This window comes from Centroberyx gerrardi, chromosome 6 (genome assembly GCF_048128805.1).
Source record: "Centroberyx gerrardi isolate f3 chromosome 6, fCenGer3.hap1.cur.20231027, whole genome shotgun sequence".
NCBI lineage: Eukaryota > Metazoa > Chordata > Actinopteri > Beryciformes > Berycidae > Centroberyx > Centroberyx gerrardi.
This window is the reverse complement of record NC_136002.1, coordinates 5,656,131-5,721,531: the sequence shown is the minus strand read 5'-3', so window position 1 is coordinate 5,721,531 and position 65,401 is coordinate 5,656,131. Positions and strand designations below refer to the sequence as shown.

At 41.8% G+C, this 65,401-nt stretch overlaps 2 protein-coding genes across 2 annotated transcripts in view; both read right to left on the bottom strand.

Annotated features, from left to right (window-relative positions):
* Positions 1-5,044: 5,044 nt before the first annotated feature.
* Positions 5,045-38,980, bottom strand: LOC139915454 (alpha-2-macroglobulin-like). Its single transcript, XM_071904091.2, has 34 exons — positions 38,895-38,980; positions 38,510-38,690; positions 38,207-38,363; positions 37,693-37,745; positions 36,958-36,978; positions 36,298-36,463; positions 36,136-36,220; positions 35,857-36,007; positions 27,242-27,359; positions 27,041-27,150; positions 26,754-26,921; positions 25,305-25,532; positions 24,670-24,733; positions 24,008-24,153; positions 22,937-23,086; positions 21,295-21,441; positions 21,051-21,159; positions 20,773-20,950; positions 19,712-19,937; positions 18,949-19,075; positions 15,512-15,633; positions 15,300-15,351; positions 14,780-14,863; positions 9,915-10,091; positions 8,793-8,868; positions 8,073-8,229; positions 7,731-7,805; positions 7,137-7,299; positions 6,854-7,041; positions 6,336-6,548; positions 5,695-5,819; positions 5,423-5,513; positions 5,241-5,309; positions 5,045-5,158 (listed from the first exon to the last, which is right to left on the bottom strand). The coding sequence occupies exons 1-34, from the start codon at positions 38,978-38,980 to the stop codon at positions 5,045-5,047; spliced, it is 4,377 nt and encodes a 1,458-aa protein (XP_071760192.2).
* A 24,115-nt stretch (positions 38,981-63,095) lies between these two features.
* The window catches only part of LOC139915444 (murinoglobulin-2-like), a 19,560-nt gene continuing 17,254 nt past the window's right edge, over positions 63,096-65,401 (bottom strand). Inside the window, exons 6-10 of the mRNA XM_071904082.2 lie at positions 64,466-64,590; positions 64,156-64,246; positions 63,974-64,042; positions 63,786-63,891; positions 63,096-63,151 (exon numbers count right to left, since the gene is read on the bottom strand). Coding sequence (XP_071760183.2) covers positions 63,096-63,151; positions 63,786-63,891; positions 63,974-64,042; positions 64,156-64,246; positions 64,466-64,590 — 447 coding nt within the window. The remainder of the gene's footprint in view (positions 63,152-63,785; positions 63,892-63,973; positions 64,043-64,155; positions 64,247-64,465; positions 64,591-65,401) is intronic.

The following is a 65,401-nucleotide window of genomic DNA, read 5'->3' as shown; positions in this document are numbered from 1 at the left end:
AAATTTGATCCACCAAACAGCTCTTATTTGAACAAAATGTAAAATTTTAGAATTCATTCACATTGCTCCCTACCGTCCCCCACGGTATATTTTGGTGGGAAAGGGACTGTGGCAACAACGGGCAAAGCAATTCTAAAAGTTGGAATTTTATTGTAATAAGTGCTGCTTCGTGTATTGGATGTATGCCGATTTGAAGAGTGGCTCCTAGTGATTCGTAAAATCCCTTACATCATGTTCTACCTGGTATGTTCCTTGTCCTATAAGATAGGCAGCATTAAACTGACAGATTTTTAAATAGAGTTTGGCATAATTGTCTCTCCATACGGCTCGCGACGGGGGCTAAGGTGTTAGCTAAGTAGATTCAAACGATACCAACTCTCTCTTTCACGCCCTTGTAGCTCTAGCGGGGAGAAACTACGCTAAACTGTGAAATTATAAATGTGTAAAGTGCATGTTGTTGACAAACGCACAGCAAACACTGGCCCAGTCCAGACTCAGCATCACTGAGTCTGACCCCCAGCAGCATATCGATAGAAACGATGGATTACGAGATGACAACGCTATAGGTACACTTTGAATAATCGCTAATACCATTATGCTGAAAAAAATGATCTCAAAATCTGATAGAATGGGAAGCGATCCTGAAACATACCTTTAATCTGTACTTTGAATTTCCCTTGTTGATGAAAACAAACCAGCTGTCATTTTGCTCTCGCCTCCATCGCGGAAGTGACGTCGCTTTGCTAGCTGAAAACAGGATTTTCTTTAAACAAATATTTATGGTGTATTTTTTAATTAATATCATTTTTAAGTTACACTATATTTAGTATTTTATGAGCCTATTTATCTAACAGTATACCAAATTGCACACATATACATCACGCAAAAACAAAAAAGAAAAGAAAAGGGGTAGAGGGACTCCTGAATCCCCTACATAAGCCTCCTAAAGGTTGGTAGAGGGAGGAGGAAGGCCATAATGGTTTGTCAATCATGATGTCATGATAATGATGGTGATGATGACAATGACAATGATTTGTCTTATGCTGTTTACCTAAAACTCTGTATCGACATCCTCCAATGACGTCTGACTGTCTGTTGTTGTGCCTGTCAGTCTTATGTTTTAATGCAATGTTGTTTGGAATACTTGCTGAGAAACCAATCGCTTACTGGGAAAAATGAGGCTGAAACTTGAACTTGAATGTGTATTCCTTCACACAGCACATAACAGTATAGGTTTAGATATAGGTTATCTGAAAGACCACAGTCCCGGATGAATGGATGGATTGTAATGGATCATTAACTATAATTCTTTGTAAGAACATCAGGCAGATATTTGAAAGGAGTCATCCAATTCATACTCAAGTGGAAAATTATAGTTTTGTAACTTTGTAAAACTTTTTTTTTTTTTTTTTTAGAAACACCATATCATATTTGCAGGACAATATACGATACGTATATTGTATATTATATGATACGACACTATTTCATGTGAGCCCTATAGTTTTAATGATGAATTTGTAAGCCTATATATATATATAGGAAATGCATCACATCACATTACATTACAAACACACAGAATTGGATGTAACTACTACACCGCTTGTGTTATTTAGGATGTAGGAATGTGTGAAGAAGAAGAAACATTGTGGGTGTGTGTTTGCGGGGGGGGGGGGGGGGGGGGGGGTTGTCATGCTGTATGTCGTTCGGTCGGATGTCATTATTATCAAATACAAGAACAGCACGTTTCATTGTGTCACTATATGGATTCATTTTTGGATTAAGTGTGAGTATGTCAACACTAACAGTGGCTCATTTTTAAACGGTCTATGTGTAATCTCTGGTTCAATGCTGACCTCTATCGTTCAGTGATGTCATTACCACAAGTCAAGGCTTAGCCCCTCCCCCTTCCTCTGTCCTCTGTAGCGCAAGACCACCATCATCAGCATGGTGTTGGAATGAAACAACGGATATCATGTTTTACCGAGTTAGCGCATTTTATGTTCAATCATGGACACTTGCCGTGATTGACACACCACTATGACTCTTGTTGTCTGTGGATTTCTAGAAGATTATCAAAGGTAAGGAGATATGATTGTGTCAGCTCCTGTTAGTGTTACAAAAGAAGGGATAGTTGTTGCTTTAACATTGGGATCATGGTGTATAGCAATACATTTGTGAGTTTTCACACTTTCAACTTATCTATTGCATGACACGATTGAAAAATTCACTTCTGCGGCCCATAAACGGGCCAGTACGTTAAAATTTGAGAGAGGTTAGCTAACATTAAGTAATGGCCTAACTCTTATTTACGAGTTACTTATTCTTGCCACTGGTTAGCTAGAAGGCTATAACGTCTCAAGATAGCTCATGGAAGAGAGTCCGAGCCAATGGTGCATTCCATTGGAAGTCGGACCTCCGATCTAAATGCGTTCCAGTGTATCTTCTCGGGAAAAAATGGTCGCAACAGCCTTTACTATAGAACCTCCTTGGCCATTAACGTTAACGGCAGCTATCTGACAGCTCTAGTTATGTTAGCAGGCTAGTTCATACAGCAAAGACTTATATCTACTAACGAAGCACAAGTCACTGAATTACGTTACAAATGGAAACTATAAAGTTGTTACAACACGTTATAACACAACACGTCATAACACAAAAACTACATACCAAGTAAAATCAAGTTTTATTAAGTACAGATTGATGCGGTGACGTCAGCTGTGTTTATGTCGGAGAACTCGGGAAGAATTAATCTTTCCCGAATTTCCGACTGGGAATTCCGACTTGAACAACCGTTCTGTTGCACTTTTCCGTGTTGGAAGTCGTTTTTCTCGGAGTTCCGAGTACAATGGAATGCACCACAGGTCTTTTAGGGGAGGTGTCACAGTATGTGGGAGGTTACTACACTATGGTATAGGAGGGCCTTCAAACGACAACAAAAACAGCCATGGCCCACTCTGTGTTTTTGAATGTACAAATCTATTGCAGATTCACCCCAAAATTTTATTTCTACTCACCTTCATGCCAGACGAAACACCTGTTCACTTTTTCCCCACTCATTACGGTTCAGCAACCCCTGCTGATATTTCATATTATGCTTCATAACTGGCAGAAATATTATACATTTCACCTCTAATGGACTTTGTGTACAATTTGGTTTGAATGTTCTTCAGATATTTAGCCTCCATAGATTGTTGATCCCACCCTGAGTTATAAGCCATGTGTGTCCAGGTGTCCAGGTCCATTTTAATACTGTTTACACCTTCTGCTAAGAATGGCACATTTGGTGACATGACAAGATTATACTTTCCATGTACATGAATATCAGTGGATGACGATGACAAGTCTCCTAAGCGTTCCCTTTAACAGGAATACTACTTTGTCCTTTCCTTGGGTGAAGGTAATTGACTCCTCCATAAAGATTTACACCCTGGTCTTTAGGTCATTAGATAAGGCTGTAATGCTTTTTTTTTTTTTTTTTTAATTTTGATTAACCTAAAACCCCCTAAAACCCTTTTCACATGTTTAAGGATATAGAACAACTTAACTTGGAAAATATATTTTTGAACGAATAGCCCTCATTGTGGACTTGGGCAGTGCTCATTTTTATCTACATCATTTCATTGAGGTTTTAATATTAAAAGGTTTCAATGAACTCTGGATGACAATACTGTCACACACAAAAATGTCCGATTACTCTTAAACATACCATTAACAAAAAAAAGCTTGAAACACTTGATTACGTTTTATTTTTTATTACATTTTGAAATCATTGTTATGACATAAAGCGTAGGTCTAATTTTTCTTTTGATAACCAGATAACATGGGGTCAACACATGCTACTGTACATGCATAAACTCCATTAAATTGCACTACTGCACTAACAATCAAACACAGGTAAACTACTATGCATACTGCACATGTGAACATACATGTACACAAACAGGCATGGAGGTTCACAAGGTACACATATCTTTAATAATATGCAGGTCTATTTTGAATTTTATTGGAATTGGTGAAAACTTGCGGTCTGAGTGGTGACCCCATATTTCTCTTCAAGCTCCTGCAAATGAAAGAAAAAACGATATTGTAAATATTTAACTCTCAAGTCTATATCTATTACTAGCCTTATTTTGTTTATTTGAGTTATAACCTTGTTCCATGCATTTCTGTAACTGATTAATTCATTATCCCTTGCGTTCAGTTAAAAAAATATCACAGTATACATTTGTCAGATAGATAATTAGCCTATGTCTTCAGACATAAATATCCTAAGACTCTTCTGCAGCAAGAGCAAGAGTCTTATGATTGCTAGCACATGCAATATTAAATGATCAGTTTTACACTAACGCAATCTGTCATATTAAACAATATGAAGTGGTGTCTAATTGATTAAATGAATTTTCTAACAAATTTCTTTAATGTCAGTACTACCGTATGTTATTATAGATTGTTACCTGCAGCACAAGGGTAGATGTATTCTGTCTCAGCCTGGTCACCTGAGAGGAAGGAGGAGAATTGTTAAACTGGAGAGAGAGAGAGAGAGAGAGAGAGAGAGAGGCTGAACAGGCAAAACACTGAAAGCTCCTTAAAGTCCCAAAAATTGGAATATGCTGCCTGTTTGTGGTTGTTGTGAAAAGTTACACAATTCATAAACAAAAAGGATTTAAAAAAATGAATCAAAATTTGTATGAATCACGACTAAAAATGCTTAGGATTTGCTCTGTTTGAATAAATAAAAGATTTTCTCTGATTTGCAGCTTGATTTGTAGAATACTTTGTTTAGGATGCTATCTGAAACACTTCCTCTTAAGCATTTGAAAATTCATTCATTCATTAATTTATTCATTTATTAAATCATTCATTCATTTTCCACGTAATGGGAGGCTAGAGTATATCCCTGCATACATTAGGTCAGAGTTTGAAAATTGTAGGAATTTACATTACTGTTTTGATGATTTTTCATTTCATTTTTAATTTGGAGCATAGTCTGCCAGTGTGTAATGTAGTAAATGGGTTTATGGCTTTGTGTAGGAGCATTGTGTATCTATTTACTTGTCTGGTAGTAGTCATAGATCTTGACCACTGCTGCCTTCAGGTTCTGCACTGGGAGCTCCTGCACAAGCTCTAAGCTGTAGTTGATGGGTATTCCAGACGGTACCTGTTGGCAGAAACATAGATGAATGATCAGCGACAGATTTGGAGGACATCATCTGATATTCATCGCTGTGAATTCCTCTCACCTCCTGTATGTAAAGGAGAACACGATCTTCTTTCTGGTCGACACGATCCACCAGCAGGGCGCGCTTGAGCTGTAAAGAAGTAATATTCAGCTGGGTTATCTGTGTATCCTGTCACCATAACATCTAAGAATGATGCAGTGACAAAACTTCCCATTCAGGTGAAAGACACTCCAATAACTCACCTTTTTATAAGACTCTAGGTCTGGGACAAATCCAGAGAGCATTTTCATATCCAGGATCACCATGTTTGTCATGGCCTCTTTTCCAGTATATCTGTAGTAGAACCATAAAGGTTTGATATTGTACACAGCACTATTTTACTTTGTATGTTTAAAATAACCTACAACATAGCATACAATTATAATTATAATTAACTAATTATTAAGTTATAAACAACTTCCCCATGTATCACCAATCACATTGCTGTAGTCTAGACCTTATGGTTGAGCCTTACCGGAATGTTATTTTCAGTGTGAGTTTAGGTCTCAGAGACTTGCTGGTGCAGTCCGCCTCTACTTTGACCAGGATGCTGAAAGTGGAGTCATCAGTAGGAGTCGGGACGTTGTAGCGAAGAGCCATCTGGGAAAATGATACACAAGGATGCTTTCAGTAGTCATGCAAAGTAATCAAATATTTTATAAGTTATATTAAGTTGACATTGGCTACGTTTAGATACACAGAGAATTCCCATCTTAACCCAGTTATTCCAGTAACCTTGTTTTGGGTTGATGCACACAAACATCATAACTGGGTTAGAATAACCTGGTAAGCTTATACTCTGATGATGAGGTAGCTGCCAGCCAAACCTTTTCATGCTGTTTTGCTGGCGGATCGTTCTAACTGTGGACGGGACAGCTCAGGTAGACAGGAATGTTCTGTTAAAGGTCCCATTTTATTCAGTTTCATGATTTTGCTTTCATATATACTATGGCTCAGGATATGAATACTGTTTATCACAGGGTATCAAAGCTTAAGCTGAGTAAGACCTTAACCAGAGTATGGTCAATGTACATCTCTTTGCTTGTTAACAGTCACTGATATCATCAGAAGGAACAATGAACCAATTTTAGGAGAGTTACGAGCTCGTCCACTGACCTGCATTGAGGCACATGCAGTACCCTTCACCTCCAGGCTGTACTTTCCTGTCACATCCTGCAGCGCCCTCTCCTGGTAGAGCAGCTTGTTGCTCTGGTTCACATCAAATGTCAGCTGGCCGCTGGGAGACTGGACTGTCACTGTGCTTGAACCATCTGGACTGAACACCAGAGTAGAGTAGAGAGCCAGGGCCTCAAGAGCCACCACTGTGTCCTACAACACACAAACCCAGTTCCACCTCAACAATAGCAAACAAATGTATACATACTTGACTAACATATGAATTTACATATGTTTATATATAAAGCACATTTCATATTTAATAATCCATATTTAAGTATTAAGTGTTTATTTTTTTTGCCAGTTAGCTAACTTGCGCTCTGATAAACTGTGGTTCTTTAGCTCCGCCCCTTAAGGATAAACTCAACCAATGAGATTATTTCTGCCTCCAGAACAGCTCTACCTCAGAGAAATGTTTGCAGAACTAAAATTCCAGTCTGCCGCTGTTTGATCTGTACCTGTGTAGAGGAGAAGCCTCCATAGGAGTTCTGCTGGCTGGCCAGCCACCTGACGATGCGGGAGGCGTAGCCCAGGTCTTCAGTAGTAGGGGAGGCACTGAGTTTGGCCAGCAGCACATAGGAGCTGATCTCCACAGACAGAGAGGCTGATGTTTCTGTGGCTTTCTGAGACCAGTGGAGGAAACCCCCTGAAAACATCCACCCACAAACACAAAAAGGGCACAGTGTAAGTTACCTTGACAGTAATGAAGCAATAACAATTTGCTTTAGGAAGATGTCTCACCTTGTTGGGATGCAACCTTGTCAAGCACCACCAGAAGCTGAGCCCGGGTCTCCATGTCTCCTGCCAGGGTGAAGACGTATGCCAGCAGAGCTGTAGTGTAGGTGTTGCTCAGATCATTGATGGACTCCCTCAGGCAAGACAAGCTGCTATTCACCACAGTATGCTTTAACAGATAAATCATGTTTTGATCAGTACATGGACCCTTATAATAGCTCTACTTTCAAGAGGTGAAATTATTCCATATACCTTAACAGAGCAAGTGAGAGATGTCTACTCTCTGAGGAAAAGTCCTATATAAGAGCTTTGTCTGAGGTGTGTGAGTTAAAAAAATCATAGGTAAAAAGAAACCAACAAGACGTCACACACAATGATCAAACTTGATGAAATCCAAATTGATGCAAAAATGGACTAAGAAATGTAAAGAAATCTCAGTCGTTTATTGCATCTGTTGGCCTCTTTTGGATTTCTTCCTTTATTTCTATCAGTGTACGAGTTTTTGTTGGTTTCTGTATATGTTAACAGGAAATTCCTTTCAATCGTGCAGCTGGGTGTGAAAACAACATGAGATAGTTGTACTGGAAAGAGTATACTCACAGATGCTGACATATTCATCTCCAACAAGGCAGTAGTGATGTAAGCACTGAGAGTCACTTCATCTAACACTCCACCCTGTAGAGAGCAAACATCATGTGTTCATTGTAATGACGATTTTACCTCCAACGTCCAGGGTGGAATTATAGATAGCTACTAGTGAGCCAAAGGGGAATTCCCCCCTACTTGTGACTGTGGGTGAAACTGGGACTGCTGGTGCCTCATGCATTTATCTATTAGAAATAAACCTCACTCAATGAAAATTAACATTTCTACCCTCAGTGTGTGCATTTGGTCAGTTTCAATCATGTTCATACAAACTCAATAGAGACGTTTCCCCCCTACCTTCATCCTGTTGTTAAAGAGTTTTCCAGACTGTTGGAAACAGCCATTGCTTTGTTGTTTACTCTCCAGCCAAGTCTTTGACTGTTCAATTATTGTTGGGTCAATGTAGATGAAAGACTTTGCTTTCACAAAGGATCTCAGCACAAAAGCAGTCAACCTGAGGACAGGCAAAACATGATTAGACATTCACTGACAAAAAAAAAACAGGAGGCACTTGAGCTGCCGGTTGTCTTGACATAATCACATAATATGATAAACATAACCAGATATACTAATGAGGTCATTAATTAAGCTAACAGATGCATTGCTTAGCAATTTTTCTTTGGTATCATACCTGTCTTCACATAACACATGGGTTATATTTGTGTGAACTCTGTATCTTAAAGCATTAAGGAATTATAGTAGTTTCAAGAAAATCAGTTTTTCTTCATTAATAAGCAAATGTATGCAGCACTATTCATAGCATCTACTGTCATCTAAAGTTTCTATCATGTATTGTTCTGAAGTAATTGTGTTCAGAAGAATGAGTCTACACACAGTCAGACACACACACACACACACACACACACACACAGACAGACAGACAGACAGACGTCACCATGACGACATAATGTCCCACATACCATGTGCTGCGGTGGAGGGACATAAAAATGCTTTCTGTTCAGTGATAGTGTTTGTGAAGACAGATGAAGCGTGGATGTGATTCAGTAACTTTCTCACCAAGTGTTCCCTGTTCCTGATCCAAATGTGCTATAAGCACCGTCGCTGTGCTTGTAGTTCAGCTGCCTTTGGTAGCCTGTACAAGGTTGAAAACATGATTATCATAAAGTTATGACCAACAAATGCATTCAGTGAAATACTGAGATTCTACTCTTTACATTCTGTAAAAGACTTTCTCAAATATTTTGTTCAAATTATATTTCTTTTGCCTCTAAAAGCAAAAGTTGTTGAAAACAATTTATAGGCTCTAAAACTAAGCCTAAAAGTAAACCTAAAACTAATAATAAAACTAAAACGATTCATTCCAATGTCAACAATCAACATAGTACAAATCCCTAAAATTTGATCTGTCAAAAATGTTTCACATAGGTTGCAATGTCCAGGGACTTAAAGTGATATTTCACTTCTGTATAAGATAGTATATTTGATTGTATGTCAGTTATTGTTTCATGTCATATGTCCTAATCATTCCAAGTTCATCCTATGACGATCTAGATAAGTCATCCATGCTTTCATATCTTCTCATTTTGACTACTGCAACTCTCTCAAATCCTTCCAATCACTTCTTCACATTTTTAAAGACTTTTTGTAAGGTTTTATTGGATGTCCTTGCATATTTAGTGTTTTACTGTCTTTTACTTATGTATTTCTATCATGCCATGTTTTTATGGTTTTCTGTAAACTCTGCCACTCTGCTTTTAGAAAAGTGCTATATAAATAAAGCTTACTGTTAGTTTTATCCTCATAGGACTTCTGGAGCGGTCAACTATCAACACCGACTGTGCTGGTAACTACAATGGGAGTGAAGTCACTTGGTAACTTTTCCTTCTGGTATCTGAGAATCATACTTCTAACACATATACCAACTAAAATTACCAAAATAATATATTTCCACTGCACATTTTCAATATGTCGATTTGTCTATTTGCAAGTACAGATGAGAAAATGCCCAAAAACCGGTGGTGGCAGGCGAAACTCACCATCAAAAATGAAAATGTTTTGCCAAAGTGAAATGTAATTTTAATACTTTTTACACATGACTTTGTGTCACAGCTTGATAATAACCCAGGGGTTTGAAAAATGTTCCTTTTTGGCTGCAATCTCAGAGAAATAGAGGCTCACCACTGGTCAGGAAGTTGGTAGCTTTCTCCTTGATGGCTGGGGTCAGCTGCTGTGTGTTGCTCAGGTATTGGAGGATGTAGATATTGGGGGCCAGGAGCGCCATGTTCTGCTCTCCACATCCATACGGCATCCTCAGCAGCCCATCCAGGTTCTTGAGGGCCCGGCCCAGGATGTCGCCTGCAGAAAACAAGCACAGATCCTGTATAGACCCACGACACATGTTCAATTCTATGCACTGAAGCACTGCGACAAGGTTAAATTACCTAATTCCACTAACTAAATATCACAAGGTAATAACGTTACCTACTATTAAAGTTTGTAGGACAACAGAAGACATGTTACTGTTTACAAATCCTGTTACTAGCACAGGCAAGTTTGGAGCAAATTGTAGAATGTTAAATTTCACTTTTGTTTTCACACCGAGAGACTGTGGATTGTGCACAATGCTGCTGGTCTGTGCATCTCCAAATGACAAATATGACGTGATGCGTACATCAGAGATTGATTTAGATCAATTTCTATACACTAACTTTTGATTTTGTGCCTCTGTATGAGAAACACTGCATGTCACAGTCAAAGACGCCCTCTAGAGGTCATTTCACGAAGCGACAAATGTCTGACTGACTGCCTGACCTGAATTTGCCTCATGATGCCCTCGGCTGCGCTGTGGGAAAAATTACTCTTTAGTAACTAACCTAACCTTTAACCCCTAAATACATTGGAGAGACACATTTGCCACTCTCAAAAAAACTTTCATCTTGTCAGAATAAAATTTTATTAGATAAAAAAATAATCCAAAACTACTTTTGTAGAATTTATTTTATTAGCTAATATTTCATTAAAGCCCCTGTGTAGAATTTGTGTCTAATTATATCATCCTCATCCTCATTTTGATACCATAAAAGTTTGTCAGTAGAAAAATCAGACCATCGTGGAGAACATTGGTTGAGTCTATGTGTTGCTTTCAGTCTGTTCATGTTCTGTGTCCTTGGATATGGACTGGCACGAAGTGCCATACTGACTTATGGCAGTAAGTCAAACCAAACCGATTGGCTTGAAGTACCCAATCCCTGGCCCCCCGGAACATGGCAGACCAGAGACTCCGGTCACAAAACCCCTGGAGCCCCACGGACCCATCGGCGTCAGACCGACCAGAGTTAACTGGGGCCGGGCGTTCGCTCGTCGGAGAGCTAGATGGGAGCTGAAGCGGTTTAAGACCAACATACAGCTGGCTTTCTTTCACCTACACATGTAAGTGAAATACCAAGAAGGGTCTCAAGTTGTGTTACCGAAGCTTTTAAAGGTCCCATATTCTATACTTTCAAGTGTTTTATTTTATGTCTTGAGGTCCATTAAAAGCTATTTGTGTGGTGTCATGTACCAAAAACACTCTCAATCCATTTTTACACATTCATTTTCCAGCATCTCTCTGAGCCTTGCCAAGAACAGGCTGTTTCTGTTGCTGTGCCTTTAAGGCTTATTAATATTAATAACCCTCTGTTCTGATTGGCCACAGACCCGGCAGCTACAGACAGTGACCCTGTTTAGACTTGGTTGCATCTTGCATCTTGGGCGATCGGATCACAAGTGGACAGCGCTAAATACAAGTGTAAACGACCACCAAGACGCATTGTGATCCGATCACTCAAACCACTTGCCGAGGTGGTCTGGGACGCATTTGACCACATATCTTTTGTAGTGTAAACGCTAATGCGTCCTGATGCGTCCCCGACAAGGACATAACAGGAAAATACGTCATCAATGCAGGACATGGTGGTTGTTTTGGTGACAGCGTGCCAACGGTCCTGTCAATCTCAACAGTTGGAATAGCCCGTACATGGATATTAGTTCTTGAAACATTGTTGTTTTCTTAGCTAGCCTGTGCTAAACAAATCTGGCGCTTGTCTGGCGACAGACTGACGTAATAACTGTGCGCGGAGCCCTTTGACCTTCTAGCGGAAGTGACGTAGGCAGTAACGACATCTGAACACAAGTGGTCAGCTGGACACCTTGGAGACGCATGATAAACACAGGTGTAAACGGCAATGTGTCTCGGCTGTCCACTTGTGATCCGATCGCCCAAGACGCATTTTAAAACCAAGTGTAAACAGGGTCAGTGAGAAGCAGGGAAAACTCTCCTGTAATAAACAATGACAACCGCTCAACCATTTTGAAAAAAACACTTTGTTAGTCTATTATTTCTTACAAAAATGATAATGAGCGAAACTTTGTGACGCCACAAAGTTACGGAAGTCCAAACAGCTCGTTTAGAGGCTCGCTTTTCTAATATGGATTGTGTGGATTTAGTTGGCGACCGTGTGTTTTGATACTTTCACAATGTTTAGATAGCACATCTAACTCCTTTATAATCAAAGTTGTCCTGTTTTACACCATATATTTTTTTAGGACCCGTGTGGTTTATATCTACGGTTATATGTAATGGCATAGTTTATTTATTTTTTAGGACCCGTGTGGTTTATATCTACGGTTATATGTAATGGCATAGTTTATTTATGTAGTCAGCTACCTCTACAGTATGTAACCTAACCACTTGTCGGTACATAGCCGGATGCCGACAGAGAGTGGGGCTACAGAAGGGAAAGAAACCATAGCGACTTACATTAGTGAGCAGACCATGCATTCCTGCTGTCCAGTCAGCATGCAGGTTGCAATTGCATCATTTAGTCCGCATTTGCCGTCTGGTTCAACATCCTGTGTCGGTTCATGTGTCCTGCCTTCTGCCAGCTTGATCGGCCGTTATTGCCTCATTTAATACAACTCCATACTCCGATTGTGTTACTTGATTTATGCCTAGTTTGTTAGCGGTAGCGTTTTCCATTAACTGCAGCTCATAGCATCAAAATAGTAAATGTTGGATAGGCTATGTTCACAAAGAAAGCAGTGGAGAACCTTCAGGGCCTTCAAGGTATTCTCTGAAGGCCCTAATCCTAAAATGCTAAAATGGAAAAAGAAAAACATTCTGTCCAACAAATCTGTTTTGTCTATATTATGTGTTGAACCATCTTATATTTGTGCGAGTGTCTGTGCGTGGAGAGAAATGTTCTTTTTTGGCAGTTATGTGTGTTGGAAAAATTCAACCAATCAGAATTTTTCTCTGGTGTTGCTGGGTGGAATTTCTACATCGGCTTCTCCCTTCAGGGCCTTTGGTGTCTCAGTGGAATACCTTGGCTATTAATTTGAATGACAGCTTAATGTGGTATAGACAATTTGAACAACCAATCAAATTTGGATTTGTAGCCTCTGGGCTCTTCTTTTAGATTTTCCCACGGCCTCTGGGTATTCTCGAATGCCCTTTTGCGTCACCGCCAGCAGTGTTTGTTAGCTGAACGCAATCGCTATCTTTCGAACCTTTAGTGATAAGCTAGAGATAGTTAAAAAAGGATGTCCAACACCCAAAAATCTGGATGTTCTCCAACCTTCAAAAGGCTTTGTTCTGCATTTTCAAGCTAGCAACTGGGAATGATAAAGAAACTCCTTTCGGATTTGAAAGCAAAGAATCAACTTTATGACCGGGTCATTGAACAATTTATCCAAAAGGACAGGAGGATGGATTTTGTCTTAAAGTGAACACCACTGGTGAGTTAAATATATATTTTTTACTGCTGGTTTTATGACATTGTTACATCAAACATTTAACTGATGTGTATGCTTATGGACAGACAGCTCAAATTGGTTGAATTTTGTTATGGCTTTGTAATGGCTTTGACTTTTCATGTTTGGTAGTTGTGAGCAAATGGTATACAATGGTAAAGGCAAAGGTGTGATAGTGTGGCAGATTTTACATGCAACTGTGGTAGAGGTCTGCTACCCAGGTAGAGCTTGGTATTTAAAGAAATAATTCGGGTTCGGGCCAGGCTCTGTTTTCATGTATGGAAAAAAGCACAATGTGTTATGCTCCTCGCTTTCTTGAATCCTCTAAAGTGTGGTGATAGCCTATGTGGTTGTACCCATCATCTATGGTAGGTTTTTGTTCATGATTTTGAAGAGATTATTTTGTGGGAGGTACTGAGTGAAGGCCCAGGTCCAGAATGCACAGTTCTCCACTGAAAGAAAGCGATCCCCTAAACATCTGTTAACTCGAATTGTCACAATTGCAAACTAATTCATAGTATAATGCTGTGATTAGGAATAATATAGGAACTAATGTTTGAGCTACAGTTATTTACAGCAGTATTTTGTTTGCATATTCTAGCTGTATGGAGCGGGGTATCGCAAACGCCACTAAAACGTTGCAAAGGCGTTTGCGACAGTGCCATTTTTGGCACTACCACTAGGAGTCGCCAAAATCAACAATTTTCAAATACTACACATAGGGGCTTTAAAAATGTGCAAATTTGCATTTCAAAACACATCTCTGAGTATAAAGTCAGACTGCATTCCTGCATTTGCTATTTCATTCTGATGAATAACTAAATAGTTGGTAATTTATGGAGGATTTGAAAAAAAAAATGTTTTTTTGAGTCATTATTTACAAAATAATATGTACATGGTGAAAATGTCTGACTTTTTTTGTTTTTTGCAATTTTTCTGGTAAAATATCCCATTAAACAGAAATAATACAAGATATCAAAAAAGTCTCTGCCAAATTACCATTTGCTATTTTTGTTAAGAAGCAGAATGCCATATTTAGTGGCTATATCAACAAGTTGTGTTGAAAAAACCTAGTAGAAACGACAGTAATTATAGAAGCTAAATATTTTGATATCTCAAAATTGACTAATCCAGTCAAAATCACCGTTATCACCTGTGGCGCCTCGTCTTATAGCCTATAGGAAGTGAGCCTGTTAACCTGCCAGTATTTGCTTCGTCACAGCAACACTAAATTGATCAATTCATCAGTTTACCCAGGACTGATAGTGAAGCACGGGCAGATCCATCAATCACGTTCTGAGGGAGTTGGAGCTCTGTTTCCTCTGTCAAAGCCTCTCCTAGGTACAGAAAAAAACAACATGAGCATGACCACAGGGACATAAAACAATCACCTTATAGAGAGGAACTCAAGTGGAGGTCACTGCATCTAAGATGTCATTTAGATTCATGTATTGAAGATCTGATTCATTGGCATCCAAAATAGGGTCCATGACCCAAATTTGGCCTGCCATGAAGTTGTTTTTGACTTCCAAAAGGTTCTGGAGAGTAATACATTCTTCTATTTGTTCGATAAAATGCAGTGATTTTGAGATAACTTACTTTAACTTGGCATAATACCCATGAAAACTTGGAAGCTAATTCCCACCTTTCTTTTCAAACTAGTGAATGTCTAAATTACATTTTTGGCCTGCAATCTACCACCCATCTTGCGTTTTAGCCCTTGGCCCTCCAAGTCTAAAATGTTTGGCCGTCCCTGGTCTAAACCATACTGACCTTTTGGACAGAGCAACCAGTTGTAGGTCTTCGTCATCTCAGTTCCCTCAGCCTGAAAAGAATGGAGGTGGAAAATCATTTCATTGTCAGATCTGCAGTGTCAAGACTGTCAGTCGAAGTTACTTTTAATTTTATCTCCAATGCAAACAAGACTAATATAATTCTACAGCCATTGAATATTTTTTGTATCATCTTGTTTTCAAGACACCTACCTGCACAATGAGAGAGCGTGTGACCTTGTCGATGCGACCTCTGTCTGGTACTCTCACAATCTCATTGTCACATAAAGTGACGGATGTCGTAGCCTCAGCACTAATTGACACATTCACAACTCCTGTGAAAGATCAACAGAGTAAATATGAAGTTTAATGATCTACTTCTGATAATTAGGCTGACTTGCAGATGCTGGATATTCTAACAATATCATAATGTTTTTCCACTGAGATGATCCCTTTCATCTGTGTAAAAACTCTTTGTAGGAAAGATATTATGAATTAAATGATGTGTGAGGAATAAAAAAATCCCTTCTAGCGCTAACTCAGTTTCATTAACTAGCACTTGTTCTTACATAATCATTCTATGTTCACAGGAATATTGTAATGGTACTAAGGCCCTGACCTCTAGAGGCCTATTAACAAAGTGTGGATGGCAGACTGACTACTTGCCTGACCTGAAAATGCCTCTTCATGTTGCCATGGGAAAACAAGCACAGATCGTGTACAGGTCCACTAAAGTTATTTAAATACCAAAAGGTACATTACCTACCTTTAAAATTTGTATGGCAACAGAAGATGAGATATCAAGTTATTGTTTACAAATCCCTTTACAAATAGGGATGCACCGATCTGGATTTTGGGAGCAATACCGATTGCCGATATTCTGCCAGCCATATTGGCCAATACCCTGCTGATAACATTTTTTTCCCGTGCGTATGTGTGTGTGTGGGGGTCGTTTGAGTAGAATATAATTTTGTTTTTCCTAAATTATTCTATTCCATTCTATTAGATTGAACGTAAACGTTGATTAAGGACCTGATTGTTGATCTTTGTTTTCTAAATTACCTGTAGCCTATAAACTGATTCAATTGCTTTTTCATCCACTGCATTCTCACACTCATAAGTCAAAAAACATTTTGAAGATTACTGGAAACACATTTTCATTGGCTAATTGCCAAATAACTACGCAACAAAATATTTAGAAGGAGGCTAAAAACTTCTATTACTGTATTTAAAGTTTGTTTCAAATCAAGAACAAACTCGCCCGGTCGTACCATTTACGCCAACCAATTAAGCAGGATAGGAATAATTCACCCCAAAATTAAAGTTCGGTCATTAGCCTACTCACCCCGATGACAGACGAAACAATATGTCCACATAACAGCTGCCTTCACGTGCTCCAGGTAAGCTTGTACTTCCGATTTTGGAGTCATAAATACGGTACAACTTGTAGTCAGCTTTGATTCAAGTACTTCTTTCTGGCTGAAATTATAGTATTTCTGACGGCATTTGAATGCAGCATCGGCTTGCTGCTGCTGTAGTGATGGTTGCAGAACAAGTGTGGCAAATCTATGTGATAATAAGATGAATATTGGACTTTTGGACCCACTGTGCAATCATTTGGCTTCAGAACTCATGGATTATGCTGCAGGAGCTGTTTGGAATAATTGTATGGCATTTTTTCCTCTTTTTGGAACCGTAAACAATAAAGCCCTGCATGGCAGAAGGCTGACACAGAGCTGCATTAGCTAACTGGCAGTTTATTATGTGGATATACAGTACAAACTTCACCGGTGTTAACACTGACATATACTGTACATAATAACCAGATGTTCATTTTTTGGTGAACTGTCCCCTTAAGACAGTCCTTCGATTTTTCCAGGAATATGCTTAGAATAGGGCAATTCTAAATTTGGGTTGCCGTCATTGATCGGTTCTCCTGATTGGGCTTTAGAAAGAAATATCGGAATTCTCTGATCTCATATTTAGAGTGAATATCAGCCGATTTTGATCGCGGGCCGATCGATCGGTGTATCCTTACTAAGACAGGTGAGTTTGGAACAGAGTGTGGAATGTTTAGTTTCACTTTTATTTTCACAACGAGAGACTGTGGGATTGAGTACAATGCTGCTGGTCTGCTGGTCATCGCCAAATGACAGACATGACATGATGTGTACATCATGGTGCATTAGAGATCAATTTAGATCAATTTCTATACATTGACCAACTTTTTATTTTGCCTATGTATGGGAGACACAGCCAAAGATGCCCTCTATCCTCAGCTGTGCCGTGGGAAAAAAAACAATGCTGCGTCACTAAACATTTCAAATTAATCACAAAAATGCGTTCATTTTCCCAGCCCTAAAAATCACAAATCATGATGGGACTATAGAAAGCAGTCAAGAAAAACAACAAATCATAATGGGACTATAGAAAGATGTCAACCAAAACCACTAATCATTATGGCTGGATTATACAAAGATGTCAACCAAAAATAATAATCATAATGGAAGGAGCATGTGGCTTCTGTTGCTCGGTCATGTCGATTTGCCCTGTACAACATCAGGAAGATCAGACCCTACCTGTCTGAACATGCAGCACAACTCCTAGAACAGGCGCTTGTAATATCACACCTTGACTACTGCAACTCCTTACTGGCAGGGCTCCTGGCACGTACGCTCAAACCTCTGCAGATGATCCAGAACGCGGCGGCGCGTCTGGTCTTCAACCAGCCCAAAAGAGCACATGTCACTCCGCTGTTCATATCCCTCCACTGGCTCCCAGTTGCTGCCCGCATCAAGTTCAAGTCCTTGATGCTCGCCTACAAAGCAGCAACCAAAGCGGCTCCTACCTACCTGAACTCCCTCATTTAGGTCTACGCTCCCTCCCGCCCACTACGCTCTGCCAAGGAGCGGCGCCTGGTGCTCTCACCACAAGGCCCTAAGTCTCTATCCAGACTCTTCTTTTCTGTGGTTCCTCGGTGGTGGAACGAGGTACCAAACTCCATTTGATCCGCAGAGTCCCTCTCAATCTTAAAGAAAAGACTAAAGACTCAGCTCTTTAGTGAACACCTTCTCACCTGATGGACTGTGTAATCTAAAAAAAAAAAAAAAAATCTGCCTCTATGCACTGCCTATGTCCTGTTGGACCAGAACTTAGCTTTATGGCACTTACTCTCGTTGTTCTCTCCTGACTAGATCCTTGCTTGTGTTGTATTAAAATCTCATATGTACGTCGCTTTGGATAAAAGCGTCTGCCAAATGGGAAATTGTAATTGTAAATTGTAATAATGGCTGGACTATAGAAATATGTCAACCAAAACCACTAATCAGAATGGGATGTCAACCAAAACCACTAATCATAATTGGACTGTAGAAAGACGTCAACAAAAAACACTAATCACAATGGCTGGATTGTACAAAGATGTCAACCAAAAATAACAATCAGATTAGCTGGACTATAGACAGCTGTCAACCAAAAATACTAATCATAATGGCTGGGACCACAGCACTGGCTGTTGTTGTGTCAAGTTATCAAGTCATCAAACCTGAAAGAAAGCAAAATTTTGCCTCACTTGCTGTCTGTTCACACAGTAAGTGTTAGCTAAATGCATAAATTGACTAAAATTGAGTAGATGAAGGTTTGGCTCTCACCTAAGATGGAGGGGGCCATCGTCCAGCTGAGGGTCTTGCGTTCATTGGCACACAGACAGGATGTGTACTGGTCACCAGAGAGGGGGGTGAGGGTGTAATCTGAGGAGGCGGCTGGGAGCACAATGATCTGTCCAAGAGAGACATAGTTAACTTTAAACTGGAAAACTATAGGAAAAACAACCAACAACCTCATGTCTCATTTCAGGTCCAGTCATGAAAATGTGTGCATCTCCTGATGTGAAACAAGTTGGCAATGTGGCATGGAAGGAATTACTAACTTTTGGAGAAAATCCGACATGTGGAACTGGCATATATTGACAATTGCATAATGTTGGATGAGGCATGCTCTGTACTGAGTACCATTTAATTAAATTCAAAATTGTTTGTGCTAAAAAACTTCCAGAAGATTCCAAATTAAAAATATTCAGTGTTTCCCCAGAAGACTGAATCTGCATTTAGACCATGGGACACTAAAACTCTCCATTAAACCCCAAAAAGTCCCATTACAATAAAATCAGGTTACAGGCTTCCCACTGGCAACCAGTGTAGTATTGATCAATTATATGTAATCAATAAAAACAAACTGCATCATATCAGAGGCGTACACTGACTGGTTGATATCCGATTTTTAATAGAAGACCAATATCGACAAAATGTCTAACCCTAATAAAATCATGGTATACTGGAGGTAAACTGTGGTCAACCTGTCATGGAAGATTGACTTAACTGTAAGTCGTACTGTAAGTGTAAAACCATTCATTACCATGATGCAACTGGGCAGATGGTTGAAGACGGTTGCCTTCAGCTCAAACTCCTCCCCCCGGATGATGGAGTAGGGCAGGCTGAGCTCCAGGAAGAAGGGCTGGAAGACAGTGAGCTCTTTACGAGGAGCCAGACCAAAACCCTCAGGGGACAAGCAGAAAGCCTCCGTCTCCCAGGTGGTGATGGTGTCTGGGACAGTCAGGGCCACATCCTTCGATCCAGACACTCTGGATTAACAGGTAGAGAGAGACACACAGATACTGTAGGTTAACTGGACTGTTGAGGAGACAAATATGCATAACTCTTTGTTATGCATATTTGCATTTGTTATGCAATTTGTCAGAGAAAAACACTGCAGGTAGATGAACGAAAAGCACTTCCTCCTTTGATTAATTGCACAATTACACAATAATAGAGCAATCTGTGATCAGATACACTGTCAGCACAACATTATTTTTAACATGTTTATAATCCTGAAAATACACTTCAGTTAGATTTTCAGCATTGCATGAAATTACCCTATCAAAACACCAGTGTAGTAAATGGTTTAACATAAATTTGAAATGCACAGTTTCTAATGTTCTTTTCAAACTAGCTAGCTATCACGGACATATGGCTGTTTCCCAGCTGGACCACTGGAATGTTGGGACCGCAGCATTAGTGCACAGAAAAAAATAGTGTTCATCGTGTGAATAATGGTTAAGGTAATGGTTGTGTATAACACCGTAATTACTAAAAGAAACCCCTGATTCATTAAAATAAAAGAACTGGCAAATTAGAATAAAGAATGTAGTGTGGTTTTTGCAAAGTTCTTATGTAATTATGCTGATTTGGAGCATTTCACACATTCTTAAATGGTTCTTTATTGCACGGGTCTATATAGAATCATTTGAGCATGTTACTATAGAGAACATTTATAAAAGGGTTCTTTATGGTTCCAAAAAGGGTTCTGCTATGGTACAAGCCTAAAGAGCCGCTTTCTGGTGCTGTGCAGAACCCTTTTGGTTAAGACGGTGGGCCTACAAATCACATCATGTAGCGAGGCTTGTGACAGGAGCTCACCCGACTTCCACAAGGTCCCATATCCAAGTCTCGGGGAAGAAAGTGCGGACTGTCTCTATTGGTGGAAGAACATCAGGAGGTGCAGATCCAGATCCAACGCCACCGGCGGCACCCAATCCCGGTGAAGCCATTCTGGTCATCTCAACTGCTACTGGGTAGTCATATCTATAATTAATAACTGAAAAAAACCCAGACAATATTCAATGAGAACAAGGCAACAATAATACAGTGAACTGATTTATGCTGGTTAATATTCACCATACTTCACTGGATAGAACAAAAGAAAGAAACCTCACCATTGCGGCCATAAAAGTATTCTCTTCCCTTAAACTTGAGACACGAAGGTATTCTGATAAACAAATTTGTCACCATCTTCAGTCCCAAATTCTAGATAAACCAACAACATTTATAGATGTCACTGCAAAGTTGTGTCCACACCATATAGTTAGTCATTAGATAGTTGCAATTCTCTTTACAGAACGAAATTATACTTTCAACAGGAAAATGTGGCATAAAAAGTACCTGGAAAACTGTGTAAGCATCGTCTCTCTCGCCATGTCCATAGTTTGGTACCACAGATCTTTTTGGTCTCACGTGCAAACATGATACAGCATCTTCCACCTCATATGGAATAAAGGATGCTTTCTTCACAGGCAACAACTCAAATATCTGAAAAGAAAGGGTCAAATATAAAAATTGTCATCAAGCTACTCTTGTATAATGAGATGTGGATGATATTGCTTGGAAAGTATAGCTATCAAAATGGTGCCTTTGAACTCCAAAACAGTCCCTCTCTTTGAGGTGGACCCCTACAGTGGGATTCATCTTACTTACATACTGATGATCGCATTTAAATTCTGAAATACTTCCACTCAATATAAACTGAAATTCCTGACTTGTGCGGAAAATGGCATCATTCGGGGCGCCCCAGTGGCTCACCGAGTAGAGTGCGTACTATATAAGGCTCAGTCCTTCCCGCAGCGACCCGGGTTCGAACCGCGGTCATTTGCTGCGTGTCCTCCCCTCTCTCTCTCCCATACCTTCCTGTCTATCTCTCACACTGTCTCTATCTAATAAAGCATAAAAATGCCAAAAAAAATATTTAAAGAAGAAGATGGCATCGTTCTAGATTAACATGATAAAATATATTTCAGTCTGCCAACTCACGTAACCAGATTATTAGTTTACTATGGCGTCTAGACTCTGATCCTGTCGCTCCCTACGAGCGTGCACCTAGCTAGCCAATGAGAGCAGGGAGTGACAATAGGGAACTTCCCCCCCGGGGGAGACCTAGAATCAGAGCCTACAGGTGGATGCTGGGGTGGAGGTGGGGATGATGAAATGATGTATGGTTAGCAACAGCATACTGAGCAGCAGTAACCAGCAGTCTGAGCAGCGTAGCAGCAGCATGGCAATGTGAAAGTGTGTTAGCAGGTGCAGGAAGCTTCAACAGACCACCTTATTGAGAGGGGGGCGCTTGATTAGAGTTGTATGAGTAGTCTGTGTATCATGTGACCGCAGTGCGACGCGAGTTGTCTGCCTGAACTAGCCTCGCAGGCTTCTCTTCATATACAAATAAGCTGTGGAATTTATTAATAAACCATTATGGTCTTCCTTTTTTTTATCCAGGGAAAGTCAGCTTTTCTAGCAAGTCTCTGCTTCACATTCATAGTTCCACACATTCACAGTGGGAGCTGCCCAGTATGCACAGCCTTTAGTCTTCCTGCAATATTCTCTAGATTTGTATATATTTATGTTAATTTTTTTTTCTATTATTGACTGCCATAGCTTCCTATCAGTGCAATCACTCAAGCTCTAATGTGCATACTGTATAGAAAAGAACATTTTGGTGACCTACCAGAGCAACCAACCAAGTTGGCCAATACAACTGATTCTGATTCTACTGGGCAGCTCCACTGGAGCAGTTGGGGGTTCAGTGCCTTGCTCAAGGGCATATCAGCAGTAATTGTTGAGGGAGGGGAGAGCGTTACTCATTCACTTTCCCTAAACACATTCCAGCGAACTTTCATGCTACAAACCCATTTCTGTAACCTCTAGGTGACTGATGATGATGATGATGATGATGATGCAGAGGATCTTGATGATGAGACTAAAACAAAGTAAATGATCCATGCAAACTCTTTTGGTTGATTCCAGCTGTTACCTTGTCTGCATCCAGCTTCCTCTCTGGCTCCTTGATGAGGACGCTCTGGTCAACAGCGCTGAGGCCGCACAGGGAGCCTGCCTGGGCCGACAGCTGCAGGGTGTTTTCCTCTCCTGGGACGGCTGAGGTCGGAGAAAACTCCAGTGACACCTGAGACACACAGATACACCACCTTGACCTTAGAGCTATGACCTGTAAACCTTTGATACTCTGTTTAAGAGCAAGTTATACTTCTGCGTCGAAGCCACACCGTAGCTGCACCGTAGGTGTCTATGGTCGAACATTTATAGGTCTGCATTGGTGATTCTGTGCGTAGACAACCAAAACACTAGACAGTAGTGTCATTCTTTGTTAACACAATAGTAATAACAACAGAAGTAGCGACTGAATCTTAACAACCAATCATTTTTGCTGGTGAATGTTTTATTAACAACTAGACTGAGCTAGCAGAGCTGTGTTTTGCGTTTGGAATTTAACAAGTTTGCAGAGACAACGCTCTCTCTCTAGTGTAGCGTGAACCTCGCTCGACCAATATGTCCATATCACATGTGTTTGAAACTGGCAACTGACCCTTTTCATACAAAATATTCTAGTAGTATCTTGTGTTTCCCCCAGAATTTTACTCTGGTCAGAGTGGAAAAGCCTCTAAAACAGCATTCAGACCATCATGGGATACTAAAACTCTCCACTGAAACCCATAATAATATTAATAATAATAATAATATACATTTAGAAATGTGACACTAAAATTCTCTATTAAAGCTTAAAACTTAATACTACTACTACCAGTAGTAATAATATGACATATTCATGCATGCTTGTTTGGAATCTGAACAAAATGACTAATTACAATCAATTAAAGTTCCCATAAACAACCAGTGTAGTATTGATCAATTCTACAAGAATATAAAATCAAACTGCATCATATCTATCAGATCAGCGGTGGACAACACTGACTGGCTAGTGTCTAATTTTTTTTAATAAAAGGCCAAATATCGGCCTGATTAGCAAACCGATTTATCAGTCTAATACCAAATTTGACAATCCAGACTTTTCTCTTCTCACACTGACCTTGTGACTGAAGCATTTCTCGGTGGAGAAGTCAGCGCTGTGGGCGATCACAGTCTCACTGGGGAGGATTGTGTATGCCAGAACCTGGACCAGTGGTGCCATCTCTGGAGACACTTCCAACATGAAGGACACCTCGCCCTCAGTCACTGAAACAGCAAACCAACCTGTGTCATCAAACCTGATCTGATACTAATCATTATTCACATGATATAATATAAATTATAGCTGTATTCACATAGATTCACGTAGAGTTTGACCTGTACATGGAAACCGAGATTTGTGGAACTTTCATAAATTATTACAGGTAAATGTAAGTCTACTCTGATTTTTACAAATATTACCAACATACACAAACCTTTTACAGACCCAAAGTACATGTAAAATCCATGTCTAGCTGTCACAAACTGTCAGTCACTGAATCAAAAGCTCAAGCCATCATTTGAAAGTGAAAAGTTTCTGGGGCCTCTCTATGTCCCATCTTTCCTGTCCCTCTCTACTGTGACTATCAAATAAAACAAAATGCCGAAAAAGAATTCAATGTAATTAGTCAAAACACAATCAAAGCTAACAGTGGGGTGAAAGTGTTTCTGCAGAATAGATTGGGCCTTTATGGAAAGAAGTTCATCCCTGAACTCATCATCAAAACCACGGTCTTTAGTTACCTGGACCATCATGCACTTCAGCCATTACGAATCCTTGCTTGACAATGGCTCCTCTGGATAAGATCTGGAGTGACAAATTGGTGAGAGAATGAATCAAAGAATGAGTCTTAGCCGTACTGATTTGTCACCAAATGCTTTCAGAGTCAAAACGTTACCATTGTTCCTCATGGTGTCTAGTTACTTTTGAGAAATAAAGTCATGGGGGTCTGAAAAGCTACAGTGAGCAATGGGAGACTGTGTACAGCTAAAAATCATGCCAGGTGATGTCACCACCTGTTGTACTCTATAGAGGGTGACATCACCTGGCACAAAGGCCAGCCAGTAGCAGATGACCTGTTTTTCACCATTAGGTGTCAGGCTTCACCAAAGATTTGGGTTTGTGGTTTAGTTACTCTTTAAAACAAGTGAAATTGTCTGACCACTAGAGGGTAACAGAAACGCAACACTTTTGTGAAGACACACAGCAAAGCCACTGCACTACGGAGGCCTAGTAGGGACAAACATTGCAAAGTACCGTGCATAAAGGTTAAGCTAAGCATACCTACAGGGAAGTGTCGCTGCTTACCAGTCTCGCTTTGACAGATATTTCTCCTGCTGAATGTCCCACAGTGAGAAATACATCATAAACCACTCACCAGATACATCACATTCACAGAGCCCTGGGTCTCTCCAACTATAGTGTACTGGATGGAGATGTTCTGTTCTTCACCGCAGGGAAGTGGTTTCTCCTGCGTCTTCACCTCCAGGGAGCTGACTGATTTAGTATCAGGTGTAGAGGGTTGGACCAAAGACAGGGTGTGTTCCCCATTCTCATAGTATGGAGTCCTGTAACTATGGTACTCCTGCTTTGGTGTGGTGCTAACCTGGATCGCAGAAAAAAAGAGGATAGAAATAGGCAAAAGGTCTGATCAGCCTTGATGTGGTTCTATTATTAGTAGTGGTAATAAGAATAGGAATACAAATAAAAATAGCACTTCTCTTAAAAGGTACAAAACACTGAACATTGGCAATCAGCTATAAATATATATCAATGCAAGTTTCAGATAATCTAGACCTTGGGACAGTCAACAGAGCTTTGTCTGAAGTAATAACTGCACTTCTCTACATAGTTGAAAGCTCTGTAATATAAGATGGGGCCAAGCTTTTTATGGCTTTAAAAGTCATCATGGAGGTCCATTGGAGAATTGGCTGTTCACATGTAATGGCTAAATTTATAACAACCAGACAAGAAAAGGAGAGATACCTGAAAAAGATTATGGTATGGGATTAGGTAATTTCAGTAACAGCATAAATAAAAGTGAATAGCCTGAAGATTTGTTTCTAACTGCAGGTTACTGTGACACAGTAAACTGTCTTGTCTTTAGCTCTAGTCTCTACTCCAAAACACTCTGATTTGTAGCTAGAGTCAGCTCAACCTGAACAAACAGTTGTTTTTTGGCTTTGTTAGCTATAGATAACTAGCCAGCAGGTTAATTTAGCAAAGCAACCAATGTTCATGTTAACCTGCAACTACTAGCCACTACTTATATTACCTTCCATTAAATATGTTAGCTAGCATGCAGATGCATTTTAGATATGATGGTTAGTTGTCCAGATACTATGGTTAGCTAGCTAACAAGCTGACATTATCTGAACACAAAAACAATCAGATGTATCAGTGGTGAGAGTTCACAGTCAAAAACAGCACAGACAGCTTAACGTCTGACTGCGTTCTTCCCCATTGTTGCCCAGAGCTGAGGACCTCCAATATGACCGCCCTCTTTGGTCCATTACAGTATGTTTAGAAACCCTGCTTTGGTTCATTTCTACAAGACTGCCTCCATTTGGCTCCCTGGTGGCTCGCACAAACCATCAAGGCTAAGCCCTAATTGCAGCAGCATGGGTTCAAATCCGGCCCATGCCTTTCAGTGAATGTCATCTCCTCTCACTGCCCCGTCTTTCCTGTCTCTCTCTATTGTATTGAAAAAAGTTACCCCAGTTGCTGAGTTTTTACGATCATGCCATCACCTTCATGAGAGAGTAATGATGTGACTACTGCAGGTCAGTTCACAGCATGGTTTCGATACTACAGTAAGTCTACTTACTCTGAGATTGATGTCTCCTCTGAGGTCAGCTGTGTTTAATGAGAAAGTGGCGATACCATCACTGTCAGTTGTGAGGTTCTGTATGAGACGTGCTGACCACCTTCCACCCTCAAACAGGTGGACCAACTTGTTGGGAATTGGTGTGTTATTGAAGTAAACTGCTTTAACCTGATGGAAACACAAAGTTGTACCACAGAGAATGAAGATGACTATCAGTGACATTTGGATCTAGTGTATAGAATTGCACTAAGTGATCAGACTAAGTGAAGACGATATTTTGCACTTACTTTTCCTTCCACAATTGATGATTGGTCATATACCTTGGGGGTGTCAATAAAGGATAGTTTTCCAACAACATAAGAAAGCGATATGGTTTTCCCTTGTGGGTGCATAATACCTGTGAGAAAAGCCATCATTTACAATAGTGAGTATGTCATATCATTAAAGTAAATTGTCTTTTGGTAAATATAATCAATGTGAAGACTTGCCTGTCCCCTCCTCTTCCACTTTGGCATTGAGATACAGTTTATCTGTCAGCACCTTTTGGGTGACTTTTGTGAAAGTTGCCATGTTGAAGGTAAAAGTGGCACAGCCAGTCTTGTCCGTCTAGAAAGTACAAAAAAAATCAGTCATAACCCTGTTTGCGCATGGTACTGACTGCAACCCTAAACCCTAACCCTAATGCTCCTCATCCAAAGTCCATTAATTTTATCATTAAATAGTATTACTATACTAATTGATTAGAATAATAATTACTAATTATTATTAAGAATCCCCACTGTAGCCCTAGTACTCCCCTGATACTCCCAGGAATTGTGAAGCCTGCCCATAAATTTCCATCCTACTCATTTTCAACTTTCTCCTGCTTTGTTGTTCCATTGCACTGCTGGATTCTTACCTATGGCTGCAGCCTACTGCATGCCACATACACATATCTATCTGTATCTATATGTATATATATATGTATAGTCCACTGTTTACCATGTACTCTTGTACTGAATATGAGTTCCTGTTGTCCCTGTACCTTTTGTCTGTGCTGGGCTGTTGTTTCACTTGTCAATATGTCTCTGTACCAATGTCACCAAGACAATTTCCTGTACATTTAGTGATTCTGATTCTGATTCAGGCAATCTTTTTTATATCAGACAGAGACAGACCCTAACTTAAAGCTGCACTAGTTAGCTTTGCACGTTACCAGCTCCAAATGGCAGTGATAGGTAACTGAAAACATTTTGAACTTCAAGACCCAGAAATCCTGTAAGGTGACATTGGTAAATTTATGTTCATGTTTACCAACCCGACTGGTCTGTGATGCTTTATACCAAAGGATACGAAAGGGATGAGAGAGGAAAAAACTTTTGTTTAAATCAAATCAAATTCTATTTAGCACATTGATACAACAGTATAACCAAAGTGCTTCACAAACCCAGTTAAAACAATTTAAGGTAAGATTTCCCACCAGCGTCCACATCCGACAACAGCATTTAATTTGGTCAAATAGGGAAAATCTACAGTGTCTCACTTAGCGGGGATGCTCTTCTCTGTTGCAGCTCCACTTTGTGATTCAGACTGATGAGACGGGTGTATTTTTACATAAAAATATTTCCTAGTGCAGCTAGCTGAAATCTGGGATTTCCTCAAATTCCCTGCTTTGTCTCCCCCTCTGGTAGCAAAAAGTATTTGAAATGATGTTCGGACTACAACCAAACAACCATGGAAGTATTATATTATCAAAGAAGATGTAGCAGCCAGCTCTCCAGTAAACAGTTCCCACCCCAGTAAAAATGTCATCCCCAGACCAGGTAAGTTGACTTTCAATGATTGTGACTTTTGTAATGAAATAATGCAATCATGTAATCATTTATTATTTACTTATGATGGTCTAAATATTGCGACTTGACAGTAACAGCAGCCTACAGTGTGTGTCAGGTGTCAGTCAGGTTGACCAAAAATATTTTTCAATGTAAGCTCTTTGGGTAGGCTAGAGCAGGTAACCTGTGTTGACTAATGTTAGTTGGATAGATGGCACACTTTCTTCCTTCTTCCCCAGTCAAAAATTGAAATAGCGATCCATGGAGAGCAGTGTTGGGGAATCACATTACTTTTTCCTGTACCGGAGTAAAGTACGGCATTACTGTTCCAATTTCAGTAATCACATTAGAATTACTGATGTAACAGATAGGTTGTTACTTGTGTTTAACCTCTTTATGGCGTAATATCTTATATATTGTCTTATCCTGCCTTCAACTCGTGTTGGAAATAATAGTAATTACAAGTAGAGCGCACATGAATGAGCCAACAGAGTGGTTAGTACCATAGGTAAATACTTGCTGCAGTCCTGAAGGTCGGAGCTTCCCACCAACATGTGAATGTAGCAGAAGCCCTCCATACTTTTCAAATCAATGTGTGCATTCAACTAAATTATTATACAAAGTAACTGACAAAAACAAACCCAGGCACAATCTTCACTGATGGATTAAATATCTCAAGTTTCAAGTCTCTGCAAGTTGATTTTCATACCTTAACAAAATGAACGGAAACAAATAGCATGTGTTATGACCCTGGGTCATAGTTTGTGTTTGGGTGTGTATTTGTGTTGTTTCTCCCTCCCTGCCTAAGGGTGGCGGTGTTCACCCCGTTTGTGTGTTCTCCCCAGAGTGTCGAGTTGCAGGTGGCGGCTGGTGATTGGACGGGAGGCTGATGGCGCCTACTTCAAAAAGGGCGTCTGTCAGATGCCGGCTCACTCCTTCTCCTTCCTGGCTCCCAACCAGACCGTGCTGTGTTCTGCCACATGAATGTTGTCTTGACCTAGTGTTGTAGACTGTCCTTGTTGTTAATTCTGTATATACCTTCTGAAAGAGCAGTCCCGGTAGCCGTAGGGGTGAGAAGCCTTTTTCTTTGTTTTCTTTTCTCTTGTTATGTTAGGGAGGCAGGTAAGCTGCTTGTTTTTTTGTTTTCGCTTACTTAAGTTAGGTAAGTTAGTTATTTTTTTATTAGAGATCGTTCTGTTTGTTATTTTGGCTGTGCTCCCCCCGACGCCTTTGGCTACCTTACTGAAGAGGTGTTTAATAAATCAATTCTGTTTGGACTGCACCTGCTGTGGCACTGGTCATCTTTGGGAGTGGGGAAAGAGGGGAGTCACTTTTGTGTTATGCTCGGTTTCCCCTAGGCCGGGCGTAACATAAATTGGGGGCTCGTCCGTTCTTTTCTCATGTTTCGTCGGGTAGGTTCGGTAGGTATTTTGACCTGTTTCATAATTTTGGTTGACACTTTTTTCTTGAGTGGCACTATGGATTTCGATTTGGACGGTTTTGCAAGAAATCCTAGTTTGCAGCAAGTGAATAAATGTAGAAAAGTGGATTTGATGCTCATTGCGAATTTGTTTAATGTGCAAGTGCCGGTAAATGCGAGGAAAGAGGAGCTGAGAGAGCTCATGGTTGAGAAGCTGGAGGAGGGGGGTTTGCTTGAGGGTTCATCCACTCCAGAGGGAGAAGGGAAAAGTGACGTGGAGCTCCAAGGTCTAGTGCCGCCCGTCACTCCCACTACTCCCACAGATCCTCCTATTACGTCGGGGATGGCGGCTGAGGAGCTCCGGCTGGCTCTCCGCATTAAAGAAATGGAGGTGAGAAATCGGGAGTTGGAGGTGGAGGCTATGCACCTTAGGGTGAAGGCTTTAGAGCTGGAACGCCAGCCTAGTGTTGCTCCCCATTCACCTGTCATGCAGCAAACCCCGTACTCTCCCCGTGGAAGCTTCGATGTGAGCAGGCACATTGCACTGGTTCCACCTTTCAGGGAGTCTGAGGTGGACTCGTATTTCAACGCATTTGAGCGCATTGCAGCCACTTTGAATTGGCCAAAGGATGTTTGGTCATTATTGCTTCAGTGTAAATTGGTAGGGAAAGCTCAGGAGGTGTGTGCCACCCTCACAATTGAACAGAGCTTGGATTACGAGATTGTTAAGGCTACTGTGTTACGTGCATATGAATTGGTGCCTGAAGCATATAGACAAAAATTTAGAAAATGTGAAAAGAGTGTCAACCAGACTTATGTTGAGTTCGCGCGTGAGAAGGGAGTGCTTTTTGATAAATGGTGTCACGCCAGTAAAGCTAAGAATTTCGCGCAGCTGCGAGAGCTTGTGCTTCTGGAGGAGTTTAAAAAGTGTTTGCCAGAGCACATTGTTGTGTATTTGAACGAACAAAAGGTTGCGTCTCTGGCTGGAGCTGCTGTTCTGGCAGATGAGTTTGCTTTAACTCACAAGAGTGTTTTTCCATCTCCCGTGCATCGCGAATCCCCGGTACGTGACAATAGAAGAACGCGTTCACCAAGAGTTTCTCGGGGCAATTTTTCCCCCGGGGGTGAAAACCGTGCATGCTTTTATTGTCATGAACCTGGCCACCTCATTGCAGTTTGTCCTGTGTTACAAAAAAAAGAACAGATGAAGGGTAAAGGGCCCTCTGCTGTTAGTCTGATTCAGTGTGGGCCAGTCGCTAGCCAACCTGAACTTTTGACAGCAACCTTGCCAACAAAAGAAATTGACGATGATTTTAAGCCTTTCGTTACGCAGGGTTTTGTTTCTCTGACTGACAATGAGGTGGACAGGGTTCCCGTTACTATTCTGCGAGATACCGGTGCAAAGTATTCTGTGGCTCGACGTGGTGTCCTGCCTTTTTCCGACCAGTCGTACTGTGGTTCAGACTTATTGGTGTGGGGAATTAAACTGAGTGTTTTACGCGTGCCGCTTCACACAGTTATTTTCTCCTCCTCCTTTGTGTCTGGTACAGTGCAAGTTGGTGTGCGTGATCAGCTACCTGTTGCAGGAGTAGATTTCATCCTCGGGAATGATTTGGCTGGTGAGAAAGTGTTTCCTACTCCCGAGGTCACTGAAATCCCCACTGCTGATGTGTGTGTTGTTGTTCCCGCTGCGCTCGATTTGCCTCCCGTTTTTCCGGCGTGCGTCGTGACGCGTGCCCAGGCTCGTAAGCTTGGTGATTTAGTGGACCTTTCCGATTGTTTTTTGAACGCGTCTGATGATCCGGTCAGCCCCTCTTCTGAACCTGAAAGTGTGCCTGTTACTGTGGATGTGTTGCCTAATAATATGGATTTGTGTTTGGCAATAGATAAGGATCAGCTTATCCAGGCTCAGCAGTCAGATGGTACATTGGCTGCATGTTTGTCTGCAGCTCAGGAACAGAGAAATGCTTCACAGCCAGTGTCTTATCTGTTTGATGAAGGTGTGTTGTTGCGTAAATGGTCCCCTGTGTCTGGGATGGAATGTGATGTGGTCTCCCAGGTTGTTGTGCCGAAAGAGTTCCGGCTCCAAGTGTTAAGTTTAGCTCACGATCACAGTCTGTCCGGCCATTTGGGGATCAAGAAAACATATCATCGGGTGCTCCGATATTTTTTCTGGCCAGGGTTAAAATCCGATGTCACCAAATTTTGTCGATCTTGCCATGTTTGCCAAATTACTGGAAAACCAAACCAGGTTATTCCTCCGGCTCCTTTACATCCGATCCCGGTAATTGGCGAACCTTTTGAGCATGTCATAATAGACTGTGTCGGTCCCTTGCCAAAAACCAAGACTGGTCACCAGTACCTGCTTACCATCATGTGCGCAGCCACACGTTTTCCTGAGGCTGTCCCGTTGCGCACGTTGAGGGCTAAAGCAGTGGTGAAAGCCTTGGTTAAGTTTTTTTCCACTTTTGGTTTGCCCAAACGCATTCAAACAGACCAAGGATCTAACTTTATGTCTAAGGTTTTTTCACAGGTGATGACAGAGTTGTCCATTAAGCATCAGATCTCCAGTGCGTACCACCCGGAGAGTCAGGGCGCACTGGAGAGATTTCATCAGACGTTGAAGTCCATGCTTCGAAAGTATTGTGCTGGGTCAAACAGGGAGTGGGATGAGGGTCTGCCACTGCTTCTGTTTGCCATTCGTGAAACCATACAGGAGTCTCTTGGGTTTAGTCCGGCTGAGTTGGTTTTTGGGCACACTGTGCGCGGCCCGCTACGTTTGCTGCGGGAGAGGTGGCTTGCAGACAAACCCAGCCCCGCGCACAGCATTTTAGACTATGTGAGTTCATTCAGGGAGAGGTTGCACACGGCTTGTGAGCTGGCACGCAGTTCCCTTTCCGCTGCACAGTCTAAAATGAAGAAACAGTATGATAAGAAAACACTCAGTCGCAATTTTCAATCAGGTGACCGTGTTTTGGTTCTGTTACCTATTGTTGGGTCCAGCCTCCAGGCAAAGTTTTGTGGTCCTTACGAGGTTGAGCGCAAATTGAGTGACACAGACTATGTAGTTAGTACGCCGGATAGGAGGAAAAAGTCCCGTGTGTGTCACATCAATATGTTGAAGCCATATTTTGTTCGTGAAACCTCCGAGGTGCCAACTGTAAACTCTGTGCCATGTGTCTCTCCTGTGGCGACTGTTGTGTCACCATCGTACAGTCCCGAGGAGGACGGGTTGCGTGGGCAGCCTGTTTCAGTTCCATGTGCGCGATTAGAGAATTCAAAAATTCTGAAAAACTTGGAGGAACATTTGTCGTATTTATCTGAGCCGGCCAAAAGTGATGTTTGCCATCTTATTCGTTGTCACGCACCGTTATTTGGTGATAAGCCCACTCAAACTACAGTGTTGCAGCATGATGTAGATGTTGGTGACCATAAGCCCATTAAACAGCACGCATACCGCGTCAATCCGGTAAAAAGGGCTGCAATGCAAAAGGAGGTTGAGTATCTCCTGGAAAATGGCTTTGCTGTGCCAAGTTCCAGCCCGTGGAGCTCACCCTCGCTTTTGGTTCCGAAATCGGATCAAACGCCTCGTTTTTGTAATGACTTCCGTAAAGTGAATGCCATTACTAAGCCAGACTCATTTCCTCTGCCACGTATGGATGATTGTATAGATCGTGTCGGGTCAGCCAAGTACGTCACTAAGTTAGACCTATTGAAGGGTTACTGGCAGGTGCCCCTTACACCTTGTGCATCTGAGGTCTCAGCTTTTGTTACTCCTGACCATTTCTTACAGTATACCGTTATGCCATTTGGGTTAAGAAATGCTCCTGCCACTTTCCAACGGTTAATGAATACAGTTCTTTCTGGTGTCAAAAACTGTGAGGCGTACTTGGATGACATTGTGGTGTATTCTTCCAGCTGGTCAGAGCATGTAGACAGTTTGCGGGAAGTATTCAGTCGTTTAAAGGGTGCTTCTTTGACTTTGAATCTGGCTAAATGTGAGTTTGGTAAGGCTGTAGTCACTTACTTAGGAAAACAAGTAGGCCAGGGGCAGGTGCGCCCCCTGTTGGCCAAAGTCCAGGCCATCCTGGATTTTCCTGTGCCAGAAACACGGCGGCAACTCCGCAGGTTTCTGGGAATGTGTGGCTATTATCGAGGGTTCTGTAAAAATTTTGCTAGTGTAGTTGCGCCCCTAACTAGCTTGGTAAGCCCCTCCAGCCAATTTGGCTGGACTGCTGTGTGTCAGGACTCATTTGATTCTGCCAAGGCTCTTCTATGCAGCGCGCCTGTACTGGCTGCACCTGATTTTGCACGTCCCTTTAAGTTGGAGGTAGATGCCAGATCATGGTATTGATCACCCAGTGTGTTACTTCTCAAAGAAATTCAACAAACACCAATTGAATTACAGTACAATTGAGAAGGAAGCCTTGGCATTGCTTTTGGCGTTACAGCACTTTGAGGTCTATGTTGGTTCGAGCTCAATTCCGGTTCATGTTTATTCAGACCACAATCCTCTCGTGTTCCTGTCTCGCATGCAGAATAACAATCAGCGTCTTATGCGCTGGTCGTTATTGCTGCAGGATTTCAACATTAAGATACATCACATTAAAGGAGTGGATAATATTGTGGCTGATGCATTGTCTCGTGTGGGGTTTTAGAAATCAAGCATTTCTTGGGGGAAGAAATGTTTGATCTTAGGTGGGGGGGTGTTATGACCCTGGGTCATAGTTTGTGTTTGGGTGTGTATTTGTGTTGTTTCTCCCTCCCTGCCTGAGGGTGGCGGTGTTCACCCCGTTTGTGTGTTCTCCCCAGAGTGTCGAGTTGCAGGTGGCGGCTGGTGATTGGACGGGAGGCTGATGGCGCCTACTTCAAAAAGGGCGTCTGTCAGATGCCGGCTCACTCCTTCTCCTTCCTGGCTCCCAACCAGACCGTGCTGTGTTCTGCCACATGAATGTTGTCTTGACCTAGTGTTGTAGACTGTCCTTGTTGTTAATTCTGTATATACCTTCTGAAAGAGCAGTCCCGGTAGCCGTAGGGGTGAGAAGCCTTTTTCTTTGTTTTCTTTTCTCTTGTTATGTTAGGGAGGCAGGTAAGCTGCTTGTTTTTTTGTTTTCGCTTACTTAAGTTAGGTAAGTTAGTTATTTTTTTTATTAGAGATCGTTCTGTTTGTTATTTTGGCTGTGCTCCCCCCGACGCCTTTGGCTACCTTACTGAAGAGGTGTTTAATAAATCAATTCTGTTTGGACTGCACCTGCTGTGGCACTGGTCATCTTTGGGAGTGGGGAAAGAGGGGAGTCACTTTTGTGTTATGCTCGGTTTCCCCTAGGCCGGGCGTAACACATGCGTGCAGTATATGGGCGAAAACATGCAAAAAACCCAGTATGGTTGCTGTGCTTTTGAAATAAAGATTTTTTGTCTGTCATTATTTTGACTACTTCTGCAGGTAATGTGGTCTTAGGTCTGCAATATTTATTGGACCAATGAACACATGTAGCAATTATTTTAGGGTGCAACTCAAAACTAATGTAACAAATAGTGTAACAAATTATTTTTCTCTGGGAGTAATAAGTAAAGTAATTTGTTACTTTTAGGAAGACTAACAAGCAATGTGTAGCAATTCAAGTACGACCCTAACACTGATGGAGAGTGTCTCCAACCATGGTAATTCTGCCAATTGGTATTGTGTAACCTGACTCCACGGTCATGATGGATAAAATAACTATTTATTACTGGAAAATGGTCCCAGATTCAAGTTTTAAAGTTAAACAGTATGTATATATAGATATGAGATAGATATTAGATATGTGTTTACATATCACGCCTGGATGCATTTTCAACAGAGAGAAGACACTGTGGGCTACAGTAACTGTACCTGTTTTGTCTCTTTGTAGCAAGGGGCAGTTATGTCAGGGACTCCCTCTGGATGTTCAGGGGTGACTGTTATGGGAATCACATAATGGCGCCGAAGAGGTCGGCACACCTCAATATGAACATTGGCTGGCACAGGCTGTCCATATGTATACCTGATTAAATGAAAAGTAAAAAAAACTCTCAATATATTTTTGTAAAGGGCTTGTCCACTCTCTAAATTCACTTGTTTTTAGACTCTTTACAAGAATGTCTGAATATGAGAAAAAGTCCCATTACTTACTTTGCACATACTTCAGCTTCGATTTCTTCCTGCTCAATGCTTATTTCATCATGTGCATTTACCTTTACATCAAATTTTGGCAAAACTGGGGACAAAACATAGTTGTTAGCATTCCTCATTCATTACATGCCATGGAAAGTAAACAAAAGGAACATAACTTACCATATTTCTCAACCTTGAAGCTGTGATATATTTTATTTTCCCCAATCTCCACAATTACTTGGTAGGTTCCCTCGGGGGCCTCAGCGTTCAAAGAGTAAGAAAGCTGCAATATTTTACCATTGGATGTGGTGTTCAGCCACTGTCCAATCCGGTTGTTGTTAGTATCCTGTTAAAAATATATGGGCAGAACATGCATTGATGTTGGAGGGGGGTCTTTGGTAAACCTCCTGTTAAACAAAATTAATGTCTATAACAACCAGCAACGTCACAGAGCCCAGCGATCATTCATTGTAAGCATAGAGATTTGGTCTAGGCTGGTTAAAAGAGTAATGTAACATTCAGATCATCTAAAAATCTACTTATGAACCCTGAATGTGAAAAGATAATGTTTACTTAAAACAGTGTAAAGAAAGCTTGTACACTACATCTTTTTCAGATTATGACTCATCTAAGATTGTTTTGAAACTACTTCTGTCATAAATAGTTCTTTACAGTACAGAATGCTTATAAGATGCTTGACATTTATTTGTAGGAAGTCAACATGCTGTATTTCTAAAACTATTCTGATATAAATTGAACCTGCGCCACCAACAACTTTCATTCCAATGTTCAGTATATCTTGTGTGTGGATATTTTCATATTTACCACAGGGAGTCATACCTCAATTTCGATGATGTTGTACTGCAAGAACAAAAACAAAAATGACATTTTTTTAAAAGAGAAGTTGTGTATTTATATCCTTCTCATTAGTCCATCCTCTACATGGTCTTAAATAATATTAGTATGGTTCTGTGCATACAAACCTAACAGCAAGTAAAATGTTTCTATGCAACATGAAGGATTAGATGAGTTCCTTTGGTTTTTCAGTCACTAAATAATCTGTGACGAGGATGACGAGAAGCAGAGGATTCTTCCGGAAAAGAGGAAGTTTTAAGTATTATAGTCACAGGCATTTTCCTTCAAATTGGATTCTCAGCTAAAAGAATGAGTTAGTGAACTGTTAGAATGAGAAGCTAGTGTTAGGTGTCACTAGATGTATCACAGCATCAGCAATAAATGTTTGAGGACCTTCAACTCAGCACAAGCAGGTTTACTTAGAGTAGCCCTGGTTGTACTATTGACCCAGAGCTTCAACAGTAGCCTCAGCATTGAGCTGTTTGTCCACACGGATTAAACACACAACAGAGGCTAAAGAGCACACCACTGTAGATTTAGCCTGATTATGTAATTTACGTTCAATTTTAGGGTACTGGCCAGTGTGTATATTATAGTTCAGCAAGGCACAATTTAAAATTTGCACCATCATGTAGTATTGCTTGGTGGTCTCTAAATACGGTCTCTAACATGGTCTCTAAATAAGGTCTGAAAGAGAGGGAAGACTGCTCCAACACTCACCAGCTCATTGGCAGGTCTGAACTTGGTGTCCAGTGTAATTACTCTGAAATGCACTGAAAAGACATTACATAAGGCTTTTACAACTACTCCACAATAATGTTTAAAAGAAAATCATAGGCTAATGAAACTAGCTTATGTCTACTCAGATATAAGACATAATTAATATCTATTCTCTGACGATCTCTGTCTTGAATTACATCAATTTTAGATGAATACATAGTCAATCAAAGATAATGTGATCAACTTAAATGATGCCAAGATACAATGATGTCAACATTGCTGTTCAGTAAAATATTGTGACCATCTCATCTGTTCTAGAGCAATACTATACCATTCATTTTATTTATTAATTTTCTTTACTTGCTTACTCCAGATCAGAGTCACAGGGGGGCTGGAGCCTATCCCAGCATGCACTGGGCAGAAGGCAGGGAGACTATATACCATGTATACTATGCTATTCTACATACTGTATACTATATAATAGCAGAGACTGAAATCATCCACTCAGAGTTACCTGTTTGTCCTGGGAGGTAGATTGGTTTATCTGTCTGGACGAATGTCATTGGACGATAGGCTTTGATCATGACTTTCCTGACTTCTTTTGAATAAAATGTGTCGCCTTTAACCTCCACCTCGAAATTCAGCACCTCTTGATCCTGCACTATAGGAGCCTGTGAAGGAAATTGATATTACAGACAACAATCAAGGTAACCATTCCCTATTACTGCAAAAAACACAGATACAGTATTGATTGCCACTCAATCTGTGATATGCATGATGCATCTCAAACAAAACAAAGCCTATCTGGAGAGGTGACCTTGAATTTAATGCAGCTGTGCAACTCTGTGTTGGACGTCTCCTGGATGAGGGTTGTGTTTTTCTCTTGGGAGATCAGAGTCATGGTCAAAACCAGAGTCTCATTGGGCTGCAGGAGATTCACGCAGAATTGGGTCTCAGCTCCAGCTTCAAGAACTGCAGGAATGGCTACCATGTATTGCCTACAACCACAGAAACATACATACATACTGTACTGGATCTGACATGGATGAGAATCCATCCCAGTAGGCAAAACAGCAAAACAACATCATTCAAACTTCATGTGAAATTTGTTGCCACTGTACACCTATCCTGTGTAAAGGTCACAACTAAATTTCACAATACACCGCATATTATATTCCTGGGTTATTGGAGAATAGACTTACGGTCCTGGCACCGCTTGACCCACACACATCCAGCTCAGGCAGGCAAAAAGCCTCCATGTCCACATCTGAATCCCAGGAAGAGCCATGGCTGACTGGGGTGTACCTCTGGGTTGGTCTCTGTTAAATAGGCTCTGCTACAGTAAGCCCTGGACCCACCGAAACCCCACCTCCATCCACACCCACTCATCATGTAACCCAATGGCAGATGGCAGATAAGGTACAAGGTACAAGTTAATCATTCATAGATTTCATGTATATTATCCAATTAATATGGTTGACCGTAATGAATGCCATCTTAGGTTACATTTGAGTATTCCAAGTTTATTTTAGCATTTTTAACATCAATTATTTCATCCAGGGAAAGTTGACTGAAAATGTATTTTCTTTTTTAACACTCTCACACATTCACACTGCCAAGTACAACATTAGTGTTGTTGTATAACGCAGCTCCACTGGAGCAATTAGGATTTAAAGGTGCTATAAATTAGATTTTAGATGTACCATATGGAGGTATATTTCCCCCAAAACAAATTGTACATAAAACCAAGATTGTGAAATGGTTCAATCCTAAAAAACTAATTTGAAAACCCAAAGTCAGTTCTGTAAATCTATAAACAGGATTGTGATCCGTGTTTTGCAGGTATACGATTACAAATCACCATTTACGTCTATACAGACAGACATGGACTGTGTTTTACTACTCTGGAAAGTGCTCAGGACAATGTGGTCTAATTTTTGCCTTTATTAGTGAGTGATTGAGCAGGCCTATAGCTGATGCATATGTGTATTATGTTTTCATCAACACTTCATCAAAAGTTGTTGATATTGAGTAATAATTAATTCATCCATACTGTCTACAGGCATAAGCCTATTTGCCTATGTAAAAAAACACAGCAGACCATGAGTTTTGCTGTCCAGATATATGAAAAATATTGGCATACAGGCTACACAGTGTAACTAGGACTATAGCCTACATACAGTATGTAAATGTTTTTCATCAAAACTAATTAACATTAACGTTTGTGAAAAGATTATTTATTAATTATGTAATAATTTTATATACGGTTAGAACCAGTAAATTATAGTTTTACCACATCCCAGATATGAAAATATGATTATATGACATTTTAAAAATGCTGTCAATAAATTTACAAATCGCTCTGCACTGAAACTTTATTGTATGGCATAAGGTCATATCATTATTTCACAACGTTGACTACCATTACATTACATATATGTAATTACATATATATTTTTTGTGATCAATTTTTTTTTTTTTATTGGATGTATTTACAATAGTACATCTTGCAACAGTGTGGATTAGGAAATGTTGTATTTCCTGAGTAAGAGGAAAAGGGGTGGTAGGTAGGGATTTGGCAATGTATACATATGTACGATTACACTTACATACCTACATACATACATACATACATACATACATACATACATACATGCATATATACATACTAACAACATGTGTGCATACCTACAAGTACATATGTATACATACATGCATAAATACACAGTATTACATACTTAGTACACATAGAATGTGTGCAAGAGCATAAGCATATGGACATATGTCTATGAATACTGACCAAAACGTGAAGAAAATGAAAGTGTGAAGACTAACCTAAATCTAGCCTGAGTGTTACTGAGAGTTAAAGAGGGTTCTGAATAAGATCTTGTGTGGACATGAGCACCTGTGACCAATTATCAATTGTTGTTGTTTTTGCACCATTGATTTTTGCAGTTGACCTTTCAATGAGACAGATATCGTGAAATAATGGCAGCCAAATATTATTCATAACAATTGCAGAGTCAAACCAACTTTTAAGGATGTTTTTTTTTGCAGCTGTCGAAGCCGCAAGTATTATGTGCTTCTCTTGAAAAGACAGGGGAATGCTTGAAGTGTGACCAAAGAACAAGAGACTGTTTGGTATGGGCCTTTGTAATAGTCTACTTAATGTGGCAGCAATGCAGTGCCATAGTGCATTAACAGGTTAGCAATACCAAAACATATGCATGAAGTCACCAATTTTAAAATCAGGGCACCTGTCGCACCGATCAGAAACAGACAGTTTTGCTTTAAATCTGCGTGATGGAGTGAGATATAATCTGTGCACAAATCTACAGTGGATCAGTTGATGGGCAAGATTTTTGGAGGAAGAGAAGATGTTGTCCCATACTGAAGTCCAGTCACACGTAATGTTGAAAGCCCTAAGGTCAGTTTCCCATTTGCTAGTAATGGGTAGGGTAGGGGAGTTGTGTATGGAGAGCTTCCCATAAAGTAGTGATATACAGTAAGGCCTGCTGTTTTCCCAGAGGTAATCAATTTACCCAGCGGATGTGAGCCAAGGTAAGCACTCCACGGTACTCCATATGCTTTAAGGGCTGATCAGAGTTTGAGGTAGAAAAACCAGGAAGAGCCAGGGATGGAATATGATTTTTTTAGATCTTGGAAGGAGCGAAGTCCATCCATATTGTAGATGTCACCTAAGTTAAAGATACCGCATGAGGACCATTGAGGAAATTTGAAAGGTGTTGAGCCAGAAAGTAGATTATTATTATTCCATATAGGGGACCGATCGTGGAACCTGAAATTAGTCTGTGATGTTAAGGGAAGGGATTGTCTGATCTGAATGCCAAGATAAGTAAGCCCATTATGGTCAATAGCAAGTGGAAGAGGAGGCTGAGTTCAAAGGCATAAGAGTAGACTTTGTCAAGTTGATTTTATAACCAGAGAAGGAGCCAAATTCTCCAAGTAGTCTAAGTACATGTGGGAGTGAACTAGACAGGTTGGATAAATATAGTAGAATGTCATCAGCATACAGAGAGATTCGGTGGGATGTTTCTTTTATCACTATGGGTACCAGCCTGAGCTAGAGGTTCAAGAAACAGCGCAAAAAGGCCTGGGGAGAGAGGGCACCCCTGTCAGGTCGATCGATGCAACAGAAACTTAGGTGCACCAGGATGGCCAGTTTGGATGCGTGCAGAAGGGCTTAAGTAAAGAGTGCAGATCATATTTATAAATGTTTGGCCGAAGCCAAAGCGTTTCAAGACCTCCCATAAGTAATTCCACCCGGTCAAAGGCCTTTTCTGTGTCTAGTGATAGGATAGCACATGATTGACTCTGAGTTGGGGCTGCATTGATGATGTGAAGTAAGCGGCGGATGTTATTGGAAGCAAGTCAGCCCTTTATAAACCCTGATTGATCTGCATGGACGAGTGAAGCGATACAGGTGTCCAATCTCCTTGATAACACTTTAACAAACAGTTTGAAATCACAGTTTAAAATTGATAATAGTCTGTAACTGGAGCATTCCAGGGAATCTTTATCCTTTTTCAGAAGGAGAGAGATAATGGCTGATTTTTGGTCTCTGTGGAATGCTCCAGTTTCAAGTGAGTAATTTATGGATGCTAGTATAGAGGGGCTGACCAAATCCCAAACAAGTAAAAGCAGCTCAGGGGGAATGCCATCAGGCCCAGGAGATTTGGATTTTGGCATAGAGGCTAGGGCTTCTTTGAGTTCTGATAGGGAGACTGGGTTATCTAGTATGACGGTCTGCTCATAAGAGAGTAGGAAGTTTTAAGGAGTCAAAGAAAGAGAGCATATTCTTGTTATCTTGGGGGGCCTCAGAAGAATATAGCTTGGAGTAATACTCTGTCAGTGTACGGTTTATTTGAGAGGGGAGAGTGCAAATGTCACCTTGAGTTTGATTTTTGACGGCGTCAGTTGAAGCTAGTTTTTCTGATTGTTTGAGTCTCAATGCCAAAAGCTTGCTGGGCCGTTCTGCAAATGTAAAAATTCTGATTGAGAAGATGTTAGTTCATTATATTCAGATTTCAGGGCCACTAATTGTTTTTGTCTGTCATTGGTAAAACAGTTTTTCTGAGCTGATTCTAGATGAGAGATTTGGGTTTCCAAGGAGGACTTGGCATTACATTCCTTGTTTAAGTGAGAAGAGAAGGAGATGCACATTCCCCTGATACAACATTTCAGTGATTCCCATAGAACATGAGGTGTGACATCAGAGTGCTTGTTATGATCCAAAAAAATCTTCCACACCATTAGTAATTCGGGATATGAAGACAGTGTGCTGAAGAAGGGAAGTATTGAAGCGCCATCTTTTAGAGCCCACAGAGCCAGCGATTGATTGAATAGAGATTATAACAGCGGCATGATCAGATAGAAGCATTGGAAGGATAGCAGCATGTGTGATATAAGTAGCAAGTTTGGAAGAGGTAAAAAAAGAATCTATGCGAGAGAATGACTGGTGGCAAGAAGAGTAAAAAGTAAAGTCTTTATGTGATGGATTTTTCAGACGCAAGGCATCGGTAAGGTTTAGGTCTTTAAGGAAGGACTTGAAATAACAAGATGAAAATGAAAATGTTTTAACAGCGAGATTGGGGTTGGTACTATCAATTGAATAGTCAACTAAAAGATTAAAGTCACCACCTATGACCAACAAAGAGTCTGAAAATTCCAGCAGTCTACACTTTATATCATCAAAAAAGGAATGGCTGAACACGTTTGGGGATTATATTGAAGAAAAGCAGAATTTGGAGTTGTTTAAAGATACAACAGCAAAGCAGAATCTACCTACATAGTCGCCACCAGACACTCCAAGTTTAACAGGTAAACTTCTTCGGACGGCAATTAAAACACCTTTGGATTTATTAGAGGCACAAGAAGAGGAAATTACCTTGTAATGTTTGTTCTGAAACCTGCCAATGTCATTAGATTTTAGATGAGTTTCTTGCAGAAGTGCTGCATCAATATTTTTTTGCCTCAACAGCTCCAAGCATTTAATCCTTTTCACAGGTGAGTTGAGTCCACGTATATTTAATGTTAAAAAATTATAGGTAGCCATCGGTCAAGGTGAGAGAAACAGATAGCAATGGCCGTCACAAGTGAGGCACCAGTAGGGTGACCGAATATCAGATGGGTGTGTGGAAGAATAGGCAGAAGGGGGGGGGGGTCTATCAGTATTCAGGGTGGTTATAGTGGGTAGTATACCTATACGCTGTTGCAAAGTGTACTGAGTGTGCATTGTGTGCAATAAAAAGAAAGGAAAATAAATTAAAATGAAGGAGCCAGTATGCCAGGGGCATGAATTACATAATTTGTGGCAAAGTACATAGCAGTGTTCCTGAGTCACAGACACAACATGGAGGGCATACTGCTGGACCCTGAGTATAAAGAGAAAAATTTATATGTATTCCAAAATCTCAAATGAATAAACCTTACTATGTTATAGGAGTAGAGTTGTGCATAGGAGAACAATACAAAAAAAAAAAAAAAAGGGAGGAAATGGGGAGGCATGACCTTAATTAGTGCATTTTAATTAATAATTCAATTACATAGCCTACTCCTGTTAGGTCGGCATGAGAAAAAAGGACTAGTGGAGAGAACCTGAGGGGAAGAGACTGATATGGCCATAATCTGATATTATGTGCACAAATATAAGGGTGGACATACACGTCATGATGGTTACCGCTGGTTCATAGTGAAAAAATAAATAAATAAATAATTTATTTATTAATTAAATAAACAAAGCTACACCAATAGAAAAGATATACAGCAATTTTTGGGTTATACATGGCAGTTTTTAGGGACAACCAGGGAAATCAGAAGGGTGTCAAAGTAGTAGTAATTACATATATTACATTACATTTAGCAGACTTTTGTCCAAAGCGACTTACACTAAGTACATTATGTCAACAGTAGTCAAACCAACCGTATATCACAGTCTTCATCAACTAAGCCTTCAATAGGAAGTAGCATTCTTAGGATCAGAGAGGTTTTTCTTTGCAATTTTTAGCCCCGCGACAGCAGGGGCTGTTAGACTCTTGGTCTTGTTTACCATTATGTTATTTTGCTACAATCAAAAGCTCAAATGAATCCATCTTTAAGCATGTCCCTACAGTATCTCTTGGCAGAGACATACAAATTTATGAAATGAGCACAAACTCTGAAATGCAGATTTACGTGCTGTGAACTGCACGTACCATACAATCATGTTTACCGCTCCTGTTAAGCTGTTTGTGATTGTCATATATCACCCACCAGGTCAGCTGGGGAACTTTGTATTTGAACTGGACATGCTATTCTCAGCCTATCCTGAAGATGGCACCCCACTGATTGTCATGGGGGACATGAATATCCATCTTGACAAACCCCAAGCGGCTGACATCCTTTCACTTCTGTCCTTATTTGACCTCAACAGGTCTCCACCCCTCCCACACACAAAGCGGGCAATACACTTGATCTGATTGTGACTCGAAACTGCTCCACAGTAAATCTGACTGTCACCCCCTTACATCTGTCAGACCACTTCTTTATTCAATTCACGGTTTCCGTACTGGAACATCCTCACGTTCCTCAGCAAATGGTCTCCTTCCGACAAAACCTCCGGTCCCTCACACTGGCTCAGCTTTCCAATGAGGTCTCGGCTACCATGCCTCCTCATAATAAATTCTCCTCACTCCGGGTCAATGAGGCTACAGACACACTTTGCCCCTCGTTAGCCTCCTCTCTTAATCTCTGCCCCCTCTCATCCAAACCTGCTCGTAACACCCCCCCTAGTCCATGGCTCATTGATGTCATCAGAGAGCAACGGGCGGGGCTCAGAGCAGCGGTGAGGAAATGGCGCAAATCCAGAGATCCCACTGACTTGTGACTATCAGTCTCTCCTATCATCATTCTCCTCCTATTTAAAAACTGCCAAGACCACTTACTATCAGGACAAAATCAGCAGCGCCACAGACGCTTGAAAAATATTTTCAGCTTTTAACACACTCCTCAACTCCACCACCTCCACCCTCCACTTTACTCACTGCTGACATCTTCGCCTCCTTCTTTACTGATAAGGTTTCTGTCATCAGTAATCAGTTCTCTGAGCCTGACCAGCTCAGTCTGCCACCCCCCCAGCTAACAGGGCCTCACTCCTCTCATTCTCCCCTCTTACCAAGGAGGACCCCATACCCTCCACCCTCCTGCAGGCCATTTCGCCCACATTTAACCCTGCAGTCACACACATCATCAATTCCTCACTTACAGCGGGTGTGTTCCCCACTGCATATAAGCAAGCTAGGGTTACCCCACTGCTAAAGAAAACTACACTCAACCCATCTCAGGTTGAAAATTACAGGCCAGTTTCACTCCTCCCCTTCCTTTCCAAGATACTTGAGCACTTTCTGGGAACAACCTGTATGATCCTAACCAGTCTGGCTTCAAGGGCGGACACTCTACAGAGACTGCGCCCTTCTCTGTAGTGGAAACACTGCGATCAGCTAGAGCTGCTGGTCAGTCTTCAGTTCTAATGTTGCTAGACCTATCGGCTGCCTTTGCTACGGTTAACCACCAAATCCTTCTCTCCACACTCGCTGAGCTTGGCTTCTCAGGATCTGCTCTCCGCTGGTTTGAGTCCTACCTCTCAGGAAGATCTTTTAGAGTGTCTTGGAGGGGGAAGTGTCTAAATCGCACCGCTTGTCCACAGGGGTACCTCAAAGGTCAGTGCTTGGACCCCTTCTCTTTTCAATATACACCACCTCACTTGGCGCAATCATCCACTCACATGGCTTCTCATACCATTCATATGCTGACGACACCCAGCTCTTCCTATTGTTCCTGCCAGAAGACCCCACAGTCTCGGCACAGATATCGGCATGCCTCACCGATATCTCGGCATAGATGACGGAACGCCACCTTCAGCTTAACCTATCAAAGACTGAGCTCCTTGTCCCAGCCAGTCCCTCTATGCAACAGCAGATCAGTATCCAGCTCGAATCAGCTCAGCTCATTCCCATGAAGTCTGCCCAAAACTTGGGTGTCATGATTATTGATCAACTAACCTTTAAGGATCATGTGGCTTCTGTTGCTCGGTCATGTTGATTTGCCGGGTAAAACATCAGGAAGATCAGACCCTACCTGTCTAAACATGCAGCACAACTCCTGGTACAGGCTCTTGTAATATCACACCTTGACTACTGCAACTCCTTACTGGCAGGGCTCCCGGCACGTACGCTCAAACCTCTGCAGATGATCCAGAACGCAGCGGCGCGTCAGCCCAAAGCAGCAACCAAACATCACCCACCTACCTGAACTCCCTTATTCAGGTATACGCTCCTTCTCACTCACTACGCTCTGCCAATGAGCGGTGCCTGGTGCTGCCATCACAACAAGGCCCTAAGTCTCTATCCAGACTCTTCTCTTCTGTGGTTCCTCGGTGGTGGAATGAGTTACCAAACTCCGTTCGATCCGCAGAGTCCCTCTCGAACTTTAAGAAAAGGCTAAAGACCCAACTCTTTTGCGAACACCTTCTCACCTGATGGCCTGTGTAATTACTAAAAAAAATCTTTATCTGCCTCTATGCACTGCCTCTTGCCACCTATGTCCTGTGGGACTAGAATTTAGCTTTATGGCACTTAATCTCGTTGTTCTCTCCCGACTATGTCACGGTTGTGACTTTCAGCCCCTGCTTCATTGTCTAGTTTTTGTATTTCTATGTGTATTATGTTCCCTGTCTAGTGCTACGTGCCATGTTCTCTGTTTGCCCCAGCTGTTTCTCATTTGTAATCACCTCCCCATGTGTATATTAGTCTTGTTCCCCAGTCAGTCTTTGTCGGATCACTATTTCCTGTTACGTGTCAGTTGAGTGCTCCCGTCGCTGTTTACCTATTGTTTCCTGCACCTGTTATATTAAACACCCAGTCTTGGGGTTTGATCACTACCTGCCTCGCTGTCCTGCATTTGGGTCCTCACCACACCTCCACGTTACAGAATGATCCGACCAACCTGGATCCAGCGGACAGCACCCAGCTACCACACAGCCTGCCTTCTCCTGGTGAGCCCCGCTTACCTCCCTGTTTGGTACTGTGACTATCCCGGTAGCTGCGGAACGAGCCCTAGGGGTGGCGATTGGACGTCCCTGAAGCACCGGCTGGTCGACTGTTGGAGGGGACACTTTTGAAGCACCGGCTGGTTGATTGTGATGTCCTAGTCGTGCTAGTTCCAGTATCTCTCCTCGAAGTCCTGGTCGTGCAAGTGCCGACTCCCCAGTGCCCCTTCGGTCCCAGCCCCAACCCTTTCGTGTCCCGGCAGTGGAAGAAAGCTCCGGGGGGTTTCAGCCCCTTTCCCTGCCTGCTCGTCTGTCTCCCCTGCGGTCTCAATCCCCAGCGCTCTCAAGTCCACCCCTCTCTTGTCCCGGCAGTGGAAGAAAGCTTCGGGGGTTTCAGCCCCTTTCCCTGCCAGCTTGTCCGTCTGACCTCCGGTCTCAATCCCCAGCGCCCCTCAAGTTCCCCTTCATGGCCCTTGTGGGACGTCGGGAGCCGTCCCTTGAGGTGGGGGGTACTGTCACGGTTCTGATTTTCAGTCCCTTTGTTCATTGTCGAGGTTTTGTATTTGTTTGTGTATTATGTTTCCCTGTTTTCTTTTAGTTCTACGTGTACCATGTTTCCTGTCTGCCCCAGCTGTGTCTCATTTGTTATCACCCCCCATGTGTATATTAGTCTTGTTCCCTCAGTCTTGGTCGGATCATTATTTTCTGTTACGTGTCAGTTAAGTGCTCCCGTCTCTGTTTACCTGTTTCCTGCACCCGTTATATTAAACACCCAGTCTTGGGGTTTAATCACCACCTGCCTCGCTGTCCTGCATTTGGGTCCTCACCGTGACAGACTAGATCCTTGCTTGTGTTGTATTAAAATCTCATGAGTACGTCGCTTTGGATAAAAGCGTCTGCCAAATGGGAAATTGCAAATTGTACTAGTATTACCAGTAGAGGTCAGTAATTTGGATGGTAAAATAATTTACTGGGGTACCATGGTAATCCAGGGACATGCCACACAACTTCACCCACAGTACAGCAAAACAGGCAAAAATCTTCAAGTGGCTCCATATCATTTTCATTTTGTTAGTTTTGTTCAAACTGTAATTTACAAAGCCACCAAAATTTCAGTTCTCTGGAATCCCTCAGATTCTTCACCAATTTGTTTATGCAAAAAGCTAGTAAATTGTAGCTAGAAAGGCTACAGTCTTTGCAATTTAGCATATTTGCAGTATAAGGAAATGCATTTATTTACCCCCAAAAGGGGACGTGGGAATGAGGCGCTTCTTTTGATGACGTGTTACTGGTGTGACGACCCTCCCGCTCTGCTGGTTGGTGCTGTGGGTGTGTCTTTTGTCTGTCCTGTGGGAGCCTGGTGGGCGGGGTCGTCATCAGTGCTGATAGATTGCACCTGGGCCCGGTGTACTCCTAGGTATAAGAAGCCCGAGGACCATTAGTGGCTCTCTCGCTCCTCACCTATGCACACCTCTTTCTGTTCTTTTGAGTTGTTGTAGTTTATGTGTGGCATCCAACAACACACCCTACACTCTTTCCATGCATCCACTCACTACGCTACTGATACTACAGACCACACTTCATTGTTTCTGTTAATTTTCCCCTAGTTGTAGTTAATAAATTATTGTTAATTTTTACTTTGGCATATTTTCTTACAGCCTACACGAGCCAGGTTAGTCAACCTAGCATAGTCAACGCTATTGAGCATTTAGGCCCTGCACCTGATAGCCCTTGTGAAATAACCACAGCTAGACAGAAAACTGCACAGCTACCTACTCTTCAATGTACCATTGATTACAAACAAGACATTTAAACTCTTTCTTAGCCTTATTATCATTATTATGCCAAAACGCCAATGGAAAAACTGTTGCACAAACAGTTCAAACTTTAGTCCTGCCCACAAAGGCGCTGATCGTTTTTCCGAGCTAGAAATCACCATTACCACCGTAGAGCTGTTTGTTTTTACTGTAGTAGCCTACTTGTTTACATGATGGCATCTATATAAATTATTTCTTTATGGATTGTAATCTTAATTGCAGGCTAAGATGTCATGCCAATAAAGTAAAAAAAAAATGTGAGGGCCTATGTCCATTATTACCTGCTTAAATTGGCTTAGAGCTGTCACACTAACCACTTAATGGCATTACATTTGCCTTTTATTGTATATTTTATCTAGGTGTATTGTTAGGTGTGTTTCAGTGATGTTGATATTTAATTGCTGCCAACATCTGTCTATTGCTACAACAACAGATCATTTGGGGGTTTTACATTAAAAATAAGCAGATTTTCATATATACTCTTAATACGACAGTACCAAAGAGTAGGCTACCAAAGAAATCTGAGAATTATAAAGTCTTCTTGAAAATAGGATTCATAGTTTCTGTAAAGTAATGCATCATTAAAATACTTCGAGAAGATAATCTTTATGATTTAAAACATAATTACTTAACATAGTTTAGCTATTTTTATCTACAGACTACAAAAAATGCTCATGTTTGGTACCATTTTAGACAGTCACAGTTGTCTTGCATACAGTGAGCTAAATAAAAAGTAGTAGTGATGTCTCAATACAAAAATATTAGCATTATAATGGCAGCATAAGCCACTTTCACCATTGATTCCAATGACAGTCAGCTGAGAAGTTGACCCAGGTAAGATGGCTGCCATATGGTCCCATTCCAGAATGGGAATTCTCTATGACATGTCCCCTCTAGTGTTATATCTCTATGGCTGAAACATCTGATGAAGAAGGGTGTAACGAAGGCACACTTCGTTACTAATCCTTTGCACTATTTGCACATTTGTATTGTACACTTTGATTTATTAAATGGTTTGCACAGCATAGTTTGCACAGTAATATTTGCACAGCATTAATAATTGCAAACAGAGTCATGATTTAAAGTATTTTATTGAATATATATTTTACTAAACATTTTAAGTTTGTTTGTGTGAGTTATTTTATCTTGTCCTGCTGGAGCAGTTACTCAGCATGGTCAAGGATTGAAGCTCCACCTGAAGGAAACAAACAAATGTTCAGTACTCAACCTGACATGAAATGGGTTTTCATTGTTTGGTTGAATATCATGATTTGGTATGGGCAAGTGCAATATTTCTAAGTGCAATACCTTAAGTGCAATATATATTTCTAAGTGCAATACTTAGTGATGTTACGTCTGACACCGAAGCTCCAAGGCATGCGCCGTACTCGCTAGGCAATTGTATCTAAACCACTGTGCCGAGGCTTGCTTTGGGGCGGAAAAAATCACGTGACTTATGACGTATGAAGCAAACACTGCTTCGTTCAGTACCTGAATCACATGACTGGTTTGGTTTGACAGATTGGCGCATTCAAAACTTTGGCGGGATCGCGCGGGATTCCCTATTTAAAGACCAGACATGATGCATTTGTCGTGAGTTGTAGTAGTAGGTGTTTTGGAGTGTCGTAGTAAACAGGATTGGATTGCGTATTTTCAAGTGTGATGGAGCCATCAAGAAAGAGGTCCGCAGTGTGGGAACATTTTGAATTGATGCCCCCGAATAAGGTAATTACAACATAAGCAAACATTTATTGTCCTTGATGTGTAGGCCTACAGTAAAATGCACAATATTAATGAAAGGGTAAAATAACATAATGCATTCAAATGATCACTGACTTTGCTAACTGATGGTTTTACAGGTCCAGTGCTTGCTGTGTCCTCAGCAGCTGGCTTATAACAACAATACCTCTTCAATGCTGAGGCATTACAGGGCGAAGCATGAGAGGTCTCAGTCAGAGAACAGGCCGGCTAATGCCAACAGCCAAGGTAGGCCTACATGACTTTATCATGCTTACAACTGTCATACTAAGGAAACAGTGAATATTACACTAATCAATTATGTTTAATGAAATCCACAGTAGTAATGCCAAAGGATTAGTATTTATGTAACTTTGTTGTATATTGCCCTGTGTTACTCTTACTACATTTCAATAACACTTAATATTTCTTTTAAATCAAACCTAATGAATTATATTCTATGCATTACCTTTTTTAGGCAACAGAAAGCAAGAACTTGATGAAGCTCTTGTCAACTTCATAGTAAAAGATTCTCAGCCTTTCTCCGTTGTGGATGATGTTGGATTTAGAGAGCTTGTGGCAAAGCTGGACCCCACATACTCTATTCCAAGAAGGCAGGCTCTCAAGGCCATGGTGGATAAGGAGTATGTGGTGCAGAAGGAGAAGGCCAAGGCTGAGATGCAGGGGGTTGAGGCTGTGAGCCTCACGGCAGATATGTGGACCTCAATAAATATGGATGCATATCTTGCTGTCACATGCCATTTTGTGGACGACAATGACAAACTGTCCACTGCTCTTTTAGGGGTGAGGCCATTTCCTAAAACCCACACAGCAGAGAACATAGCAGAGGTGAAGCAGTCACTGATGGAAGAGTGGGGCATTCAGGGCAAGGTAAGATGCCTTGTTACTGATGCAGCTGCTAATATGATTGCTACCGCCAACAACTTGAAGTTGAGGCATGCTATATGCATTGCACATGCCCTCAATCTGGTAGTTAAAAAATCAATTGATGCCACTCCTGGGCTTGATGAAATGAGAACAAGAGCAAGGAAGTTGGTGACTTATTTTAAAACCAGCACTACAGCAAAAGAGAGGTTGGGGCAAATGCAACAGCAAATGGGCCGGCCAGTGAAGAAACTAATCTTGGAGGTGGATACTCGCTGGAACAGCACACTGGAAATGCTGCAACGGTTATATGAAGAGAGACAACCAGTGGCAGCAGCTCTTGCCACTCTGAAGACAGATGTGTGTACTCTGAACTCCCAAGAATATGACAGCACCGAACAATGCCTTAAGGTGCTGTCTCCATTCCAGGTGGCCACTGTGGAGCTTTCACAGGAGAAGAGAGTGTCAGGGTCGAAGGTCATCCCTCTCATCCGTATGCTGAGATACACAGTAAATGACATGATGCCACAAATCACCACCAACATGGCAACACAGCTTGGACAGAACCTTGTAAGAATCCTAACAGACAAATTATCGGCTATTGAGACGATGAGTGTAATGACAATGGCTACACTGCTGGATCCTCGATTTAAAACTCTTGGATTTCACAATCACATGCATGCTCAGGCTGCAACAAGACGACTGACAGCAGAATGTGCAGCGCTCATCAGAAGCACAGCACAAGACACAGACCAGCCATCCACATCTTCCCAGGCACCAATCCAGCCAGCACAGCCAGACCCTGCAGCACAAAGTGCACAAGCTGCATCCTCCACAGGTAATTTTTATATGCTATTAATAAATTGTTCATTACGCATTATGCAACCCAAGATATGTGAAGATGAATGAAGAATAACTACTGAGTGTTCATTTCTGGTGAGGTTGTTATTCCATATTTTTCAGGTGTTAACCTGTGGAAACTGCTGGACAACGATGCCAACGAGGCCAGAAAAGCAAAAAATGCCACCTCGGATGCAACAGTGGAAGTGCAACGCTACCTGACTGATCCTCCTCTACAAAGAGCAGAGGACCCACTGACCTACTGGTCCAATCATAAAAGTGTATACCCTAATTTGTATCACCTTGCAAGACAGTTTCTGTGTACCCCAGCCTCATCTGTGCCCTGTGAACGGGTTTTCTCAAAGGCTGGGGAAATTGTGAGCAAAAAAAGAAACCGTTTGAGTCCTCATACTGTTGAGAAAATACTGTTTCTCAATAAAAATCTGTGAGCATTATCCCCATTCTCCCACATTGTCATGAGTTACACAAGCACACCCTCTGCCCTGTTTCCCAAGCACACCCTCTTCCCTGTCACCCAAGCACACCTATGTACCCCAAAACCTAAGTACATACTTTGCCCGAATACTTATACATAACCTTTATTTGTAGAGCACATTTCATAAACGTTATAGCAGCATAAAATGCTTCATAACAAAAATAGAAATATACATATAGAATCAGACGTGCCAAATAACATACATTGTCTTCAACATTAATGCAGTCAAACAAATGAAATGTGCATGGCGCATCACATCCAAAACAATCCCAGAAGCAATAACGGAGCATCTGCGTCTTGGTTGCACTACATTTATTTGACCAGCAGATGTCACACACGCGCGCTGTGTTATTTGAAGCTTCGAGTAGTGAACCCATTTTCGACACAATTGGCTGTAAAGCCTCAAAGCTTCAGAAAGCCTCGTTTGGCCATCACTAGCAATACTACAGTGGTGCAATGTAAGGGTTTTAATTGTTGGTTCATGCAATCACTTACCTGTGCTGTCTTGTCTGTGTTCCAGGGTGTTCGGGCAAAAGAGTTCCCCGGGGTGTCCGAGCACCTATATATAGTTCCGGGAGGGACCATGTGATGGGATAGCAGAGGGGGTGTTGTGTGTTGTGTGGGTGTTTGAACTCAAGTGTATATTGTTTATATGTTGCAGTATTTATTGTTTGAGAGCAACATCAATTTGACTGTATGTATCGGATAGATATGTAGACTGGTAGGTTAAAGGGGGCAGTGTATTGTATTGTTGAATGTTATGCAAGTGACCCCTATAGTTGGTAGCATCCAGGTTAATTACCTGAGGCAGAGTATAAAGGGCTGCCAGTGTTCATCTGCCTCAGCTATTGGTAGGACCCTGGAGAGCTGCTCATAGCCATGCTCTCATTTTTTGCAACTTAGTTTCATTTTTGTCTTGTTATGTCATTTTTGTGGGTGAATAAACACCTTTGGTTGCACCGTACCACCGCCTCTTTTGCTGTGAATCCAGCCGCTAATCGGGTCAAGCCTAACAAGTGGTGTCAGAAGTTGGGGCCCGCACCACAGTAAAGAGGTGATGACAAGAGGTGCAAAGAAGAATGGCGTGCAGGAGCAGCCAGAGGAAGGAGCAAGCTCATCAGCTGACCTGGGGGCCATGGCAGCGGGTAATCCAGGAGAGAAGCTGGAGGAGCTTACGGATCTGGTCAAGTCTCTTGTCCGGTCTCAGGCAGCCAGAGACCAGCAGACGGAGAAAGATTCCTCTCGTCAAGAGCAGAGATGGAAGAGTATGCAGCACCAGTTTCAGCAGCTCCAGTTGCAAGTCAACGGGATGAGAGAAGACTATGGACATGAGCAGGATGGGGAGCAGCGCCAGGAAAGAACTGACGATGACGACCCAGACGAGGGAACCAGCCAGAGGGGTAACGTCAGACCCCGGAGGGAGCCACCTTTCCACAGGGAACCCAAGTTGCTCCCATTGTCTCCAGATGATGACATTGAACATTTTTTGACCACGTTCGAGAGAATTGCCTATGTATGCCGGTGGTCCAGAGATGAGTGGGCTGTCCGCCTTGTCCCCCTGCTGACAGGTAAAGCACGTAGTGCTTATGTTCTCATGGACATTGACGACTCTGAAGACTATGACAAAGTGAAAGAAGCAATTTTGACAAAGTATGAAATAACAGCTGATACTTACCGCAGAAGGTTCCGGTCCCTGAAAATTGATCATGGAGAGACTCCACGCGAGTTGTATGTACGCCTAAAAGACTTGTTCTCAAAATGGGTCAAACCAGAAAGATCAACTGTCAAAGACATCTCAGAAACGTTGATTCTAGAACAGTTTTTAAGGATGGTGCATCCAGACCTGGAGGTTTGGATCCGCGAACATGATCCCAAGACGGCAGAGGAAGCAGCTCGCCTTGCAGAGGTTTTTACATCAGCCAGAAAGGGGAGCAGAAACACCACCTTTGGCCGGGAGAACCACCATGCCCAGACAAGTAAGTCCACTGGGGGTGAGCAGGGCTCTGGTCTAGGGAGGGGTTTTTCCAGCAGTAGGCACTTCCCTTCAGCCAAGGCTAAGAATTCTTCCCCTAGGTCCTCTAAGCAAGAGGTTAGGTGCTATCAGTGCAATGGATTAGGTCACACTCAATACTTTTGCCCAGCAAACAATCAGAGCAAGCCATCCCTTTTGTGTTCAGTCCCCCGGCCAACCAGGTTAGACACACTGCAGGAGAAAGGTCGCATTGTACCTGTTTTGGTTAATGGTCAACGGGAGGAAGCCCTACTTGACACAGGGAGCTTTCAGTCAGTGGTACTTTCCAGTCTGGTCCCAAGGGAAAAGTGGAGTGAAGACAAGGCCATAATCAGCTGTGTTCATGGTGATGAGCACGAGTACCCCACTGCAGAGGTATATTTGACAGTAGGAGGCCAGACATTTCTTTTGTCAGTAGCTCTAGCCCCAACCTTACCATATGCAGTCATTCTAGGTAATGATGTCCCCACTCTCCTAGATCTTGTGCACCAGCAGGATGGTAGCAAGGGTAACAGTGAAGCACAGAGCTCAGGTGAGGAAGTCGAAGAGCCACCACGCAGGGAAGCTGAATTCAAACCAGCCACAGGGTCAGTGCAGCCTTGTAATGTGGTTACCACTAGAGCTCAGACTGCAAGAACAGTTCTCAGGGAGTTGCCTTTCTTTGGAGTAGAGTTGGAGTCAGGCCCAGTGAAGCCTCCCAAGTCTAAGGCTCAGAGAAGGAGGGAGAAGTTGTTGGGCACAGCTAAAAAAGGGATACAGGAGCTGTCAACACCAGGCTGTCTTTTAGACGGGGAGATCCCACCAGATGTAGGTAGCCTGCAAAGAGAGGACTCCACCATAAAGCCTTGGTTTGAGAAGGTGACCGAGGTAGAGGGAGTTAAGCAGGGCAGTGTAGACTGTCTTGAAGAGGCTACCTATGTGGTAAAAGGTGGGATACTCTACCAGCGGAAGGAAAAGGTTGAGGCCTTGGTACTGCCACAGCAATTCAGACACAGGGTCATGGAACTTGGACATTCAATTCCATGGGCAGGACACATGGCATTCCAGAAAACACTGCATAGGATTGCTAGTCACTTTGTTTGGCCAGGCATGTATACCCAAATCTCTCAGTTCTGTAGTTCCTGTGAAAAATGCCAGCTGACTTCAGGAAGGGGGGTGGTGCGTGCTCAGTTGCAGCCTTTGCCAATCATTGAAACACCTTTTGAGAGAATAGCCATGGATGTTGTGGGACCATTAGAGAAGAGTTCCTCAGGCAATCGCTACATATTGGTCATATGTGATTATGCAACCCGGTACCCTGAAGCCTTCCCCCTTAGGTCTGTTAAGGCCAGACACGTGGCAAATTGCCTGTTACAGCTGTTTTCCAGGGTAGGCATAGCCAAGGAGATCCTGACAGACTGTGGGACAAACTTTTTGTCTAAACTGCTGCAGCAAGTTTACCAGTTGTTAGGAGTCAAGGGTATTAAGACCACCCCTTACCACCCCCAAACGGACGGGCTTGTAGAAAGATACAACCAGACACTGAAAAACATGCTGCGCAAGTTTGTCTCCTGCACAGGTGCTGACTGGGACCAATGGCTGCCTTACCTGCTGTTCGCTTACCGAGAGGTGCCACAAGTGTCAACAGGTTTTTCGCCATTTGAACTTGTGTATGGTCGCCAAGTGAGGGGGCCATTGGACCTTCTGAAGGACTACTGGGAAAGTCCCAAACCAGAAGGAGAGAACGTTGTGGCATATGTGGTCAAGATGAGGGAGAGACTGGAGCAGATGACAGCGCTTGCACGGGAGAACATGAGGTCGGCTCAACAATACCAAAAAACATGGTATGACCGGAAAGCCCGGGAGAGAGTCTTCAGCCCAGGCCAGCAGGTACTGTTGCTGCTTCCCACCAGTGACAGCAAGTTGCTGACCAAATGGCATGGACCATATAAAGTCACCAGACGAATGGGTAAGGTCACCTATGAACTTTATATGCCAGAGTGAGTGAAAAAGCACCAGATCTTTCATGTAAACTTGTTGAAGGAATTCCAGGTTCAGCCAGAGCCTGTGCACCAGCAGCTGTTTGTGCGTGCAGTCCAGGATGAGGACGTGAATGAGAAGTTCTTTCCCACCAGTGCAGCAGAGCCCACCCCAGTGGATCTGTCCCATCTGTCACCGAGCCAACAAGAGGATGTCAAGCCCCTCCTGGACCCAGAGCTTTTCCAGGAGACACCAGGTTTCACCTCTGTTGTCCAACACAAGGTTCGTCTAAAGAAGGATGCTCCAGTCCGGCAGAGGAGTTACAGGATTCCTGAGCGGTTGGTGCTAGCACTGAAAAAGGAAATCAAGTTGATGTTGGAGTTGGGGATAATTGAGGTCTCCAACAGTGAGTGGTGCAGTCCCATTGTACTTGTGCCAAAGAAAGATGGTTCTCTGCGGTTTTGTATTGACTTCAGGTACCTCAACGCCATATCCGCCTTTGATCCATACCCGATGCCCCGAATCGATGACATGGTGGAGAGGGTCGGCAGAGCGAGGTACATCACCACACTGGACCTCAGCAAAGGCTACTGGCAGCTGGCCTTGGCACCAGAGGCTAAGGAGCTGACGGCGTTCAAGACACCATTTGGTATGTACCAGTTCCGTGTGATGCCATTTGGTCTCCACGGGGCACCTGCCACATTCCAGAGACTGATGGACCATGTGTTGAGGGATGTGTCTGAGTTCTCTGCAGCATACCTGGACGACGTGGTGATCTTCAGCCGGTCTTGGGAAGAGCACATGTCCCATCTGCAGCAAGTCCTGCAATGCATCCGAGTGGCTGGCCTAACCATCAACCCTCGGAAGTGTGCTGTTGCCCAGAGAGAAGTTCAGTACTTGGGTTTTGTCATTGGGTTTGGCAAAATCAAGCCACAATTAGGGAAAGTTGAAGCCATCCGTTCCTTCCCTGTTCCAACCACCAAGAGGAAGGTGAAAGGCTTTGTGGGCCTGGTGGGGTGGTACAGGAAGTTCATTCCCCACTGTGCAGAGAGGTCAGCAGTGCTGAATGACCTCACAAGAGCCTCAGCCCCCAATAAAGTGCGCTGGACTGATGAGTGTGACAGAGCATTCAGAGACCTCAAGGGAGCAATCTGCACCCATCCGGTTCTCAACAGTCCAGACTTTGATAAGCCATTCACCCTGCAAACAGATGCTTCTGGAGTGGGCCTCGGAGCTGTGCTGCTGCAGGAGGTGGATGAAGAGATGAAGCCGGTTGCATTCCTGAGTCGCAAGCTGTTGGACAGAGAAACAAGATACTCTACAGTGGAAAAAGAGTGTTTGGCGATGAAGTGGGCCATCGACACCCTCAGGTACTATCTGCTGGGACGACACTTCTTCCTGGAGACCGATCATCGTGCACTTCAGTGGCTGAATCGCATGAGGGATGCAAACATGCGCATCGCGGGTTGGTACCTCTCCTTGCAGCCATATGACTTCACCGTCCGCTACAGGTCAGGGAAGTCCAACGTCGTGGCTGACTGTCTGTCCCGTATCCATGAGGATTGAGGTACTGTGCTCCCACAGGAGAGGGGGGAGGAAATGTAACGAAGGCACACTTCGTTACTAATCCTTTGCACTATTTGCACATTTGTATTGTACACTTTGATTTATTAAATGGTTTGCACAGCATAGTTTGCACAGTAATATTTGCACAGCATTAATAATTGCAAACAGAGTCATGATTTAAAGTATTTTATTGAATATATATTTTACTAAACATTTTAAGTTTGTTTGTGTGAGTTATTTTATTTTGTCCTGCTGGAGCAGTTACTCAGCATGGTCAAGGATTGAAGCTCCACCTGAAGGAAACAAACAAATGTTCAGTACTCAACCTGACATGAAATGGGTTTTCATTGTTTGGTTGAATATCATGATTTGGTATGGGCAAGTGCAATATTTCTAAGTGCAATACCTTAAGTGCAATATATATTTCTAAGTGCAATACTACAGTGGTGCAATGTAAGGGTTTTCATTGTTGGTTCATGCAATCACTTACCTGTGCTGTCTTGTCTGTGTTCCAGGGTGTTCGGGCAAAAGAGTTCCCCGGGGTGTCCGAGCACCTATATATAGTTCCGGGAGGGACCATGTGATGGGATAGCAGAGGGGGTGTTGTGTGTTGTGTGGGTGTTTGAACTCAAGTGTATATTGTTTATATGTTGCAGTATTTATTGTTTGAGAGCAACATCAATTTGACTGTATGTATCGGATAGATATGTAGACTGGTAGGTTAAAGGGGGCAGTGTATTGTATTGTTGAATGTTATGCAAGTGACCCCTATAGTTGGTAGCATCCAGGTTAATTACCTGAGGCAGAGTATAAAGGGCTGCCAGTGTTCATCTGCCTCAGCTATTGGTAGGACCCTGGAGAGCTGCTCATAGCCATGCTCTCATTTTTTGCAACTTAGTTTCATTTTTGTCTTGTTATGTCATTTTTGTGGGTGAATAAACACCTTTGGTTGCACCGTACCACCGCCTCTTTTGCTGTGAATCCAGCCGCTAATCGGGTCAAGCCTAACAAAGGGACTCACCTGAGAATGAGCCAGCTACACCATTCAGCTGTATGTAAATTCTACAACTGAACGTTCAATGACAACCAGGAAAAGGCTGGTTGACAACCGTGAAAGCTGGCTGTACCAACATGGAGTCTTACTAAGGCTTCTCTGGCCCCTTCTGATGTATGAATGCCCTTGAAACACATACATACAGAGCCCTCAAGGGGTCACCTGGTAGAAAAAAATAATTGATGTGGAAAGCCCACGGATTAGTAAACTGTGCCTAATGGATACAGGTTTCCACGTCAATTATTTTTTCTGCCAGGTACTCTGTGCATAAGTTATTGGGTAAAGGTAAACTATTTGCATACATTTTTAACATTAAAAACAAGTGGATGCACACAGTAGGTACTCTATATTTTGTTACTTCTTTTACCAATATGAAAATATTTTATATCACTTTTTACCCGGTCAGATTAGGACACCATTTAAAACACAAGTTGAAACTCCTAATGTGCTGTAACCCATGAATATTTTAGGACTTTATCTGCCCACACTGGTTTACTTACCAGACAAATGGTCTATTTTTGCCCTGGGAGTTACGGTAAGAGCTGTTTGTATGGCCAAATCAAATATCCTTTGCAGAGTAAAGGGCAATGTTGCAGAACTCACCTTACTGTAACACTGATAAAACCATTTGATTAAGGGAACACTAATGCTCTTAATAAAGGTCTTTTGACCTACCAGTCAATCTTAATGCTGTGATAGAGAAGTACAGTATTTATAGATGATCTTAGAGCTGAACATCACTCTTTAAAATAAATAAATAAATAAATAATATGGTCTAGGTCAGTATGTTCTCAGTTTGTGATGTGCAAGTATTAACTAAAGTGTGAAACAAAGAGGACAAAGAGTTTGTTTTTTGTGCTAGTGCTATCTGCTTTGAACAGGAAAATGTGCTCTTATCTTCAGACCCACAATGGGTCTGAAGCAAAGTAGATTGCAGCAAAGCAGCAGCATCTGGACTAGCCATTCTCCCTGTTCAACCACCCAATCAGAAAAAAATAGACTTTCCTAGATTCTATATAATAATAATAATTGAGGATGACAATAATTTACCAGCCTCATCCCAAATTTACCAACATTTGGCTGATGATAGCTGGTGGTCATTTCCAATCCTGTCATTGTCACAATCCCATTTCTATCATTTCCACTTCATTCTGGGTGGAGTGGTAAACCAAACATCACAGATCACATTACTGATGATTGTGGTCAGTATTGCTTGGCTGTGTGTTGTTGCTTCGTGTTGCTTGCATGGCTATATGTGCCGAAATGGTGTTTGTTGTTGCTGTATTATTGTACTGATGTTTTGCTGTTTCCTGTTGCTTTGCATGGCTTGTGTTCTGTCTTGAGAATTCTTGTTTTGTTACTGTTGCTGTCTCTATGGCGTCTTGTTGTCTTCGTTCTGTAAATTTTATCACTTTATAGGTTTTAAAGCATCTCGCCAAAGGACTGCAGTTGAACATTAGCCAGCTGGCTAACACTGGCACATTTACAGAAATGTTGATTAATGTGTGTTGTCCTTATAAATAAACAAACTCAAATAAACAGTATAGATTTAGACTTGGAATAAGATCATCTCTCTCAGCGTACTCATCTCTCAGAATGAGATCTAGTAGTGAATGTGCACAGATACAAACTGAACGATACAGTGAGCAAACTAAAGATTGTAGAATCCATAATGTAAATGATTGATAGATTTGCATCTGGATGACATCAGGATATCAGGTTTGACTTGCTGGTGTTTCATGACTCATTTCTACAAACGCAGAGCTGCAAACAGCAGGACTGAACAGCGTTAACAGTTTAAACAGTGTGAAACTAGTTAACGGACAAAAAAGTGTCCAGAAGAAGAATCGGAAGAATAAATAAAGAAGTAAATTAGAAAAGGTTACATTTTATGAAGAACATTTGTGTGCTTGCTCCAATTTGAAAAGGTAGAACTAATTAGAGTTGGCCTGATTCCAGACTCCTGAATTCGCGTCCCACCCACTCTTCAGATTTGGTCAAGCGATTCAGAGTCTGGTGTGACATTCATGCTTCTTTTTCGAATTTAAATCATGTTTTCTGCCACAGCTTGATTATGGTGATACCATTTGTAAATTTGCCTCTCCATCTACTTTGTTAAAACTTGACTCACTATGCCATGCTGCTCTGAGATGCATTACAAACCTAGGTTACAGGACCCATCATTGTATACGGTGGATGGACATCACTAGCTACATGTCGGATGCAACACTGTTAAGGCCATCCTTGGCAAATTGCCTATGTATATTAACTCTATTCTATTGACATCCACATGGGACAATTTTAGATAAATTAGATGGCTCTATTATAAGATACCAAGTGTTTGTATAGAACGTGCCAAGAAGAGTTAATCTTACTTTGGTCCATGGGCCTGGAATCAGCTGCAGAACACTCTTAAACATACCATTTCCCCCCAAAAAGCTTGAACTCTTGATTATATTTTATTTTTATTACATTTTGAAATAATTTTTATTACATAAAGCATAGGTCTAGTTTTGCTTTTGATAACCACATGCATAAACTCCATTAAATTGCACTACTGCACTAACAATCAAACACAATTTAACTACTATGCATACTGCACATGTGAACATACATGTACACAAACAGGCATGGAGGTACACAAGGTACACATATCTTTAATAATATGCAGGTCTATTTTGAATTTTATTGGAATCAGTGCAAACTTGCAATCTGAGTGGTGACCCCACATTTCTCTTCAAGCTCCTGCAACTGAAAGAAAAAACTATATTGTAAATATTTAACTCAATAGCTGATTAATTCATTATCCCTTGCGTTCAGCTAAAAAAGTTTCGCTTGTCAGATAGTCTTAGGATAACTGTCTGAAGACATAATTATCCTAAGACTCTTCTATCCTATGATGGCTAGGCCACATTGTCATCAAATCGTTCAATTTTTTTGTGTCAAAAGAATTTTGTAACACATTTCTTTAATGTCAGTACTACTGTATGTTATTATAGATTGTTACCTGCAGCACAAGGGTAGATGCATTCGGTCTCAGCCTGGTCACCTGAGAGGAAGGAGTAGAATTGTTAAACTAGAGAGAGAGAGAGAGAGAGAGAGAGAGAGAGAGAGAGAGAGAGAGAGAGAGAGAGAGAGAGAGAGAGAGAGAGAGAGAGAGAGAGAGAGAGAGAGAGAGAGAGAGAGAGAGAGAGAGAGAGAGACTGAACAGGCAAAGCTCCTGCAAGTCCCAAAAACTGGAATATGCTGTTTGTGGTTGTTGTAAAAAGTGACATCATCTAGAAAAAGGATTTAAAAGAATATATTTTTTTATGAATCATGACACGTAGATATTTTGGCAGCATTTGTGAATGTTAAAAATGTTTAGGATTTGCTCCATTTGAATAAATGAAAGATTTTCTCTGATTTGCAGCTTGATTTGTGGAATACTTTGTTTAGGAAGCTGTCTGAAACACTTCCCTCTAAAACAAATTGCAGCCTCTTAAGTATTTGAAAATTAATTAATTCATTCATTCATTCTAGAGTCTATCCCAGCATACATTACATCAAAGCAAGGAATAGACATTACTATTTTGATGATTTTTCATTTTACTATGCAGCCTTACAAGGGAGCATAGTCTGCCAGTGTGTAATGTAGTAAATGGGTTTATGGCTTTGTGTAGGAGCATTGTGTATCTATTTACTTGTCTGGTAGTAGTCATAGATCTTGACCACTGCTGCCTTCAGGTTCTGCACTGGGAGCTCCTGCACAAGCTCTAAGCTGTAGTTGATGGGTATTCCAGACGGTACCTGTTGGCAGAAACATAGATGAATGATCAGCGACAGATTTGGAGGACATCATCTGATATTCATCGCTGTGAATTCCTCTCACCTCCTGTATGTAAAGGAGAACACGATCTTCTTTCTGGTCGACACGATCCACCAGCAGGGCGCGCTTGAGCTGTAAAGAAGTAATATTCAGCTGGGTTATCTGTGTATCCTGTCACCATAACATCTAAGAATGATGCAGTGACAAAACTTCCCATTCAGGTGAAAGACACTCCAATAACTCACCTTTTTATAAGACTCTAGGTCTGGGACAAATCCAGAGAGCATTTTCATATCCAGGATCACCATGTTTGTCATGGCCTCTTTTCCAGTATATCTGTAGTAGAACCATAAAGGTTTGATATTGTACACAGCACTATTTTACTTTGTATGTTTAAAATAACCTACAACATAGCATAAAATGTCTGTTGTAAACAACTTCCCCATGTATCACCAATCACTTAGTGCTATCTAAAAGAGCAGACATGCTGGATGCAGAAGAATTGCAGTATTCATCTATCATTGCTGTAGTCTAGACCTTATGGTTGATCCTTACTGGAATGTTATTTTCAGTGTGAGTTTAGGTCTCAGAGAGTTGCTGGTGCAGTCCGCCTCTACTTTGACCAGGATGCTGAAAGTGGAGTCATCAGTAGGAGTCGGGACGTTGTAGCGAAGAGCCATCTGGGAAATTAATACACAAGGATGCTTTCAATAGTCATGAAAAGTAAGTAAATATTTTCTGGAGGAAGTTATATTAAGTCGACATTGGCTACGTTTAGATACACAGAGAATTCCCATCTTAACCCAGTTATTCCAGTAACCTTGTTTTGGGTTGATGCACGCAAACATCATAACTGGGTTAGAATAACCTGATAAGTTTATAGTCTGATGATGAGAAACCTGGTTAAGATTCCTGGCTTACTCCCATATTAAACATATAATACATACATATAAACATACAAGCACCTTACTGCTTTCACTTTTGTTTTTCACTGTGTGTAAACTGCCTCTCAAAACCCATCCCTACGTCCCCGTCAAGAGAGGTGGAAACAGATAAAGCTGACCAACAGGGCTCTGGTGAAACTTCATAGGCCAATCGCCTATGAAGTGGATACTAATGATTACAGAAACATTGATGAAAAGAAAGAAACCCCATAACCTAGGATCCAAAGACTCATCAGGCATACATGCTAAAGAGACAATGAAGACTCATGCTGAAAACCACACGGAGAGGGTGCGTCGGAATCTTCCATCCCCTAGGCAAACCACTAACATCGCATCCTGGAATGTCAGGACCATGTACACAGGAGGGAAGACGTCAGTTATAGCAGACAAGATGAGGAGATACAAGATCTCTCTCCTGGGATTGAGAAACCAGGTGGCTTCAAGCAGGAGAAGTCAAGCTGGCCAATGGCGAGTCCATATTATACTCTGGACACCCAGATGAACAGACGGCACACACGGAGAGAATGGGACTCATGCTCTACAAAGA

Coding starts and splice junctions, on each gene's coding strand:
- LOC139915454 (XM_071904091.2), bottom strand. CDS start 38,980: ATGGCTCTTCCTGGGATTCAGATGTGGACATGGAGGCTTTTTGCCTGC. Junction 36,008..36,135: donor GAAGCTGAAGTATGTGCAAA/GTAAGTAATGGG, acceptor TCATTTAATCAG/GTATACATATGGACAGCCTG. Junction 15,352..15,511: donor CACGCTCTCTCATTGTGCAG/GTAGGTGTCTTG, acceptor CATTCTTTTCAG/GCTGAGGGAACTGAGATGAC.